The 72,089-nt window shown below is 46.6% G+C and overlaps 2 protein-coding genes across 3 annotated transcripts; one reads left to right on the top strand and one right to left on the bottom strand.

Moving 5' to 3' along the window:
* The first annotated feature begins 61,027 nt into the window (after positions 1-61,027).
* On the top strand, positions 61,028-63,225 carry LOC109740543 (probable methyltransferase At1g29790). Its single transcript, XM_020299597.4, has one exon. It carries the CDS (start codon positions 61,622-61,624, stop codon positions 63,005-63,007), a length of 1,386 nt encoding a protein of 461 aa, XP_020155186.1. The 5' UTR covers positions 61,028-61,621; the 3' UTR covers positions 63,008-63,225.
* A 466-nt stretch (positions 63,226-63,691) lies between these two features.
* Positions 63,692-66,682, bottom strand: LOC109740537 (26S proteasome non-ATPase regulatory subunit 11 homolog). 2 transcript variants are annotated; one of them, XM_020299589.4, is made up of 2 exons: positions 66,392-66,682; positions 63,692-65,201 (listed from the first exon to the last, which is right to left on the bottom strand). In XM_020299589.4, the coding sequence occupies exon 2, from the start codon at positions 65,185-65,187 to the stop codon at positions 63,919-63,921; it is 1,269 nt and encodes a 422-aa protein (XP_020155178.1). In that variant the 5' UTR covers positions 65,188-65,201; positions 66,392-66,682; the 3' UTR covers positions 63,692-63,918. The 2 variants fall into 2 exon arrangements, with proteins under 2 accessions (XP_020155178.1, XP_020155177.1); XM_020299588.3 differs by having other exon boundaries at positions 63,692-65,206; positions 66,392-66,649.
* Positions 66,683-72,089: the final 5,407 nt, after the last annotated feature.

Raw genomic sequence — 72,089 nt, 5'->3', positions numbered from 1 at the left:
AAATGCTAGATCCCCGATCGTCCCAACTGGGCTCCACTACTGATCATCAGGAAAAGACACATAGTAACGACCACGTTCCTCGTCGAACTCCCACTTGAGATCGACGCCATCATCTGCACTGGCATCGTCGGCACCTGCAACTGTTTGGAAGTATCTGTGAGTCATGGGGACTCAGCAATCTCACACCCGCGAGATCAAGACTATTTAAGCTTATAGGAAAGGATGGTGCAATGAGGTGGAGCTGCAGTGGCAAAAGCATATATGGTGGCTAACTTGCGCAAACGAGAGCGAGAAGAGAAGCAACGGAACGGACGTCATCTAGCAATGACCAAGAAGAGGTCCTGAACACCTACTTACGTCATACATAACACAGACCGTGTTCACTTCCCGGACTCCGCCGAGAAGGGACCATCACGGCTACACATGCACTTGGTGTATTTTAATTGAGTCAAGTGACAAGTTATCTACAACCGGACATTAACAAATCCCATCTGCCTCATAACCGCGGGCACGGCTTTCGAAAAATAATACCCTGCAGGGGTGTCCCAACTTAGCCCATCATAAGCTCTCACGGTCAACGAAGGATAAACCTTCTCCCGGAAAGACCCGATCAGTCTCGGAATCCCGGTTTACAAGACATCTCGACAATGGTAAAACAAGACCAGCAAAGCCGCCCGAATGTGCCGACAAATCCCGATAGGAGCTGCACATATCTCGTTCTCAGGGCACACCGGATTGTCCAAGCTTCCGATAGGCCAGCCCAGAGTTGCCCCTGGTGGCCACCGGCGACTGACAGTTTGGACCAATACTCAGAGGAGCACTGGCCCGGGGGTTTAAAATAAAGATGACCCTCGGGCTCTAGAAAACCCGGGGGAAAAAGGTATAGGTCGCAAATGGTAAAACCAAGGTTGGGCCTTGCTGGAGGAGTTTTATTCAAGGCGAACTGTCAAGGGGGTCCCATAAATCACCCGACCGCGTAAGGAACGCAAACTCAAGGAACATAATCCCGGTATAACAGTAACTAGGGCGGCAAGAGTGGAACAAAACACCAGGCATAAGGCCGAGCCTTCCACCCTTAACCAAAAATATATAGATGCATTAATTAAATAAGAGATATTGTGATATCCCAGCATATCCATGTTCCGACATGGAACAACTTCAACTTCACCTGCAACTAGCAACGCTATAAGAGGGGCTGAGCAAAAGCGGTAACATAGCCAAACAACGGTTTGCTAGGAAAGGATGGTTAGGGGCTGACATGGCTGAAATAGGAGACATGATATAGCAAGTGATAGGTAGCGAGCATGGCAATAGAGCGAACAACTAGTATAGCAAAGATAGAAGTGATTTCGAGGGGTGGTCATCTTGCCTGCAAGATTCTCAGAGTTGTCGAAAGCTTGATCCTCGTAAGCGTACTCGACAGGTTCCTCGTTCACGAACTCGTCTCCCGGATCTACCCAAGACAAGAACACAAACAAATGGAACCACAATCAACAACGAGAAATGCGCAATCAACATGATGCAAGACATGTATGATATGCAAGATATGATATGCGATGCATATGCGTGCTCCGGAAGGAAAATGATGAACATGGCAGTAACTTGGCAAACCAAGCATGCCACTGGAAAGATGAGATGATTTCGGTCGAAATCGATATAAAGATCACCGGAATCGGATGCACGGTTTGCAAATGGCGAGCAAAACAAGAATGACACTAATCTGCGATAAACAGCAAGATAGCACTTAGAATGCAACAAGTAACAATGCTACAGCACCCCAACATAGCAACCAAGCACATGGCAGTAATCTACAGGAGATGCTTGACTAAAGATGAACACTGAGCTACGGCTAGTTCACAACATATCAAGCTCAAACAAGCATGGCAAAAGTGCAAAAGATTACAGGTTCACAGACTTGGTGAAAAACTGGACATGGCAGAAATCAGCATCAGGTAGCAATGTTCAGAGCACGAAATCAACATGCTACAGGAAATTAACATAGCAAAACAAGGCATGGTAGTGTTCTACTAAATGCACATGACAAAAGTCCCTGACTGACCATAAGCCAAAAAGATCAGAAGATATGATGGCAGAAATATTAATATGTACGCCTCTTTGTGACCTTGATGCACTCACTACAGAGCAATGCATGACAAACCAAGCATACCTACAGCAAGATGGCATGTTTATGAAGCTAACCATGGCAAGAACAATTACATAGCATGTATGGATCAACTACAATAAGCCTGGCAAAAATGCATCTCATGTTAAGAATCTGCTAGAAATATTTTATAGCAAAAGTAGAGCAAGATTGAGTCATGCTATCGCACTCTAAAATTGCAAACAATTGCAGGAATGGATCCATTACAACTATAGCTACAAAACATCCTTACTGAACATCTCCAAAATATGCATGGATCTCTCTGTAGCATCAAGTTTACATGGCAACAAAATTACAGCAGACAAGGACTTAGAAATCACCAAGTCCCTGAAATCAGAATTATTACGGGACCTACTTTGCATGCTTGTGCTAGTCACCACAGAGATCACAAAAATACATGGACTATACCACTGGAAATATGGCATGGCATACTTCAAAACACATGTAGAGCTCATGCTCAAAAGATGCATAGAATAAATGATACAAGAATGACAAATCTCCAAGTTCTGATAAGAACCAGAGATTAACAGCAACTAGCCCTCTTCCAACGAAGATTTGGGCATGAAGATGACCTCTAATGAAAATGGTGCAGTTGAACCAAATGAAGAGCATCACGAGTCGAACAATTTAACATATTATACGCGCGAATCGGAGCTACATGCACAAAGTTACGGCATCGGGAACAGAGCAAGATGCTGAAGATTTATTATGACTTAGAAGAAAAACGGGCTCGGGGAAAAAGTCAACTCGCCCGAGCGAGATCCAGATCGGGGAGCTCCGGTGGGTGGCTCACCGGCGAGAGGAGAGGAGAGGCCGGCGGGGCCTCTGGCGGAGGGAGGAGGCGGTCGCCGGCGGGGCGGTGGGGGCCGGCGATGGCGCGGCGGCGGGGCCGGGATCCGGCGGGCGGCGCGGGGCCGGTGACGGCGGCGGCGGCCGGCGGGGCTCGTGGCGGCGGCGGCCGGTGGCGAAGGCGGCGGCGGCGGGCCGGCCGGCGACGGGAGAGGCGGCGGAGACGCGGTGCGGACGCGGGCTCGGGCGGAGGCGCAGCTCGGGCCGCGGGGGCCGGGAACGGGCCTGCGGGCCGGCAGCGGCGGTTGGACGTTGTCCGGCGCGGACGGACGCGTCCGGCGGCGCGGTGGGAAAAATCTCTAGGGTTCGTCTGCGAATCCGTTTTTCGGGATGCCCACATATAAATAGGTAGAGGGAGCTAGGAAGCTCCAAATGAGGTGCGGTTTTCGCCCACACGATCGTGATCGAACGACCTAGAGCATGGAAGAGAGTTTGGTGGGTTTTGGGCTGGTTTTGGAGGGGGTTTTTGCTGGGCACTCAAAAGGACATTGCGGAGGCCCGGTTAACCGTTGGAGTACCAAACGACCTCCGAATGGAACGAAACTTGACCGGTAGTCTCCGGGTGGTATATTAAGACCACTTGACAAGCCTTGGTCCATTCCGAGAAAGTTTGACACACGCACACGAAAGAAAACAAGAGGGGTGCATCGGAGGAGATAGGAGCGCCGGATTGGAAAACGGACAACGGGGAAAATGCTCGGATGCATGAGACGAACACGTATGCAAATGCAATGCACATGATGACATGATATGAAAATGCATGACATGACAAAATACAAAACGAAAGACAAAACCCGACAACGGAGGGAAAAACATATCACATAGACGGAAATGGCAAGAGTCGGAGTTACAAATATGGCAAGTTACATGCGGGGTGTTACAAACAGACAAGTTATATCCAGCTAGTTATGTTATATTATAGTTGTAAGAAAAATCTTCCAGAGAGAATAGTTCCGTTAAGGATTCCTTTCCCAGGGTGTGCATGCATTTAATGTACATGTCTGAAGTGTGATGAGAGAATCACAGTGTATGTAACTTCTGGGGGTTTGCAATGGGTGCAGAAACGTCTTTAATTCACCGACCGAATATTCCCTTAAGAACGCTAGCTTTCGGCTTCACCCAGTCTGAGGTACACATCCGGATGACCCGGCAGTAGCAATCGCAAAGGTGCTCCCATTATGCCCTAGCCGAATTAACAGGAACGTAGGGCATAAGCACAGGAGCTAGGCAACCCAGCTTGGCCAAAACTTAAGTCATATCGATGCATATAGTGGCAAAGAAAAGGTACATATGTGGAGAGCTTGATGCTCGAATAATAATAATAATAATAATAATAAGCTTCTATCGAAGAAGCCCCCAGGCATGATGGACGGACATATTTTAAAATGTATGCATCCGTGGTGTACGGTCTAGCCGTTCGAAAGCTTTAAGGCGAGAAAGGGAAAAAATAAACGAAAAAGAGAGAACAAATAATGGAGACTAAAAGTGAGGAGGACAAACACAAAGGGTTCGGCGCTAGGCGCAGAATCGTCGGAGTCTGGCTGCGTTCCAGGGGTTCGGCTCGAGGTGATTGTTGGATGCATCACGAAGACGGTATGCTCCTACGATGAGAACTTCATCAATTATGAAGGGACCCTCCCATTTTGGCTTGAGTTCGCCAACGTTGTAGGTCTTGGCCCGTACTTCTCTGCTTTGGTATCTTCGAGCCTGTTGTTGATAAAATGTGGAACGAGCTTTGGTGATGCCGCGTTCCTCCTCCAAGGCATCTAGGTTGTCCTGCCGATCTAACTCAGCTTCTCTCTCTTCGTACATGCGGACTCTGGGCGAGTCATGAATGATATCGCAAGGTAACATAGCCTCAGCGCCGTACACCATGAAAAAGGGTGTATCCGGTAGTGCGGTTAGGCATGGTCCGCAGCCCCCAGAGTACAGAGTCGAGCTCCTCAACCCAGTGCTTGTCTGACTCTTTCAAAGACCGCACCAGTCTGGGTTTAATGCCGCTCATAATAAGACCATTGGCTCGTTCAACTTGACCATTTGTTTGCGGGTGGTAGACAGAGGCGTAATCGAGCTTAATGCCCAGCTTAGCGCACCAGGTTTTCACCTCATCAGCTGTGAAATTGGAGCCATTGTCGGTGATGATGCTATGCGGGACACCATAATGGTGCACCACGTCGGATATGAATGCAATCACCGGTCCGGACTCGGCCGTTTTAACTGGTCTAGCCTCTATCCACTTGGTGAATTTATCCACCATGACCAGCAGATATTTTTTCTTATGGCTTCCCCCTTTAAGGGGTCCAACCATGTCCAAGCCCCAGACCGCAAAGGGCCATGTAATGGGGATTGTTTGTAGGGCGGTTGGGGGCATATGGCTTTGGTTGGCGAAGAGCTGGCATCCAACGCAACGCTGGACGAGGTCCTGTGCGTCTGCTCGGGCCGTAGGCCAATAGAATCCTGTACGGAAGGCCTTGCTGATAAGTGCCCGGGCTGCGGCGTGGTGCCCGCCGAGACCGGCGTGAATATCTGCCAAAAGTTGCCGCCCCTCCTCCTCGGAGGTACATCTTTGAAGGACTCCGGTAGTACTTTTCTTGTAGAGCTCTCCTTTGTGAACTTTATAGGCCTTCAAGCGCCGAACAATGCGGCGAGCCTCGTTCTGATCTTCTGGGAGCTCCTTCCTATTAAGGTAGGTCAAGAATGGTTCGGTCCACGAGGCAATTACTGCCATGATGAGGTGGGCCGATGGTGTCCTTTCGGTGGCTGAGCCTCCGATGATGTCAGCGTGTTCGGCATCTATGCTCGAGTTTGGAGCGGGGTTGTCGTTGATGTCTGCCCCTTGCCACACCACAGATGGCTTAAACAGCCTTTCCAGGAAGATGTTAGGTGGGATGGGGTCGCGCTTAGCGCCGATGCGAGCAAGGACGTCCGCTGCCTGATTACTTTCGCGGGCGACGTGATGAAATTCAAGCCCCTCGAACCGAGCTGACATCTTTAAGATGGTGTCGCGATAGGCTGCCATCTTTGGATCTTTGGCATCAAAGTCTCCATTAATTTGGGATATTGCAAGGTTTGAGTCCCCGCGCACCTCCAGGCGTTGTATGCCCATTGATACGGCCATCTGAAGGCCATGCAACAAGGCCTCGTATTCGGCTATAATATTTGGAGTACGTACTGGACGATATCTCCCGTGGGGGACGTTAATACGACACCCGCTCCTAGCCCCGCCAACATTTTGGAGCCGTCAAAATGCATAACCCGGTTGGAATATGTGTCGTACTCTTTAGGGAGTTCGGCCTCTATCCATTCGGCGATGAAGTCAGCCAATACTTGGGATTTAATGGCTCGACGTGGTTTGTACGTGATGTCAAATGGAAGGAGCTCAATGGCCCATTTGGCAATCCGGCCCGTGGCGTCCCGGTTATTTATTATATCATTGAGGGGCACTTCGGAAGCCACCGTGATCGAACACTCCTGAAAGTAGTGTCGTAGCTTTCGGGATGCCATAAAGACTGTGTATGCTATCTTTTGATAGTGGGGGTACCGGGACTTGCATGGTGTGAGGACGGTGGATACTTAGTATACAGGCTTCTGGAGCAGAAACTTGTGTCCGTCCTATTCTCGTTCGACGACGAGTACGGCGCTCACCACTCGGTGTGTTGCTGATATGTATATGAGCATTGGTTCGCCCACGTTTGGCACAGCCAGGATTGGGTTGCTTGCCAGAAGGGCCTTTATTTCTTCCAGTCCGACCGTCGCCGCGTCTGTCCATTCGAATTTATCGGTGCGCCGTAGAAGGCAATAAAGTGGCAGTGCCTTCTCCCCCAATCTGGAGATAAAGCGGCTTAAAGTTGCCACGCACCCAGCGAGCTTCTGGACCTGTTTAAGTTCGGTTGGCGTAGCCAATTGTGACAGAGCTCAGATTTTGGCTGGATTTGCTTCAATTCCTCTGTTAGAAATGATGAAGCCCAGCAGTTTTCCGGCGGGGACGCCGAAGACGCACTTTTCCGGGTTAAGCTTGATGTCATATGTGCGAAGTTTGTCAAATGTGAGACGCAAATCGTCTATTAGTGTTTCGACGTGTCTAGATTTGATGACGACGTCGTCCACGTAGGCTTCCACTGTTTTGCCGACCTTTGTCTTGAGGCATGTTTGGATCATGCGCTGGTAGGTGGCGCCGGCGTTCTTGAGCCCGAAAGGCATGGTATTGAAGCAAAACGGCCCATATGGCATAATGAATGCTGTTGCAACTTGATCGGACTCCTTCATTTTGATTTGATGGTATCCGGAATATGCATCGAGGAAGCACAGCGAGTCGTGTCCTGCGGTAGCATCAATGATTTGATCAATGCGAGGGAGGGGGAAGGGATCCTTCGGGCAAGCCTTGTTAAGGTCTTTGAAATCAACGCATAGGCGCCAGGATTTGTCCTTCTTTGGTACCATTACCAGGTTTGCCAGCCAGTCCGGATGTTTAATGTCTCTAATGAATCCGGCCTCAATGAGTTTGGCCAGCTCTTCCCCCATAGTTGGTCGTTTGGGTTCGGAAAAGCGCCGAAGTGTTTGTTTGACAGGTTTGTATCCCTTCAGTGTGTTGAGGCTGTGTTCGGCCAACCCGCGCGGGATTCCTGGTATATCTGAGGGGTGGGCAGGCGAATATATCCCAATTTTCGCGCAGGAAGTCTCGTAGTGCGGCGTCGACTGTGGGTCTGAGTTGTGCTCCGATAGACGTTGTCTTCTTCGGGTCAGTTGGATAAACCTGAAATTTGACTATTTCTTCTGCTGGCTTGAAGGAAGTGGATTTGGGTCGTTTGTCCAGGATCACATCGTCTCTATCCACAGTGGAGCGTAGTACGGTTAATTCTTCGGCCGCAAGGGCCTCGGACAATGCCTCGAGGGCCAGGGATGCGGTTTTGTTCTCAGCGCGGAGCGCTATATCCAGATCACTCACGAGAGTGATTATTCCATTGGGCCCGGGCATTTTTAGCTTCATATACCCATAATGACGTATAGCTTGAAAGCGCGTGAAGGCCTCTGGCCCTAACAGGGCGTGATATCCACTGTTGAAAGGGGCCACTTGGAAAGTTATTTCTTCAGACTGATAATTCTCCGGTGTGCCGAACACCACATCAAGTGTAATTTTTCCCGCACACCGCGCCTCCCGACTGGGAATGATACCTCAAAAGGTTGTGCTGCTTTGCTCGATGCGGCTCCTGTCTATTTCCATCTTGTGGAGCGTGTCCTCGTAAATGAGGTTTAGTCCACTGCCGCCGTCCATGAGGACTTTAGTAAGCCGAAAGCCGTCCACGATGGGACTAAGGACTAATGCGGCTGGCGCTCGGGCTGTTTTGTATTTAGGTTCATCACTGGCATTGAAGGTTATGGCCGTGTCGTTCCAAGGGTCAATTGCAACGATCTGGCAGACTTCGGCGAGGTCGTGCAGTGCCCTTTTAAGCTTATTGTTTGAAGTGAATGTCTCGATGACCGTCAGTACTCTGGGGTCGTCGTCTTCTCGAAGGTGTTGTTTTGCGGCGATTTTGGTAAGGATATCTTCACCGCTTTTGGCTACCTGCTGGAGTATCCAACATGCTCTAAGGCTGTGGGTTGATATTGTATCCAGTGTTGTGTGAAGTTTGCATGGCCCATCGAGCCATCCTTCCAGAACGGTTCCGTGACGCGTAATGGGTTTATATTTTTTGGCTGTTGTGTTGGGCGTGCCACGAGGGTGCGCCCTTTTTGCCTGACGAAGGGGTTGCGTTGGGACCGATGGTTCCCAGCGAGCTACCTGAATTCTCCAGGCACTTTCCATTGCGCTGTACTTTTGCACAATGGTTGCTAAGTCGTTGAAGCGTAGGATGCGGCGGCGTTTGATGGCGTTGAGAATTCCTTCGTCCGCACAGATGTTGCAGAAAGCTGATATTGCGTCCTCATCGCTGCAATCTTTTATATTGTCTTTGACGAGGAGGAATCTGGCCCAGAAGTGATGGACCGTTTCCTGAGACTGCTATTTTATGTTGGTGAGATCGCTTATGTCTGGGTGGGTGGGCGGCGTAAAATCCGGCCCTTGACCCAATCGACCGTTCGAAATCTGGAGGCCTTCCGGACTCAACAGCATGGGCGCCGGAATATCTTCCGATGGTCTAGGCCGGCCATCCGACTCTATGTTCGGAGGACAAGTCACATCCTTTCGCAGGTGATCAACCGGCTCTTCAAGATTGGCGGCCTGAACACAGTTCGGCTTCAGTATAGAAGCAAAGCCGCCGTCTTGTTCTTCGACCATTGCCACCTGGTGGGTGATCGGAGGAGATTTGATCTCTCTTTTGGTCAGGTTTAAGCCCGATCCGATCATAATCCGTAGCGATTCCCAGGGCGGCGATGCGATCTAGAAGCTCGTTTAAGGACGAGAGTTCCGCCGGGTCCATCTGCTTGGAGTGTTCGGGGTTGATACGAAGGGGATTTTCGATGGCTCGAGAGGTCATCGTCGGCTTAACGGCCGAGTGGGCGGTCATGGTGAAACTGCCCGGCCGAAGAGTTTGGCCTGGGGCCAGAGCTCCTCCGGCGGTGGTATCGTCTTTAAGGACGAGGCGGGTCATCGAACCCGTCGTCGACACCACAGTGGAACTCTCAATGAAAGCACCAATGTCGGTGTAAAAACCGGCGGATCTCGGGTAGGGGGTCCCGAACTGTGCGTCTAAGGTCGATGGTAACAGGAGACAGGGAACACGATGTTTACCCAGGTTCAAGCCCTCTCGATGGAGGTAATACCCTACTTCCTGCTTGATTGATCTTGATGAATATGAGTATTACAAGAGTTGATCTACCACAAGATCATAGAGGCTAAACCCTAGAAGCTAGCCTATGGTTATGATAATGGGTGTCCGCCTATCCGGACTCTCTCCGGTTTATATACACACCGGAGAGATCTAGGGTTACATGGAGTCGGTTACATAAAAAGGAATCTACATAATTGATCGCCAAGCTTGCCTTCCATGCCAAGAAGAGTCCCATCCGGACACGTAGAGGGTCTTCAGTCTTCGTATCTTCACGGTCCATCAGTCCGGCCCATGGTTAACAGGCCGGACGCCCGAGGACCCCTTAGTCCAGGACTCCCTCAGTCACTCCGTGTATCAGAGAGGTATCTCTAGGCCCTCTCGGTAATGCTCATCACTATACGCCTTGCAAGCAATGTGACTAATGAGTTAGTTGTGGATGATGCATTACGGAACGAGTAAAGAGACTTGCTGGTAACGAGATTGAACTAGGTATGATGATACCGACGATCGAATCTCGGGCAAGTAACATACCGATGACAAAGGGAATGACGTATGTTGTTATGCGGTTTGACCGATAAAGATCTTCGTAGAATATGTAGGAGCCAATATGAGCATCTAGGTTCCGCTATTTGTTATTGACCAGAGATGTGTATCAGTCATGTCTACATAGTTCTCGAACCCGTAGGGTCCGCACGCTTAACGTTCGATGACAATTGGTATTATGAGTTATGTGATCGGATGACCGAAGTTTGTTTAGAGTCCAGGATGAGATCATGGACAAGACGAGGAGTCTCGAAATGGTAGAGAGGTAAAGATTCATATATTGGAAGGCTATATTCGGACATCGGAAAGGTTCCGAGTGATTCGGGTGTTTTTCGGAGTACCGGGGATTTACGGGAATTCACTAGGAGAAGTAATGGGCCTTATTGGGCCATACGGGAAAAGAGGAGGCAGGCCAAGGGGAGGTGGAGCGCCCCCCCCCCCCATGGGTCCGAATTGGACTAGGGGAAGGCGGCGGCGCCCCCCTTGCCTTTTTCCTACTCCCTCTCTCTTTCCCTCTTTCCTTCTCTCCTACTCCGAAAAGGAAAGGGATTCCTACTAGGACTTGGAAGTCCTAGTAGGACTCCATACTCTTGGCGCGCCCCTAGAGGGCCGGCCTCTCTCCCTCCCTCCTTTATATACGTGGGAGGGGCACTCCAAAGACACACCAAGTCTTCTCTTAGCCATGTGCGGTGCCCCCTCCAAAGTTACACACCTCGGTCATATCGTCGTAGTGCTTAGGCGAAGCCATGTGCCGGTAACTTTGTTATCACCGTCGCCACGCCGTCGTGCTGGCGAAACTCTCCCTCGTCCTCAACTGGATCAAGAGCTCGAGGGACATCATTGAGCTGAACGTGTGCTGAACACGGAGGTGTCGTACGTTCGGTGCTTGGATCGGTTGGATCGCGAAGACGTTCGACTACATCAACCGCGTTACTAAAGCTCCCTCTTTCGTTCTACGAGGGTACGTGGACACACTCTCCCGTCTCGTTGCTATGCATCTCGTAGATAGATCTTGTGTGATCATAGGTAAATTTTTTGAAATTCTGTGTTCCCCAATAGAAACTAGTGAGCAGGAGTTCCAGAAGGCCACGTACACCATGCGCATTGACGAAGGTGCATCCTTGCATTCCTCCCACCACCAGCTTAAATAGTGGGCGCGTGAAGTCATTGTTGTGGAGCCAGTGGCAGATTCTCGGAAGCCACTCAAGTGGTCACGCACGCCCATCGTCTTTGATGAAGAGGACCACCCTGACCGCACCACCGCGGTGGGGTGTTTGCCATTTTTGGTCTCATCAACGATTCACAACCTCAAGGTCACAAAGATATTGGTCGATGGTGGGTCCGGGTTGAATCTGATATCTCCCAAAGTCATCAGCAAGCTCCAGATAGCAGACGAAGAGCTGAAGAATACTGGTACTTTTCAAGGGATCAACCTCTGCATCAGTCGTCCTAAGGGGAAGATCACACTACCGGACTGAGAAGATCGTGTTTGATGTGGTTGACCTCCTCTTGCCGTACAATGGAATCCTTGGTCGCCCAGCCCTGGCCAAGTTCATGGCAGCATTCCACTATGCCTACAACATGTTGAAGATGCCAGGACCAATTGGCGTCATTTACTTTCCATCAGATAAGAAAGACGCAATCATATGCATGGACAAGATGTACTGGGAATCAGTCGCGGCAGAGGCCGCGGAAGCTGCTGCTCCCGCCAAGGATAGCAAGAAAGGGAAGAAAGCTAGCAAGGATGCCAGCAAGGAGTCTGGGAAGCGCGCCTCTTCGGAGTGCGTTGCGCCTGTTGATGACTTGCCGGAGAGTTCTAATAGCAAGAAATCAAAGGTTGCTGCACCCACTATGAAGAAGGTCCCGGCAGGGCTGGTTGGCACTGATGGTACATTTACTATCAGCACCACCGTCGACGACAAATAGGAAAGCATGCTCGTTGCCTTCCCGCGAGCGAATGTCGATGTGTTTGCTTGGCAACCATCTGAAATCCCTGGTGATCCCAGGGAGGTAATCGAGCACCACCTTGTTGTCTGCCCACATGCTCGGTCTGTCAAACAGGAGGTCAGAAAGCAAGCTTTGGAGCGAAACAGTTTATTGCCGAAGAGATCAAGAAGCTTGAGGCAGCTGGTTTGGTAAGAGGGGTATTGCATCCTACTTGGTTGGCAAATCGAGTGGTAGTGCGCAAAGCGAATGGGAAATGGAGGCTTTGCATAGATTTCACAGATCTAAACAAAGTGTGCCCGAAGGACCCATTCCCCTTGCCGCGCCTCGACCAGATCATGGATTCCACCTCCGGGTGCGACCTGCTTTCCTTCTTGGATGCCTACTCTGGGTACCACCAGATTTTCATGTCCAAGGAAGATGAAGAGAAGATCGCGTTTATAACCCCATGTGGCACGTTCTGCTTTGTACGGATGCCCTTTGGGTTAGAAAGCGCTGGATCCACTTTTGCAAGGGCAGTACAGATTGGCTTTGAGTCTCAGCTGCACAGAATATTGAAGCCTACATGGACGACATAGTGGTCAAAACCAAGAACAAGTCAACTCTCATTCAGGACTTGGAAACCTTTGCCAATCTCCGCAAGATCAACTTGAAGCTGAATCTAGAGAAGTGTGTGTTTGGTGTTCCTTCCGGCAAGCTACTTGGATTCTTTGTGTCCCACCGGGGGATAGAGGCCAACCCCGACAAGATCAAGGTGATTGAGCAGATTCAAGCACCCAAGATAGTTAAAGATGTGAGGCATTTGACTGGATGTGTTGCCGCGCTAAGCAGGTTCATTTCCAAGTCCACCGAGCGCACCCTCCCGTTCTTCAAAGTCTTGAAGAAGGCATGGCCCATGGAGTGGACCCCAGAGGCAGACGCTGTGCTACAAGATTTGAAGACCTACCTTTCCTCTGTTCCCACCTTAGTCGCTCCTAAACCACAAGATTCGTTGCTGCTGTACCTGGCGGAAACCAATCAAGTGGTTAGTGCAGCGCTGGTGGCACAGCGGGAGGTGGATGAAGCATTAGCCACAACCACCATCCCCTCTAGCGAGGAAAGCGGATTCATCCCGGCAAGGTCAGTTGCATATCAAAACAAGGAAGAATGGGGAGATGGAAACAGTTCCAAGGTCGTGGCAAGGAAGAAGGTGGTGCAGCGGCCAACGTACTTCGTCAGCTCCCTGCTGCAGGGTGCTAGGTCGAGGTACTCTGGCGTGCAAAAGTTGATTTTTGGCCTCATCATGGCCTCAAGGAAACTTCCAAGCCCACGAGATCATGGTTGTCACCCGCTTCCCCTTGCAACGCATACTGAGGAACCCTGAGGCCACCAGCAGAATAGTGGAATGGGCCTTGGAGTTGTCCAGCTTTGGTTTGAAGTTTGAGAGCACGTCAACTATTCAAAGCAGGGCACTGGCAGAGTTTATTGCAGAATGGATGCCTACCCCTGATGAGGAAGCACTGGAGACAGTCATCCCCGGCAAGGAAGCACCCCAAGAATGGATCATGTATTTTGATGGTGCCTTCTCCCTACAAGGTGTAGGAGCTGGCGTGCTTCTCGTTTGTCCCAGTGGGGAGCACCTCAAGTACATGGTTCAAATGCATTTCCCCCGGGAGAAGGCTACCAACAATACTGCAGAGTATGAAGGACTCCTTGTCGAGCTCAGGATTGCAACGGAATTGGAAATCAAGAAGTTGATCATCTGTGGAGATTCACAACTGGTGGTAAGGCAAGTGAACAAGGATTATCAAAGCCCATTGATGGAGGCGTACGTAGAGGAAGTGAGGAAATTGGAGGAGCACTTTGATGGATTACAAATAGAGCACGTACCACGTGTGGAAACATCATTGCTGATCATCTATCAAAGTGCGTTGCGCAAAAACTCCCTGTGGAACCAGGGACTTTTGTTCTCCATCTGACTCAGCCCTCCTTATCCCCGGCAACAATGGCCAGCAAGAGGAGGAAACTGGACTCTGGCAAGCCTCTCCCTGGAGAGCTTCCCGAAGCCCCCGGCAGAGAGCTTGGCAGGAACAACTCCCCATCGATCGGCGATATGCACCCTCCCGCCAAACTACCGGTCTTTGAGGTTGAGGCATGAGCTCCCATCAACAAGGAGGTGCCACTAGTCCTTGTTGCCGAGCCTCAGGCTCCAACTTGGGCATGGCACATAGTTCATTTCCTCCAAACAGGAGAACTTCCCGAAGAGAAAGAAGAAGCTGAAAGAGTAACCCGGAGGGCCAGTATGTATCATTTCATGGATGACACACTGTATAGAAGAAGGCCCAACGGCATGAAATTGAAGTGCATTTGCCGGGCAGAAGGAAGGGAACTATTGACAGAGATACACAAGGGTATGTGTGGCTCCCACATTGGATCGTGGGCCCTGGTTGGAAAAGCTTTCCGGCAAGGTTTCTACTAGCCCACAACCCTCCAAGATGCAATCAAGCTAGTTACCAAGTGTGAAGCCTGCCAGTTCCACTCCAAGAATATCCATCAGCCTGCTCAAGCTCTTCAAACGATCCCTTTGTCATGGCCATTTTTGGTCTGGGGGCTCGACATCTTGGGCCCCTTCCCCCGTGCTACCGGGGGCTTTGAATACTTGTTCATCGCAATTGACAAGTTTACAAAGTGGCCGGAAGTGGAGCCCGTGAGGAAGGTGACCACACAGTCAGCTATCAAGTTCTTGAAAGGATTGGTGTGCCGTTTAGGAGTACCCGCCAGAGTCATCACTGACAATGGCACCCAATTCACAAGTCGCGCCTTCATGCAATACATTCATGCCCTCGGAAGCAAGGTCTCATTTGCCTCTGTTGCCCATTCCAGAAGCAACGAACATGCTGAAAGGGCAAACGCTGAAGTGCTGCGAGGACTCAAGATAAGAACATTTAATAGGCTGCAGAAGTGTGGCAGGCGATGGATCGACGAGCAGCCGGTGGTTCTTTGGTCCCTCCGTACGACACCAAATTGAGCTACCGGCCAGACTCCCTTCTCCCTAGTCTATGGGGTAGAAGCAGTAATTCCCATGGAACTCATATTCGGATCACCTCGAGTGCTTGCCTACGATGAAGTAGCGCAGGAACAACATCGGCATGACGACGTTGTGCTACTTGAGGAGAACCGTCTCCGGGTTCCTACGCGTGCTGCACGCTACCAGCAAGCCCTGCGTTGCTATCGTAGTCGTAGGGTTCATGCCCAGAGCTTTGAGGAAGGCTACCTTGTCCTTAGGCACGTTCAGTCCACCAAGGGTGCAAAAAAGTTGACGCCAAAGTGGGAAGGCCCTTACCGGGTGGTACGAGTCACTAGACCTAGCACAGTCCGTCTGGAGACCGGAGATGGCATTCAATTGCAAAACTCATGGGACATCAAGCATCTCTGTAAGTTCTACCCATAAAGCGCTGCTGTCGGGCCCTGCCCGACAGCCACCCTTTTGTACAAGCCTTGCCGAAGTTGCATGTAACCCTTTGTACAAAGCCAGGCGCAGACCCTGAGCACCAGATAAATAAACGAAGCGCTAGGGGGCCCCAAAACTTTCATGCATGCATAAGCATATCATGAGCATAACATGTTCATGTAGATAAGGTCACACGTAGCTCTGTCTTCATCTGCACTAAGCTGCAGGGTTCTTGCCGCAGACTTGGTCCCGAAGAGAAGAAATGGAGACAAGTGTCAGATTTAGCGTTCCGGCAAAACCCTTGAGGTTCGAACATTGGGGTGCACACGAAGATCTCTCCTCCCTCTAGCACTCACCCTCACTGCGATCTCAAAGCTTAGCGCGTCGAACTCGCAGAACTAAGGGACACAAGATTATACTGGTTCGGGCCACCGATGTGGTGTAATACCCTACTCCAGTGTGGTGTGGTGGATTGCCTCTCGGGCTGAGGATGAACAGTTACAAGGGAAGAACAGCCTCCTGAGGAGAGGTGCTCTTGTGCTTGGTGAGCTTGTGTGGATGAGGATGATCTGAATGGTTCGAGATCAGTTGCCTCCTACCGTGGTGGCTAGCCCTATTTATAGATGCCCCGGTCCTCTTCCCAAACGCTGGCGGGAAGGGATGCCACAATGGCCAAATTTGAAGGGACACAACAAGTACAAGTTATCCTGGCTAAAGGTGGTCTTCGCCTGCCAAAGGCTCTGGTGGTGACGCCATCTTGGGCTCCACGGTGACCTCCGTCCTGTTGTCCCGCTGGTCTTGGTCTCGTTGCACTGATATGGAAACCTTTACCTAATGCCTCGGGACTCCTCGCCTGCGCTTGCCTCTTTAGCACCAAAGAGGAAATGAGGACACTGTGCGCGCTGGCGCCCGCCTGGCCCGGGCGTCATGGCTTACGTCACAGGAACCTCACGAGGTGCCCCTTGCCTTGATCTCTCCACCCCTCACGAGCCAGCCTGGTGAGGCCGCCCCCGAGGAGGTCTTGCGTCACCCGCCTCGCGAGGCTTAGCCCCTCGCGAGGGTCTTGAGTGTCCACTGATGAAGATGGGCCGTACGGGGCCACTGGCGGAGCCACGCTGTGGGCCGCAGGCAGGCAAGTCTGGGGATCCCTCTTCCGAGGACGCCGACAGTAGCCCCCGGGCCCAAGGCGCGCTCGGACTTGGCTTCGAGGTGAAGCCAAAGGGCAAGTGCGGAGCGCCGCAGGCCCCAACAGCCTGCGGTCTCGTTTGACGCGTGGCGATTGATTGGACGTGGGCGTCTCCGCTTCCCCATGCTGCCTAGGCAACTGCCCGACTTGATGAGTCCATGTTGCACGCAGAGAAAAATCATCATTACCTGTGATCGTGGGGATCGCCGGTTGGCCTTCTCCCGCTATAAATGAGGAGGGGCCGGAGCCCCCGTCGCTCATCTCTTCCTGCTCCGCTCGTTTCTTCTCCCTTGCTTCACTGCCAGCAGCGACACCCATGGCGCCCGCGAAGAGGTTCTCGGCCGTAGAAAAGGGGAAGGCCCGCCAGGAGGGGCCCGACTCACTGCCGCCTAAGAGGGGGCGTGGTCGTCCCCGCAAGCACACCGCGGCCCCCGCCGTGGCCCTTCGCGGCCGCGGCGGCGCCTCTCCACGCGGTGGGAGTCGTCCAGGTCGTGGCAGCCCCGTCGATGAGGGAAGGCGCACCATGGTCGCGCGGCCTCCCTGTCCGTGCTTCCACTCGGCGGAGGTGCTGCCGGAGTTCGTCGTGTGGTCAGAGAACCCGGCTGTCACCTGGCTTTAGCTCCCGCGCTTCTTTACCGGTGAGCTGCCAGCCACGGGTCCAGGCGGTCTCTGGCTGCAGGCGGACGGCTGCTGCAGCAAGGCTTCATGGGTTGCGGTCGACATCTCCGTTGCGGGCAATGCAGCCCTGGCCCACGGCTGGCAGACGTTTGCCCACGCGCGCGGCCTGGGCCGGCGGTGCACCCTCCACTTCAAGTACGATGGCAACGGAACCCTTTATGTGAGGGTGTTCGGGGAAGATGGTCGCCGCGTCGGGTGCTGCCCTGAGGACAACGACAGTGGTGAGGTGCTCAGCCTCGGCGATGGCCGCGACGGGCGAAGGCGGGCTTGTCCTTGGTGCCGGCCATGGCTCGTCCAGCTACGGCGGCTCTTCTTCCGGTGACAGCTCCAGCAGCAGCGGCTACGACAAGCCGCCACGCCGCCGCGCCCGCTTCGAGGGTGGCAGCTAAGTCTCGAACGTATCTATAATTTTTTAGTGTTCCATGCTATTATATATTCTGTTTTGGATGTTTAATGGACTTATTTATACACTTTTATATTATTTTTGGGACTAACGTATTAACCAGAGGCCCAACCCAAATTGTTGTTTTTTTGCCTAATTCAGTGTTTCGAAGGAAAGGAATATCAAATGGAGTCCAAACGGAATGAAACCTTCGGGAACGTGATTTTCTGAACAAACGTGATCCAGAGGACTTAGAGTGGACGTCAAGCAACCAACGAGGAAGCCATGAGGCAGGGGGGCGCGCCTACCCCCCTGGGCGCGCCCTCCACCCTCGTGCGCCCCTCGTGGCTCCACCGACCTACTTCTTCCTCCTATATATACCTACGTACCCCCAAACCATCGGAGAGCACCACGAAAACCTAATTCCACAGCCGCAACCTTCTGTACCCGTGAGATCCCATCTTGGGGCCTTTTCCGATGCTCCGCCGGAGGGGGCATTGATCACGGAGGGCTTCTACATCAACACCATAGCCTCTCCGATGATGTGTGAGTAGTTTACCTCAGACCTTCGGGTCCATAGTTATTAGCTAGATGGCTTCTTCTCTCTCTTTGAATCTCAATACAAAGTTCTCCTCGATTCTCTTGGAGATCTATTCGATGTAATCTTGTTTTGCGGTGTGTTTGTCGAGATCCGATGAATTGTGGGTTTATGATCCAGATTATCTATGAACAATATTTGAATCTTCTCTGAATTCTTTTATGTATGATTGGTTATCTTTGCAAGTCTCTTCGAATTATCAGTTTGGTTTGGCCTACTAGATTGATCTTTCTTGCACTGGGAGAAGTGCTTAGCTTTGGGTTCAATCTTGCGGTGCTCGATCCCAGTGACAGTAGGGGAAACGACACGTATTGTATTGTTGCCATCGAGGATAAAAAGATGGGGTTTATATCATATTGCATGAGTTTATCCCTCTACATCATGTCATCTTGCTTAAAGCGTTACTCTATTCTTATGAACTTAATACTCTAGATGCATGCTGGATAGCGGTTGATGTGTGGAGTAATAGTAGTAGATGCAGGCAGGAGTCAGTCTACTTGTCACGGACGTGATGCCTATATACATGATCATACCTAGATATTCTCATAACTATGCTCAATTCTATCAATTGCTTGACAGTAATTTGTTCACCCACCGTAATACTTATGCTATCTTGAGAGAAGCCACTAGGGAAAAACCAACGCAGTGCTCAAGAGGTAGCAAGAAGGATTTCTGGCGCCGTTGCCGGCGAGTCTACGCACAAGTCAACATACAAAGTTCCCATCACAAACTCTTATCCCTCGCATTACATTATTTGCCATTTGCCTCTCATTTTCCTCTCCCCCACTTCACCCTTGCCATTTTATTCGCCCTCTTTTCCGCCCGCCTCTTTTTCGCTTGCTTCGTCGTTATGGCTAGTCCTCTATCTACTCCTTTGTCTCCCGAGTTCGAAGTTCTTCACTTCAAACAAAAACAAGGAGATAATCTAAAAGATGCTTGGTATAGGATGATAGAATCCTATCGTGGTTGCACTATAGAGGGAGATTTCAAGGTTTTACTTCACAATTTTTATGTTGGTCTAACCGTATCCCATAGACAACTCCTTGATTTTGCCGCCAAAGGGAATTTTACTGAAACTGATCCTAGTTTTGCTTGTGAAATTATAGAGGGGATAGTAGCAATACTTCCACCACAAAAGGGACCAACTCTTACTCAAGAGGGAACCCAAATCTTAGAAAAACTATGAGAATTGCAAAAGTCTTTTGAACCTCTTAAAAATGTTGGAGGAAACCTTAATCGCATGAATACCTTGATTACACTTTCCAACAAACGGTTGGATGCTCTAGATCTAACAATCTCCGAGTCTGAAGGGAAACGTAAGGAACCCCCCGGATTCGAGCATAACTCCACTAAAAAGATAAATACCAAGGATGGCAATACCTAGATCTATCTTCGCTTTTATGCCTAGCTAGGGGCGTTAAACGATAGCGCTTGTTGGGAGGCAACCCAATTTTATTTTGATTTTCTTGCTTTTTATTTGTGTTTAGTAATAAATAATCTTTGATCGAGCCTCTGGTTAGATGTGTTTTATGTTTTAATTAGTGTTTGTGCCAAGTTAAACCTATAGGATCTTCTTGGATGATAGTTATTTGATCTTGCTGAAAATTTCAGAAACTTTCTGTTCACGAAAACAATTGTTTAAAATCACCAGAACCTGATAAAATACAGATTCCAATTGCAGTAGATCAATAAACAAATTATCTAGGTCTTCCTATTTTGGTAGATTTTTATGAATTCCAGAAGTTTGCGTTTGATACAGATTACTACAGACTGTTCTGTTTTTGACAGATTCTGTTTTCCGCGTGTTGTTTGCTTATTTTGATGAATCTATGGCTACTAAAAGAGGTTATAAACCATAGAGAAGTTGGAATACAGTAGGTTTAACACCAATATAAATAAATAATGAGTTCATTATAGTACCTTGAAGTGGTGTTTTTTTTTCTTTCGCTAACGGAGCTCACGAGATTTTCTGTTAAGTTTTGTGTTGTGAAGTTTTCAAGTTTTGGGTAAAGATTTGATGGACTTTGGAACAAGGATTGGAAAGAGCCTAAGCTTGGGGATGCCCAAGGCACCCCAAGGTAAAATTCAAGGACAACCAAAAGCCTAAACTTGGGGTTGCCCCGGAAGGCATCCCCTCTTTCGTCTTCATCTATCGGTAACTTTACTTGGGGCTATATTTTTATTCACCACATGATATGTGTTTTGCTTGGAGCGTCTTGTATGATTTGAGTCTTTGCTTTTTATTTTACCAAAATCATCCTTGCTGTACACACCTTTTGAGAGAGACACACATGATTCGGAATTTGTTAGAATACTCTATGTGCTTCACTTATATCTTTTGAGCTATATAGTTTTTGCTCTAGTGCTTCACTTATACCGAGCACGGTGGTGGTTTTTATTTTATAGAAATTATTAATCTCTCATGCTTCACTTATATTATTTTGAGAGTCTTAAACATCATGGCAATTTGCTTCAATTGTGAAATTAATCCGAATGTGATAGGCATCCAAGATGAGCATAATAAAAACTTCCATATTGAGTTCATTGAATATCATGAGAAGTTTGATACTTGATAAGTGTTCTGAGATATAAAGGTGGTAATATTAGAGTGTGCTAGTTGAGTAATTGTGAAATTGAGAAATACTTGTGTTAAGGTTGGCAAGTCCCGTAGCATGCACGTCTGGTAAAAGTTGTGTGACAATTTTGACATATAAGGTGTTCTTTTATTGCTTTCCTTATGAGTGGCGGTCGGGGACGAGCGATGGTCTTTTCCTACCAATCTATCCCTCTAGGGGCATGCGTAGTAGTACTTTGCTTTGAGGGCTAATAAACTTTTGCAATAAGTATATGAGTTCTTTATGACAAATGTGAGTCCATGGATCATACGCACTCTCAACCTTCCACAATTTTCTAGCCTCTACGGTACCGTGCATTGCCCTTTCTCGCCTTGAGAGTCGGTGCAAACTTCGCGGGTGCATCCAAACCCCGTGATATGATACGCTCTATCACACATAAACCTCCTTATATCTTCCTCAAAACAGCCACCATACCTACCTATCATGGAATTTCCATAGCCATTCTGAGATATATTGCCATGCAACTTTCCACCGTTCCGTTTATTATGACACGCTCCATCATTGTCATATTGCTTTGCATGATCATGTAGTTGACATCGTATTTTTGGCAAAGCCACCATTCATAATTTTTTCATACATGTCACTCTTGATTCATTGCATATCCCGGTACACCGCCGGAGGCATTCACATAGAGTCATATTTTGTTCTAAGTATTGAATTGTAATTCTTGAGTTGTAAGTAAATAGAAGTGTGATGATCATCATTATTAGAGCATTGTCCCATGTCAGGAAAGGATGATGGAGACTATGATTCCCCCACAAGTTGGGATGAGATTCCGGACTAAATAAAAAAAGAGGCCAAAAAAAGGAGAAGGCCCAAAAAATGAGAGAAAAAGAGAGAAGAGACAATGTTACTATCCTTTTCCACACTTGTGCTTCAAAGTAGCACCGTGATCTTCATGATAGAGAGTCGCCTATGTTGTCACTTCCATATACTAGTGGGAATTTTTCATTATAGAACTTGGCTTGTATATTCCAATGATGGGCTTCCTCAAAATGCCCTAGGTCTTCGTGAGCAAGCAAGTTGGATGCACACCCACTTAGTTTCTTTTTTTGAGCTTTCATATATTTATAGCTCTAGTGCATCCGTTGCATGGCAATCCCTACTCCTCTCATTGACATCAATTGATGGGCATCTCCAGAGCCTGTTGATTAGCCGCATCAATGTGAGACTTTCTACCTTTTTGTCTTCTCACATAACCCCCGTCATTATACTTTATTCCACCCATAGTGTTATATCCATGGCTTGCGCTCATGTATTGCGTAAGGGTTGAAAAGGCTGAAGCACATTAAAAAGTATGAACCAATTGCTCGGCTTGTCATCGGGGTTATGCATGATGAGAACGTTTTGTGTGACGAAATTGAAACATGGCCTAACTATATGATTTTGTAGGGATAAGCTTTCTTTGGCAATGTTATTTTGATAAGACATAATTACCTGATTAGCATGTTTGAAGTATTATTGTTTTTATGTCAACATTAAACTTTTATCTTGAATCTTTCAGATCTAAATATTCATTCCACAATAAAAATAATTACATTGAAAATTATGCTAAGAAGCATTCCACATAAAAAATTCTATTTTTATCATTTACCTACTCGAGGACAAGCAGGAATTAAGCTTGGGGATGCTTGATACGTCTCCAACGTATCTATAATTTTTGAGTGTTCCATGCTATTATATATTCTGTTTTGGATGTTTAATGGGCTTATTTATACACTTTTATATTATTTTTGGGACTAACCTATTAACCGGAGGCCCAGCCCAAATTGCTGTTTTTTGCCTATTTCAGTGTTTCGAAGGAAAGGAATATCAAACGGAGTCCAAACGGAATGAAACCTTCGGGAACGTGATTTTCTGAACAAACGTGATCCAGAGGACTTGGAGTGGACGTCAAGCAACCAACGAGGAAGCCACGAGGCAGGGGGCGCGCCTACCCCCCCTAGGCGCTCCCTCCACCCTCGTGGGCCCCTCGTGGCTCCACCGACCTACTTCTTCCTCCTATATATACCTACGTACCCCCAAACCATCGGAGAGCACCACGAAAACCTAATTCCACCGCCGCAACCTTCTGTACCCGTGAGATCCCATCTTGGGGCCTTTTTGGCGCTCCGTCGGAGGGGGCATTGATCACGGAGGGCTTCTACATCAACACCATAGCCTCTCCGATGATGTGTGAGTAGTTTACCTCAGACCTTCGGGTCCATAGTTATTAGCTAGATGGCTTCTTCTCTCTCTTTGGATCTCAATACAAAGTTCTCCTCGATTCTCTTGGAGATCTATTCGATGTAATCTTGTTTTGCGGTGTGTTTGTCGAGATCTGATGAATTGTGGGTTTATGATCCAGATTATCTATTAACAATATTTGAATCTTCTCTGAATTCTTTTATGTATGATTGGTTATCTTTGCAAGTCTCTTCGAATTATCAGTTTGGTTTGGCCTACTAGATTGATCTTTCTTGCAATGGGAGAAGTGCTTAGCTTTGGGTTCAATCTTGCGGTGCTCGATCCCAGTGACAGTAGGGGAAACGACACGTATTGTATTGTTGCCATTGAGGATAAAAGATGGGGTTTATATCATATTGCATGAGTTTATCCCTGTACATCATGTCATCTTGCTTAAAGCGTTACTCTGTTCTTATGAACTTAATACTCTAGATGCATGCTGGATAGCGGTCGATGTGTGGAGTAATAGTAGTAGATGCAGGCAGGAGTCGGTCTACTTGTCACGGACGTGATGCCTATATACATGATCATACCTAGATATTCTCATAACTATGCTCAATTCTATCAATTGCTTGCTAGTAATTTGTTCACCCACCGTAATACTTATGCTATCTTGGGAGAAGCCACTAGTGAAACCTATGGCCCCCGGGTCTATTTTCCATCATATTAATCTCCCGTCAACTAGCGATTTCTATTACCGTTTGTTTTGCAATCTTTACTTTTAATTTTATCATAAAAATACCAAAAATATTATCTTATCATCTCTATCAGATCTCACTTTTGCAAGTGGCCGTGAAGGGATTGACAACCCCTTTACCGCGTTGGTTGCAAGGTTCTTATTTGTTTGTGTAGGTACAAGGTACTTGAGCGTGGTCTCCTACTGGATTGATACCTTGGTTCTCAAAAACTGAGGGAAATACTTACGCTACTTTACTGCATCACCCTTTCCTCTTCAAGGGAAAAAACAACGCAGTGCTCAAGAGGTAGTAGCAGCGGGTCGTCTCGTTGCCGTGCCCCAGTGAAGCGCGATGAGGGGTCTGGCTGAGCCCAGGAGAGCGCCATGGGCCCATCCTCGCGAACTGCTGCAGGAGCACGCGCCACTTTTCTTTCGTTCTTCCTTTTCTTCCTACATTAAGAGAGAGACAAGTATGGGGCCCCGCAGGGGCGTGCAATGAACCATGATTTCCAAGTTGCTATGCTATGTTTATCATTCCTGTGTCATGTTGCAGCATCGACGTTTTATGTAGGCGCATAGGAATAACTTAGCTTGACGCGCTCGAAGTAGTTTCCGCCTCGTGAGGCGCGCATTTCCCAGTACCTGACAAGGCCTCCTTGGCTTGGGAGGCGTCTAGGAACTGCAAAAATTCATTAGGAAACTCTTATTCTTTCGAGCCCTGGTCGCAGGCGCAGCCGGCCACGACCCAGCACTTCGCATTGCGGTACCCGAGGGGCACGGATTGAGAGAAGTGCGCCAGCTTGCGAGCTCGAGCACGGGTGCCTCGTGAAGAACAGGAAAAAACGCTCACGAGGGCACCTGTCCAACCCCCTCGGGAGGCATGCGAGGGAGAGTACGGGTCAAAACGAGGAACCGAGGGCACAAAAGGAGGCAAAAGGCGATAGAACCAAGCCGGCAAGGAACACCAGAAAGCAAATTTTCATTAAAGAGGGGAAAGCCAACTGCGGAAAGCAAATGAAAAGCCATGTCCGGCACCTAGTCTAGTCTTCTCACCAGCGCGGAGCTAAGTGCTGCCACTAGGACGTGGGAGGGAGCCCCCGAGGCCCGAGGGCGACACTCCTAAGACTCCGGGGCGTGTACAACCCCACTCATTATTACGTGAGAGTGTCACAAGCGGAGACCTTCACATGCACTGGGCCTTGCTTCACAGGCGTCAGGCCTTGCTTCATGTGTAGAACTTCCGGAGGTGCTGGATGTTCCAGGCGTTCTGGATGGGGACCCCGTCTTGCGTCTCCAGGCGCGCGGCGCCAGGCCTGGAGACATGGGCGACCCTAAACGGTCCCTCCCACATGGGTGAAAGCTTATGCAACCCTTCCCTAGAGAGCACCCGCCTTAGGACGAGGTCACCCACCTCGAGCGTCCTGGAGCAGATGTTGCGGCTATGATACCGCCGCAGCGCCTGCTGGTATCTTGCCGCTCGAAGCGTGGCTTCGCGGCGGAGTTCCTCCCCCAGCACAAGGTCCATCCCCCGCATGGCGTCCTGCTGCGTCTCATCAAACGCCAGGACCCGCGCGGAGCGATGCTTGACCTCATGAGGGAGAACTGCTTCTGCTCCGTAGACGAGGAAGAACGGGGTCTCGCCCGTTGGCTTGGTGGCGGTGGTGCGGATGGACCACAGCATAGACTGGAGCTCGTCGTGCCAGCCCCTGCTGCAGGCCTCGAGCTTCTTCTTGAAGGTCCTGGTCTTGAGGCCTTTTAGGACCTCCGCGTTGGCGCGTTCGGCTTGACCATTGCTCCTGGGGTGTGCCACCGAAGCGTAGCAGATCTATGTTCCAAGGTTAGCACAATATGTCTTAAAGAGATTGCTAGTGAACTGCGAGCCGTTATCGGTGATGGTGCGATTGGGGACCCCGAACCGGCTCACAAGACCCTTGACGAACTTGACCGCGGATCCGGCCGGGATGGTGCGGACAGCTTCTACCTCCGCCCACTTGGTGAACTTATCGATGGCGACGTAGAGGTAGCGGTAGCCCCCGGGCGCTCGGGGGAACGGGCCTAAGATATCCAGCCCCCAGACCGCGAATGACCACGAGAGCAGGATGGTCTGGAGGCCTTGAGCCGGCTGATGGATCTGCTTGGTGTGGAATTGGCAAGTCTCGCAGGACTTCACCATCTTGGTTGCGTCGTTGAGCACCGTAGGCCAGTAGAACCCGCTGCGGAATGCCTTGCCGACGAGGGTTCGTGATGATGAGTGGTGTCCGCAGTCTCCGCCGTGTATGTCAGCTAGCAACTCGTTCCCCTGTTCCCTGGAGATACAACGCAAGGAAACGTCATTTGGCCGCTTCCTGTATAACTCGTCATCCTGGATGCAGTACGCCGTAGCCTGTCGGGCCACGCGCTCCGCGTCCTCCTCCTTCTCCGGCAGCGTCCCTTGTGTCAGGTATTCCTTGAATGCCTTGGTCTAGCACCCCTCCTGAGGCTCGTGCGCCAGGAGTAGTCGTGCTCCCGAGGTTGGGCCGCAGGCCGGGGCTCCCGAGGCAGGTGGTTGGGGGAGTTCCTCCCGAGGCGGTGCCGGTCTTGAAAGCGGAGGTGCTGCCGAAGGCTTGAAGAGCCGCTCCTCAAAGACGCCAGGCTCTTGGGGTTGTCGCTTGGACGCCCTTTTGGCGATGTCGTCAGCCTCCTTGTCGGTGCCACGTGGAACGTGCTGCAATTCTAGACCCAGGAAATGCTTTTCCATTTTGCGTACCTCCGCGAGGTATGCCTCCATGTGCTCGTCCCTCGGCTCGTATACCTTCTTGGAGAAGTTGACGAGAAGCTACGAGTCGACCCTGATGGTGAGGCGCTTCACCCCCAGGGCCACCGTAGCCTTAAGACCTGCTATGAGGCCTTCGTACTCCGCTATGTTGTTGGAGACCTTCTCGCCCTGCTGGAAGCAGAGCTGCATGGCGTAGTAGAGCTTGTCTTGAGTAGGCGAGATGAGCACTGCTCCAGCTCCCCCGCCCTGGCGTGCGAACGCGCCATCGAAATACATGACCCAGCCATCTGGTGCTTCACTTCCTGGCGAGAGGGATCGGTCCTCGCCTGCTTCAAACCCCGGGGCGTCAGCCCATTCTGCTACGAAGTTGGCGAGCGCGGCTCCTTTGATGACCCGGGTTGTGCTGAACTCCAACTGGAATGCTTGCAGCTCGATGTTCCATTCGGCGACTCTTCCCGCAGCGTTGGGGCTCCTGAGTACCCTCTCCAGTGGGTAGGCCGAGATGACCTTGATTGGGTGACCTCGGAAGTAGTGCCATAGTTTACGCGAGGCCACCAAGAGCACGAGCAAGAGCTTCTGAGGCATGGGGTACCGTGCCCTTGCATCCCGCAGTACTGTGCTACCGAAATACAGTGGGTGCTCGACGTGGGTGGGCGCGTCGACGGAGCCAGCGCCTGTCGGAGGTTGAGGCGCCTCTGGAAGCGATGGAACCCCCGGAGCCCGGTCGCTCATTGGGGCCTCTGCAGGCCCAAGGACGCCGTCTTGCTGGTCCTGGTCATCCGTTGGCGTCGCTGCAGCTCTTGCGGTGCCCTTCTAGTCTTGTATCACCCCGACTGGGGGCGTGACTCGGCGGGATGTGTCCTTGGCCTGGCGTTCTTCCCGAACCGCCACCAGAGCTGCCCTGGCAGAGTAAGGAGTGGCGGTAAGGTAGAGCGCTAGGGGCTCGAGAGGGCGGGGTGCCACCATCACCGGAGGGCTGGTCAGGTATCTCTTGAGGTCTTGAAACGCTTGGTCAGCCTCCGGGGTCCACTCAAAAGGGCCCTTCTTCTTCATCAGCTTGAAGAATGATAGGGCGCGCTCTCCCAGCTTGGAGATGAAGCGCCCGAGCGAAGTTAAGCAGACGGCAAGCTTCTGCATCTCCTTGAGGGTTTGCGGTGGGCTCATGTCTTCGATCACCTTGACCTTCTCCGGGTTGGCCTCGATCCCCCTGTGGGACACGAGGAAGCCCAACAGCTTGCCGGAAGGGACGCCAAACATGCACTTCTCCGGGTTGAGCCGCTAGTCCACCTGGCGGAGGCTCGCGAAGGTCTCCGATCAGGTCCTGAATCATAGTTCTCGCCTCCCGAGACTTTACCACAATGTCGCCAACGTAGGCTTCAGCGTTCCTCCCGAGCTGCTGACCCAGGGCGATGTGCATCAGCCGTTGGAAGGTCGCGCCCGTGTTGCGCAGCCCGAACGGCATGCAAGTGTAGCAGTACACACCGCACGGGGTTAGGAAGGCCGTCTTCTCCACATCCTCTACCGCCATCTTGATCTGATGATAGCCTGAGAACGCATCCAGGAAGCATAGCAGGTCGCACTCGGTAGTGGAGTCAATGATCTGGTCGATGCATTGAAGTGGGAACGGATCTTGGGGATAGGCCTTGTTGAGGTTGGTGAAGTCGACACACATGCGCTCCTTCCCACCTTTCTTTGGCACGACGATGGGGTTCACCAGCCACTCGGGGTACCGAACCTCGCGAATGACACCTACTGCCTCCAGCTTGCGGGTTTCCTGGACGATGAAGGACTGCTTCTCCGTGGACTGTCGCCGCGCTTTCTGCTTCACAGGGCGCACATTGGAGCACACCTTCAAATGATGCTCGATCACCTCTCTTGGGACCCCTACCAGCTGCTTGGGTTCCCATAAGAATACTTCCTTGTTTGCGCACAAGAACTTCACCAATGCCTCTTCTTAATCCGGTTCGAGGTTGGCACCTATGGTGAAGGTGGCTCCAGAGGACCCGTCTTCCTCGACCGGCACCTGCTTGGTTTCTGTCCGATCTTGAGTGAACAACTGCTTCTTCTTAGCTGGTGCGTCCTCCTTGACTCCGGCGGTGACCTCGTCAGCCGGTCGTGCTGCCGCGGCGGTTTTGAGGGCAAGCCGGAGCGCTGCCAGAGCTTCTTTGGTATCTCCGACTACGGTGAGGACGTCCTTGCTCCCGGGCATCTTCATGAGGTTGTAGGCCGGATGGGTTGCCACCATAAACTGAGCGAGAGCCGGGTACCTGAGGATGTCGTTGTACGGGAGGCCAATACGGGCGATGTCAAAGTCGATCAGCTCAGTGCGATAGTTGTCGCAGGTGCCGAAGGTCACCGAAAGACGGATCTGCCCCAGGGGGCTGGCGGAGCCGCCGGCAACCCCGGAGAAGGGCTTGCTAGGGCGGAGCCGCTCGAGCGGCACGTGAAGGAGGCTAAAAGCCTCCATAGAGAGCATGTTGAGGCCGGCGCCGCCGTCGATGAGGGTCTTGGTGACAGCTACGCTGTAGATGGTGGGTGTGCAAAGCATTGGGAGCACGCCTGAGCCGACGGTGGTGACTGGGTGATCCCCCGAGTCGAAGGTCAGGTCGGCCTTGGGCGCCGCCCAACCCGGGGGAGCTCCCTGAGGCGTAGAAGCGGCGCCGATCTGGCGAAGGAACGGCTTGGTGTGGCGGCCCGAGGGCGGCGCTTGCGAGCCGCCGAGGATGGCCGCGACGGCGAGGGGCGCCGGTGCCGCGTAGCGCGCAGCAAAGAGGCTGCGCAACTCCTCCCAAGATGCCACCGTAGATCCTAGAAGGTTGAGCAGCCAGGGGCGCGGTGCACCAGTGAGGGCCATGGGAAGTCAATTCGCCATGACCTTGTCGTCGCCCCCAGCCTTCAGGACGGCCTCTTCATACGCCAGCAGGAAGGCCGACGGGTCCGCCGCGCCGTCGTAACGCGGCGGCATCTCTGGCTTGAACTTGGGTGGCCACTGCACCCGCCGCAAGGTGGGGGCTAAGGCTCGGAGCCCCCTGGCCCAGCCACGGGCATTCGTCATCGCAGCCGGAAGAGCAACGCCGGCCATGGTGGAAAGGCGCGGTGATGGCGGAGCGTGGATCAACAGAAGAAAGGCTTCTGCGCACCCCTACCTGGCGCGCCAAATGTCGGATTTAGGGTTCCGGCAAAACCCTTGAGGTTCGAACACTGGGGTGCGCACGAAGATCTCTCCTCCCTCTAGCAGTCACCCTCACCGCGATCTCAAAGCTTAGCGTGTCGAACTCTTAGAACAAAGGGACACCAGATTTATACTGGTTCGGGCCACCGATGTGGTGTAATACCCTACTCCAGTGTGGTGTGGTGGATTGCCTCTCGGGCTGAGGATGAATAGTTACAAGGGAAGAACAGCCTCCTGAGGAGAGGTGCTCTTGTGCTTGGTGAGCTTGTGTGGATGAGGATGATCTGAATGGTTCGAGATCAGTTGCCTCCTACCGTGGTGACTAGCCCTATTTATAGAGGCCTTGGTCCTCTTCCCAAATGCTGGTGGGAAGGGATGCCACAATAGCCAAATTTGAAGGGAGACAACTAGTACAAGTTATCCTGACTAAAGGTGGTCTTTGCCTGCCAAAGGCTCTGGTGGTGACGCCGTCTTGGGCTCCATGGTGACCTCCATCTTGTCGTCCTGCTGGTCTTGGTCTCGTTGCACTGATATGGAAACCTTTGCCTGATGCCTCGGGACTCCTCGCATGTGCTTGCCTCTTTAGCACCAAAGAGGAAATGACGACACTGTGCGTGCTGGCGCCCGCCTGGCCCCCGTCGTCATGGCTTACATCACAGGAACCTCGCGAGGTGCCCGTTGCCTTGATCTCTCTGCCCCTCACGAGCCAGCCTGGTAAGGCCGCCCCCGAGGAGCTCTTGTGTCGCCTGCCTCGCGAGGGTCTTGAGTGTTCGCTGATGAAGATGGGCCGTACGGGGCAGCTGGCGGAGCCACGCCGTGGGCCGTAGGCAGGCAAGTCTGGGGACCCCCATTCCCAGGACGCCGACAACAAGCCTACATAGCGGTCCCCAGCAAGCCAAACAGATAAGTTCCTTCTTATCCATACTTGTTCTGTGAAGTGAAAACTTGTGCATATGAAAACCTCGTCACCTTCGAAACATAGGTGCTCCCCTCCTTCGTCCCGAACGTTGCTTCGGGCAAGGTGGTCGCAGTGGCCTTTGATGGAGAGGGTTCAACGAGGGGCTGGTCCTTTTTTTATAGTTTTATGCCCGACAGGCTTTGCCCCGTGGCAACAAACTAAAGGCACCGGCAGGATAGCTTGCCGGGGGGAACTTGTTTACTTGAACGTATAGAGGCACCTCACCTCTGCATGGACATGATACATGTACAAGTACCTGACAAGGCTTTTATTTTTCATTAATATGCTGGTAAGAAAGTACAGATCTTACAGAACACAAACATGGGTAAAGAAGTTTACATTATTTAGACTAAAGTTTGGCAGATGCCTGCACATTTTAGACTGAAAAAAGATAAGTGACCCGTGACCCCTTTCTTTTCCCTCTCCTCCTAGGAGCTACAGTAGGAGGTGGAGAGGACAAAAGGAGTACCTAAGCAGAAGCCCGACAAGATCCCGTCAGGGCCTGCCGGGCGTAGCCTGACAAGTTCGGGAATGGCGAGGCTGCGAAGGAGAGGGGCGGAGGGAGCAGCTCGACGGTGCCCTGGTCACCACCCCCAGGACCAGCAAGAAGCCCTAGCACAAGCACCGGCAGGGAGAAGCGCCGGAGCTTAGCTGGAAGACTGCTGGAGGAGGCAAAGGCACAAAGAGAGTGACCCCTCCCCCGGCAACCGTCCCGGAGAAGCCGGTGATGATGGCAACAATACAATACGTGCCTCGCTGCCCCTTCTGTCACTGGGAGAGGACCCCACAAGATTGAACCCATCACAAAACACCTCTCCCGTTGCAAGATGGATCAATCTAGTTGGCCAAACCAAATTAATAAATCAGAGAGAAATACAAAGCTATCAAATCATGCATATAAGAATTCAGAGGAGACTCAAATAATATTCGTAGATAATATGATCATAAATCCACAATTCATCGGATCTCAACAAACACACTGCAAAAGAAGATTACATCGGATAGAACTCCAAGAACATCGAGGAGAACATGGTATTGAAGATCAAAGAGAGAGAAGAAGCCATCTAGCTGCTAGCTATGGACCCGTAGGTCTGTGGTAAACTACTCACACATCATCGGCAGGGCAGCAAGGTTGATGTAGAGGCCCTCCGTGATCGAATCCCCCTCCGACAGATTGCCGGAAAAGGCCCCAAGATGGGATCTCATGGGAACAGAGACTTGCGGCTGTGGAAAAGTATTTTTGTGGATGCTTCTGATGTTTGGGGAATATTTTAGAATTTATAGTGCAAAGATTAGGGTTGGGGGACTCCCGAGGGGCATACAAGCCAGGGCACGTCCTGAGGGCTTGTGGTCTCCTCGGGACTCTTCCGGCCCTCTCTCCAAGTCACGTAGATGTCTTTTGGTCCAAGAAAAATCATCGCAAAAGTCTTATTCCGTATGGACTTCATTTGATATTCCTTTCTGAAAAAGCCAAAAACAAGGAAAAAAACAGCAACTGGCACTGGGCACTAGGTCAATAGGTTAGTCCCAAAAAAGATATAAAATAGTATATTAATGCATATAAAACATCCAAAACAGATAATATAATAGCATGGAACAATCAAAAATTATAGATACGTTGGAGACGTATCAGTGAACAAGCTTGTGAAGGTTTTGGAAGTCTACCTTGAAGACTTACCACAAGTGATTGGGTGAGGTCTGCGGGCCTTAGCTCAAGAGGAATACGGTGAGGACTGTGTGTCCTATGAGTTGCAACTCAGCCACCTCAACCAGACGTACAATTGATGCAGCAACTGGAACTGGTCTACCAAATTGCATTGTCTTCACCGAGCCAACCTGGTTTCAAATTCCTCAACCCTCTCTTACATTATTATGCTGCTGAAGAATTTGTAATCCATGCTCTGACGAATTTGAACTGAATAATTTCATCACGCTATCTTTCATTTCCTCAGTTCATATTCTTCATGCTTGTATGACTGTATGATTGCATGTTCTTCACTCTTACGTATCCTGATTGCATGTACTCTGATTCTATGATTAACTTAGTTTCCCTTGCGTTTATATTTCTTCACTCTGATCTTCGTCAAATTGCTCAGAGTTTGACGAATTCCTAAAAATCTCCCATTCACCCCCTCTGGGAGATAACCTGTGCTTTCATAAACAACCTCCCGCTTTGTTAATCCTAAGAAACCTAATCATCTTTACAAACTTCACAAAGCTCTTTATGGTCTTAAACAAGCCCCTAGAGCTTGGTATAAATGCTTGACTAAAGGGCTGTTCGGAGGCCCTCCGCTCCGCGCCTCCGCTCCCGGAGCGGACGGAGCTGCGACTAGAAAATTCAGAGCAGCCGAAACGGTACTCCCTAGCTCCGCGTATTTTGAGGAGCTGGTGGATCCCCGAACGAGCCCTAAGTTTCTTATTGAAAAAGGCTTTGAAATTGGGAAAATTGATTCAACTCTCTTCACTAAAAGGGTTAATAGAGAATTATTTGTGTGCCAAATTTATGTAGATGATATCATATTTGGTTCTACTAACCCCCATTTTAGTGAAAAGTTTGGAAGGTTAATGTCGGAGAAGTTTGAGATGTCTATGATGAGTGAACTCAAAATTTTCCTTGGTTTGCAAATATAACAAACTAAGGAAGGTACCTTTGTCTCACAAACAAAGTGTACCAAGAATCTTTTCAAGAAGTTCAACATGCAAGAAAGCAAAGGTATGAAAACACCCATGCCTACTAGTGGACATCTTGACTTGACTAAGGATGACAAGCCGGTTGACCAAAAGGTTTACCGATCTATGATTGGTTCATTATTATATCTTTGTGCCTCCCATCCTGACATTATGCTAAGTGTGTGCATGTGTGCACAATATCAGGCTGCTCCTAAATAATGTTATCGTAAGGCCGTGAAAAGGATAGTGGGATATTTAATTCATACACCAAATTTTGGCATTTGGTACTCTAAGAGGTCATTATTTGATCTTGTTGGCTATTTTGACTCGGACTATGCCAGCGACAAGGTTGATAGAAAATCCACTTTGGGTACATGTCAATTTCTTGGTAGATCCCTTGTCTCTTGGTCCTCCAAGAAGCAAAACTCGGTATCATTATCCACCGCCAAAGCAGAATACATTGTCGCAGGATCATGCTGTGGTCAATTACTTTGGATGACCCAAACTCTCAAAGATTATGGGATACATGTGAGACATGTACCATTGCTATGTGACAATGAGAGTGTTATTAAGATTACACACAATCCCGCACAACATTCACGAACTAAGAATATTGAAGTTCATCATCATTTCATTCGTGATCATGTTGCTAAAGGAGACATGAATCTTAAGCATGTTTGCACCGACAAGCAATTGGCAGATATCTTCACCCAAACTCTTGATGTGAAGATATTTTGTCGATTGAGAAGTGAATTGAACATCATTGATGCCTCAAATTTGGAGTAGAAAATCCTTTGGATACATTCAAGGCATGAGCCTATGTGACTAATCCCAGATGTTGCTTTTATGATGATGATAGTTTATCTTGGATATATTTGCAACCTTGTATGGTATCTAATCCTTGTAGGTACTTGGACGAACCTCATTCCACGAAATTGCATCTCACTCATATCTTGAGCAATCTTGTCATGACCAAGTATCTATGCTTTGGTTGTTGAAATCAAGGAAGCATGAGCACATTCAACATATTCTTTGACGATATCTATATGATAAATTTCACTCTTGTCAATTTGGATACATAAGTGCCATCCCTTGCAAGACTAACCCATGTAGGAAGATGGGCTTCAAATTCCAAGGGATGCTTCCAACTCTTGATGGACAACATCAACATTGAGAATCTACCACAAGTTGAACTACATGATCAGGTTCAGCAACAAACCCAAGGTATGTCTTTCCATCTTAGAGAAGCTTTGCTCCAAGTCATGAGCTAAAGCAACTCAGCAAGATGTGAAAACATTAAAACACTTAAATGAAAAATGGCAATCCCATTTCGAGCTTAACGATGAGTATGACCTATGATCAAGTGAACTCATTTGACTCCTAAGTCAATATACTCTAATATAGGTGACTTTGTCGCCGATCATTTCTAGATGAAGTTCTCTAGTGTTCCCTTTTCTTAGTTGCATTTTCTTTGCTAGAGTGTTTCTCTTTTAAAACTTCATCTAGATCTCCTTTCTATATCTCTTTTGTATTTTCTCTTAAGTTTCAATTCATTGCAAATCTTATGCAAATTCCTTGAAAATCCTTGTGAATATCCTATTGCAAGTGATCTAAGTTGATTTTTTTCTTTCTGCTTTGAGCTCGGTCCCACCAATCCAAAGCTACTCAGTTAGACCAAAGTATGAGTGCAACTTGTACACAGTTCATCAGTTCCACCGAAATGGACTAATTCGGACTCACCGATAGGCTCTATCTGTGACTTCACCATCTCGAAGTCACCGATTGACACAAATCCGGGCTACCGATCTCACTGCTGAGAGAGAATTTTTTGCTAGATTTTTTGTTTATTATTATTTCCAGCTCCACTCAATGATTCTTTCCCTCTACATGCATCTACACCATCATGATACGTCTCCATCGTATCTACTTTTACAAACTCTTTTGCCCTTGTTTTGGACTCTAGTTTGCATGATTTGAATGGAACTAACCCGGACTGACGCTGTTTTCAGCAGAATTGCATTGGTGTTATTTTTTGTGCAGAAATAAAAGTTCTTGAAATGACCTGAAAATTTACAGAGAATAGTTTTGGAATAAATAAAAAATATTGGCGAAAGAATCAACCAGAGGGGACCCACCAGCTGACCACAAGGGTGGAGGGCGCGCCCTACCCCCCTGGGCGTGCCCCTGCCTTATGGGTCCCCTGGACCTCCTCCGACCCTAACTCCAACTCTATATATTCACGTTCGGGGAGAAAAAATCTGAGAGAAGGATTCATCGCGTTTTACGATATGAAGCCGCCGCTGCCTCCCGTTCTTCATCGGGAGGGCTGATCTGGAGTCTGTTTTGGGCTCCGGAGAGGGGAACCCGTCGCCATCATCATCAGCAACCTTCCCAACCTTCCTCCATCACCAATTTCATGATGCTCACCACCATGCGTGACTAATTCCATCGTAGGCTTGCTGAATGGTGATGGGTTGGATGAGATTTATCATGTAATCGAGTTAGTTTTGTTAGGGTTTGATCCCTAGTATCCACTATGTTCCGAGATTGATGTTTCTATGACTTCGCTATGCTTAATGCTTGTCACTAGGGCCCGAGTGCCATGAGTTCAGATCTGAACCCTTTATGTTTTCATGAATATATTTGTGTTCTTGATCCGATCTTGCAAGTTGTAGACACCTATTACGAATTATGATCCACATACCCCAAGGTGACAATAATTGGGATTCTTACCGGCGATTACCGTAGTTTGAGGAGTTCATGTATTCACTAAGTGCTAATGCTTTGTTCTAGTTCTCTATTAAAAGGAGGCATTAATATCCCTTAGTTTCCATTAGGACCCCGCTGCCATGGGAGGGTAGGACAAAAGATGTCATGCAAGTTCTTTTCCATAAGCATGTATGACTATATTTGGAATACATGCCTACATTATATTGATGAATTAGAGCTAGTTCTGTGTCACCCTAGGTTATAACTGTTGCATGATGAATGCCATCCGACATAATTATCCATCATTGATCCATTGCCTACGAGCTTTTCACATATTGATCTTTGCTATCTTACTTTGCCATTGCCACTGTTACAATCACTACAAAACTGCTACTATTACTTCTGCCACTATCACCGTTACTTCCATACTACTTTGCTACTAAATACTTTGTTGCAGATATTAAGTCTTTCAGGTGTGGTTGAATTGACAACTCAGCTGCTAATACTTGAGAATATTCTTTGGCTTCCCTTGTGTCGAATCAATAAATTTGGGTTGAATACTCTGCCCTCGAAAATTGTTGCGATCCCCTATACTTGCGGGTTATCACATCACTATGCTTAGTTGTGTCTCTCACGGACCACCCTCACTTGACACTCATATCCATGAAGTCTACCCTTCTTTGAAATTGATGTCAAAGGGGGAGAGAGAAGCAAATCAAAGCTTATCCTTACCAAGATGCACCATTATAAGAGGAGAGAATTCACATGTCTTTAAGAAGGGAAAGACATGTCAGTTAAGTCTACTTGAGCCTTTGTCATGCTCTAATTCAATTTTTCTCTGATTGTATCTCACCCTACCTACTCCCATCATCCAATGCTAGATTCAGGGGGAGAGGAAGTTTAAGTTTAGGGGAGAAAAATCCTTGGAAATTCATTGCAAATTCTTAACTCTTTGGGGGCATGTATACATTTAAGAAGTACTCACTCTGTTATACTATCCCATTACATGTCATTCCAATCTTAGTACTCTTGTGGATCTTGAAGTCTCTTTCTTGTTTGAAGTTCTCTTGTGTTATCTAACCCTGTTTTCTTAAGCTTGCTTATTCAAGAGTCAGTTCAAGGACCACAAGGTAAGTATATGCATATCACTCATGTGCATGAATGATCTCTTGCTTTTGCACATATTGTTTGCAAGAGGGAATCATAAACATTAAGATACATTTCTCATTATTTTTCGCTCTGATGCATATAGCTAAGATACATGTAACTCTTTGCTTGCTCTATCATGTTGTGCATTCACATGTCTTTCAATTCTATCATTCCATGATTGCACACTTGTAGGGGGGGCATGTGCAAGTTACATGGTTCTCCAAAGCTTTAATGTACTACTCATCATATCTTTACTTGAAGCTTTGATGTATGTTGTCATCAATTACCAAAAATGGGGAGATTGAAACCATAAGTGCTCCCTTGATGGTTTTGGTAATTAATGTCAACATATCTTTTGTTGGACTAATAGTTTCATCTAGTATATTTAAGACAAGTTCAACAGTGGCATGGCAAGGACAAGAGGATGTGGACCCCCTTCTAAATGCTAAGGAAATGGATTGGCAAAAAGCTCAAGACTCTTCATTTTTGTATAAGTGATCCAAGATCACATTGACTCCATAGGAAAGCCAATACTATTAAAAGTGGATGAGGTATTGCTTAATGGTCTACTTGCTAAAAGTGCTTAGTGATATTGCTCCAAAACCCTCAGCAACTTTCTCTGCCAAATATGTCCAAACCCCACATTCCAACTCAGCCCCACCGATATTGCCTATCCAGAGCCACCGAGTTCATCTGGACTTAGCCACTGCCAAACACTAACAATTCGGATCCACTGATATGGATCTCGGTCTCACTAAGATGGCCTTGCCAGCTCTCTGTTGCTTGTTGCAATTATTTTGGTTCCACCGAGAATGCAATCGGTCTTACTGAGATGGCTTGACCGATTCTCTCTTGCCTTGTTGCTTCACTTCGGTCCCACCGAGTTGATGCAATCGGCGCCACCGAGATGAGGTTTGCCCTAAGGCCTTGCACATCGGTCCCTCTGAGTTTTTCCCGTCGGTCCCAAAGGGATTCCTAATGTTCATATTTTTACACAGATCGGTGCCACCGAGTTTTTTGATCGGTGCCACCGAGATGGGTCAAAAGTGTGTAATGGTTGGATCTTCTGTGGAGGCTATATATGTTGGGGAACAAAGTATTTCAAAATTTTACCTACGATCATGCAACATCTATCTAGGAGATGCACATCAACGAGCGGGGATAGTGTGTCCATGTACCCTCGTAGACCGAAAGCGGAAGCGTTTAGTAACGCGGTTGATGTAGTCGAACGTCTTCGCGATCCAACCGATCCAAGTACCAAACGTACGGCACGTCCGCGTTCAGCACACGTTCAGCTCGATGATGTCCCTCGGGCTCTTGATCCAGTTGATGACGAGGGAGAGTTCCGTCAGCACGACGGCGTGGCGATGGTGATGATGAAGTTACCGGCGCAGGGCTTCGCCTAAGCACTACGATGATATGACCGAGGTGTGTAACTGTGGAGGGGGGCACTGCACACGGTTAAGAGAAACTTGTGTGTCTTTGGGGTGCCCCGCTGCCCCCGTATATAAAGGAGGGAGGAGGAGGCCGGTGGCTTGGGAGGAGGTGCGTGATAATCCACAAGTATAGGGGATCGCAACAGTTTTCGAGGGTAGAGTATTCAACCCAAATTTATTGATTCGACACAAGGGCAGCCAAAGAACATTCTCAAGTATTAGCAGTTGAGTTGTCAATTCAACAACACCTGAAAGACTTAATATCTGCAGCAAAGTATTTAGTAGCAAAGTAGCATGGAAGTAACGGTAACGGTGGCAAAAGTAACAGTAGCAGTTTTTGTAGCAATCGTAAGAGTGGCAGCGGAAAAGTAACTAAGCAAAGATCAATATGTGAAAAGCTCGTAGGCAATGGATCAATGATGGATAATTATGTTGGATGCGATTCCTCATGCAACAGTTATAACATAGGGTGACACAGAACTAGCTCTAGTTCATCAATGTAATGTAGGCATGTATTCCGAATATAGTCATACTGCTTATGGAAAAGAACTTGCATAACATCTTTTGTCCTACCCTCCCGTAGCACTGGGGTCCTATTGGAAACTAAGGGATATTAAGGCCTCCTTTTAATAGAGTATCGGACCAAAGCATTAACACTTAGTGAATACATGAACTCCTCAAACTACGGTCATCACCGGGAGTGGTCCCGATTATTGTCACTTCGGGGTTGCCGGATCATAACACATAGTAGGTGACTATTGACTTGCAAGATAGGATCAAGAACTCACATATATTCATGAAAACATAATAGGTTCAGATCTGAAATCATGGCACTCGGGCCCTAGTGACAGGCATTAAGCATAGCAAAGTCATAGCAACATCAATCTTAGAACATAATGGATGCTAGGGATCGAACCCTAACAAAACTAACTCGATTACATGGTAAATCTCATCCAACCCATCACCGTCCAGCAAGCCTACGATGGGATTACTCACGCACGGCGGTGAGCATCATGAAATTGGTGATGGAGGATGGTTGATGATAACGACGGCGACGGATTCCCCTCTCCAGAGCCCCGACCGGACTCCAGATCAGCCCTCCCGAGGAAGATTAGGGCTTGGCGGCGGCTCCGTGTCGTAAAATGCGATGAATCCTTCTCTTTGATTTCTTTCTCTCCCCGAACGTGAATATATGGAGTTGGGGTTGAGGTCGGTGGAGTCCCAGGGGGCCCACGAGGCTGGGGGCATGCCCCAGGGGGGTGCGCCCTGCACCCTCGTGGACAGGGTGTGGGCCCCCTGATGCTGGTTCTTTCGCCGATATTTTTTATTAATTCCAAAACGTGTCTCCGTGGATTTTCAGGTCCTTCCGAGAACTTCTATTTCTGCACAGAAATAACACCATGGCAATTCTGCTGAAAACAACGTCAGTCCGAGTTAGTTCCATTCAAATCATGCAAGTTAGAGTCCAAAACAAGGGCAAAAGTGTTTGGAAAAGTAGATACGTTGGAGACGTATCAACTCCCCCAAGCTTAAACCTTTGCTTGTCCTCAAGCAATTCAGTTGACAAACTGAAAGTGATAAAGAAAAACTTTTACAAACTCTGTTTGATCTTTTTGTTGCAAATATGTAAAGCCAACATTCAAGTTTTCAGCAAAGATTATGGACTAACCATATTCACAATAACATTTAGGTCTCATGTTTACTCATATCAATGGCATAATCAACTAGCGAGCAATAATAATAAATCTCGGATGACAACACTTTCTCAAAACAATCATAACATGATATAACAAGATCGTATGTCGCTAGCCCTTTCTGAGACCGCAAAACATAAATGCAGAGCACCCTTGAAGATCAAGGACTGACTAGACATTGTAATTCATGGTAAAGAGATCCAGTCACAGTCATACTCAATGTAAATTAATAGCAATGCATGCGAATGACAGCGGTGCTCTCCAACTAGTGCTTTTTAATAAGAGGATGATGACTCAACATAAAAGTAAATAGATAGGCCCTTCGCAGAGGGAAGTAGGGATTTGCAAAGGTGCCAGAGCTCGAGTTTTGAAATAGAGATTGACTAATATTTTGAGTGGCATACTTTCATTGTCAACATAACAACCAAGAGATCCCGATATCTTCCATGCTACACACATTATAGGCGGTTCCCAAACAAAATGGTAAAGTTTATACTCCCCCACCACCAACAAGCATCAATCCATGGCTTGCCCGAAACAACGGGTGCCTTCAACTAACAACAATCCTAGGGGAGTTTTGTTTGCAATTATTTTGATTTAAGCATGGGGCTGGGCACCCCGGTTACCGGCCATTTTCTCGTGAATGGTGAGCGGAGTCCACTCATCGTGAGAATAACCCACCTAGCATGGAAGATATAGACAACCCTAGTTGATAGATGAGCTATTCGAGCATACAAAACATAATTTCATTTGAAGGCTTAGAGTTTGGCACATACAAATTTACTTGGAACGGCAAGTAAATACCGCATATTGGAAGGTATGGTGGACTCATATGGAATAACTTTGGGGTTTATGGAAGTGGATGCACAAGCAGTATTCCTGCTAAGTACAAGTGAAGGCTAGAAAGAGACTGGGAAGCGACCAACTAGAGAGCGACAACAGTCATGAACATTCATTAAGATTAATCAACAATGAGTGCAAGCATGAGTAGGATATAAAGCACCATGAACATAAAATATCGTGGAGGCTATGTTGATTTTGTTTCAACTACATGCGTGAACATGTGCCAAGTCAAGCCACTCGAATCGTTCAAAGGAGGATACCACCCTATCATACCACATCACAACCATTTTAATAGCATGTTGGCACGCAAGGTAAACCATTATAAACTCCTTAGAAAATTAAGCATGGCATGAGCAACTATAATCTCTAATTGTCATTGGAAACATGTCTCATTCATAATAGGCCGAATCAGGAACGATGAACTAATCATATTTACAAAAACAAGATAGGTCGAGTTCATACCAGCTTCTCTCATCTCAATCAGTCCATCATATATCGTCATTATTTCCTTTCACTCGCATGACCGAACGGTGTGGATAATAATAATAGTCCACGTGCATTGGACTAAGCTGGAATCTGCAAGCATTTAATACAAGGGAGAAGACAAGGTAATATGGGCTCTTGGTTAAATCAACAATAATGCATATGAGAGCCACTCAACATTTTCATCATGGTCTTCTCCTCTCGACCCCCAAAGAAAAGAAATAAAACTATTTACACGGGAAAGCTCCCAACAAGCAAAAGAAGAACAAGAAATCTTTTTGGGTTTTCTTTTAATTACTACTACTACAGGCATGAAAAGTAAACTAGCTAGAAGCTACACTAATTTTTTTGGTTTTTCTTAAGGTTTTTCAGACACACAAGAAGAAGGCTTAGAAAAGAAAATAAACTAGCATGGATAGTACAATGAAAAAGTATGAGCACCGACAACTAGCATGTGTGTGTGAACATGAATGTAATGTCGGTGAGAAATACGTACTCCCCCAAGCTTAGGCTTTTGGCCTAAGTTGGTCTATGGCCACTGCTGGCCTGGCAGATATCCAAAGTCGTAGCTAGGTTCGTACTGAGATGCAGCAGCTACTGCCTGACGAGTTGCAGCTTGGAGGCGAGCTGCCTCTGTCCTCCTTTCCTACTCGTTCACCTCCTCCCTGGTTATAACATTTCTCCTTTTTGCCTGAAAGTCAAAGAAAGTAGGAGCAGGGAGGGCAACATGGACAGTGCGCCGTCTGTCAAAGATTAGTCGGTGCTGGAGGAATTGTTCATTCCTCTCAACAAACTGATGGCGTACCATAGCACTATAATCTAGATAAGCAGGAGGCAATTCCATATCATTTTCATGTATGGGTACATCAAGATAATTAGCTACACGAGTTGCATAAATTCCACCAAACAAATCTCCACTTGTACCGTTAAGATGCAACCTTCGTGCAACAATGGCCCCGAAGTTATATTGTTTATCACCTAATACCGCACTCTTGAGGACACTAAGATCTGGAACGCACATGTGACAAGCCTCATCTTTACCGTTAATGCATCTACCTATAAAGAGAGCAAAATAATGTATGGAAAGGAAAGGAATGCTCCCTATGGTAGCTTGTGTGATTTCTCTAGATTCCCCCACAGTGATACTAGCAAGAAAATCTTTATATTCAGATTTGCGAGGTTCACTAACATTGCCCCACTGCGGGAATTTACAAGCAGTATTAAAATCTTCTAGGTCCATGGTATATGATTTATCATAAAGATCAAATAAAACAGTGTGAGAATTGTGCGAGATTGTAAATTTAAACCTCCTCACAAAGGAATCAGTTAGGTAGCGGTATTGTAGGCACTTATCTGACACAAAGCCCTCAAGATCATTGCTACGCACATACATGTCAAATTCATCCTTGATGCCTGCTTGGACCATAAACTCCTCTGACGGCCATTCACAGGGCCACACTTGAGCTTCCCTCGGTGGTTCATCGTCCGGCTCACGTATCACGAGCCTTGGTCCTTGCTTCCTTGAGGAACCACCTTGGTACATTTTCCTAAACATTTTTCTTTTTCTAAAAAATTTCTGAAATTTTAGTGACCCAAAATAAAAGTGAACCAAACTCAACAAGATTGATAGCAACTACTCCGACAAGTGCCTAGAGGCTATATCATGCATTAAAACTACTTTGGACCATATAAATTTGACATGCAAGCTCAAGAACAGGGTCGCCTTAGCAGCAAAAATTTGCAATAAATAAAGCACTAGAACAAAAACTAATTGGACCATTGGAGGAGTCACATACCGAAGAACAATCTTCCCAAACAGTTTTGTGAATGGAGCTTTGAGCAAAGAGATCGAAAATGGTAGCAAGATGAGCTAGAACACGAGTTTGAGCTATTGGAGAAACTTTTTCTGGAGGAAGACGAAGTGAGTGGGTGCAGGAATAAGTGGAGGGGGTCCATGTGGGGCCCACGAGGCAGGGGGGCGCGCCCCAGGGGGGTGGGCGCGCCCTGTGCCCTCGTGGCCAAATGGTGAGCCCCCTTGGTGTGTTCTGAGTGCCAGAAATTCTTAAATATTCTACAAAAAATCATACTTCATTTTTAGGACGTTTGGAGAACTTTTATTTTCGGGGTATTTTTATTGCAAGGATAATTCAGAAAACAAACAGAAAATACTATTTTTGCTTTATTTAATCTAAATAACAGAAAGTAAAAGGAGGATACAAAGAGTTGTGCTTTCTAACTTCATCCATCTCATGCTCATCAAAAGGAATCCACTAACAAGGTTGATCAAGTCTTGTTAACAAACTCTTTCCGAAGCGCATGAAACCGTGAATAACACTAGGTTACCTCAACGGGGATATGCATCTCCCCAACAATAAGAATATCATATTTCTTTTTGACAGTAGGAAGAGGGAATTCCAAACCTCCAATAATAATCGTTGAAGTTTTTCCAACAGAATTGATACTGTGGACTTGAGGTTGTTTCCTCGGAAAATGTATCATATGTTCATTACCATTAACATGAAAAGTGACATTGCCTTTGTTGCAATCAATAACAGCCCCTGCAGTATTCAAAAAGAGTCTACCAAGGATAATCGACATACTATCGTCCTCGGGAATATCAAGAATAACAAAGTCTGTTAAAATAGTAACGTTTGCAACCACAACAGGCACATCCTCACAAATACCGACAGGTATAGCAGTTGATTTATCGGCCATTTGCAAAGATATTTCAGTAGGCGTCAACTTATTCAAATCAAGTCTACGATATAAAGAGAGAGGCATAATACTAACACCGGCTCTAAGATCACATAAAGCAGTTTTAACATAATTTCTTTTAATGGAGCATGGTATAGTTGGTACTCCTGGATCTCCTAGTTTCTTAGGTATTCCACCTTTAAAAATATAATTGGCAAGCATGGTGGCAATTTCAGCTTCCGGTATCTTTCTTTTATTTGTAACAATATCTTTCATATACTTAGCATAAGGATTCATTTTAAGCATATCAGTCAAACGCATACGCAAAAAGATAGGTCTAATCATTTTAGCAAAGCGCTCAAAATCCTCATCATCCTTTTTCTTGGATGGTTTAGGAGGAAAAGGCGTGGGTTTCTGAACCCATGGTTCTCTTTCTTTACCGTGCTTCCTAGCAACGAAGTCTCTCTTATCATAACGTTGATTCTTTGATTATGGGTTATGAAGATCAACATCAGGTTCAATCTCTACATCATTGCTATTGCTAGGTTGAGCATCAACATGAACATCATCATTAACATTATCACTAGGTTCATGTTCATTATCAGATTGTGTTTCAGCATCAAAAATAGAAATATCATTGGGATTCTCAGGTGTGTCAACAACAGGTTCACTAGAAGCATGCAAAGTCTTATTGTTTTTCTTCTTCTTCTTCTTCTTCTTCTTCTTCTTCTTAGAAGGACTAGGTGCATCAACATTAGTTCTCTGAGAATCTTGCTCAACTCTCTTAGGGTGGCCCTCGGGATACAAAGGTTCCTGAGTCATTCTACCCCCTCTAGTCATAACTCTAACAGCATTATCATTTTTCTTATTATTTAATTCATTGAGCAAATCATCTTGAGCTTTAAGCACTTGTTCTACCTGAGTGGTAACCATAGAAGCATGTTTACTAATAAGTTTAAGGTCACCTTTAACTCTAGACATATAATCACTCAAGTGTTCAACCATATAAGCATTACGTTTCAATTGTCTACCAACATAAGCATTGAAGTTTTCTTGCTTAACAATAAAATTATCAAACTCATCCAAGCATTGGCTAGCAGACTTATTACAAGGAATATCACCTTCATCAAATCTATAGAGAGAAGATTAATTCTGCTCTTTCATCTCTTCTTTCTTTTGCCATGTGTGTCCTCAAACTCCCGTTGAAGTTGATTGACATATTTGATCGGGCAAGGCGCCACTGTCTGTGGAGAAAACATACCGATCGAGATGCTAAAACACATTCCTTGGCAGCGTGGGACTTGGTCTGCCGCCCTAAGAAAAAAGGTGGTTTAGGGGTTCTGGATCTTAAAGCTCAAAACAAGGCGTTAGTGCTCAAATACCTTCACAAGTTTATCCACAAAGTTGACGTTCCTTGGGTCATGCTCATTTGGAATGCATATTATTATCAGGGTGTGCCTCATGCAAAAGCAGCTTGTGGATCGTTTTGGTGGAAGGATGTTTTTTCCTTGATGGATATATTCAGAGGCATCATGATATGCATACCTAGAGCTGGTGACACTGTGCTTTTTTGGAAAGACTTATGGCATGGAGATACAGTCCTCTCAATGTCTCATAATCATCTTTTCTCCTATGCCCAAGATGAAGATATTTCATTGACTCAAGTTCACCCCAATTTAGACCCAGCTACACTGTTCCATCTACCTTTGTCTATTGAAGCAAGATCAGAACTTGATGACATTCAGCCCGTAATAAACTCTATGGCTTTACAACAAATGGGTGTTGATGAATGGATTTTATGTTGGGGAGATGAATAATACAAACCCGGAAAATTCTACAAGTTCCTTTTCAGAAATGTTGCAGCCCCAACCTATATAACTTCAATATGGAAATCTAAATGCATCATGAGGCACAAAGTTTTTGCGTGACTCATGTTGATGGACAGGGTCAACACAAGAGATATGCTCCTTAGAAGACACTTTAATATTGGAGAAGATCATTCTTGTCTGTTGTGCAACCTGGGTGAGCTTGAAACAAACAAACACCTTTTCTATGAGTGCCAATTTGCTAAAAGGTGTTGGGATACAATTGGAATTCAATGGGGGACTGACAATGATATCCAAATAATGTTTGATTCATCTCACACAGCTTGGCACAAGCCTGCATTCAAAGAAATCACAATTCTTGCAGCTTGGAATATATGGAAACAAAGAAATGAAGTTGTATTTGATGGTGAGATGGCCTCACATTTGGACTGGTTGAGGATGTTTAAGAAGGACCTGGAGATTCTAACATTTAGGACAAAGGGGGATATCAATACCTTCATCCAAGGACTGATTCAAGTCTTGGTTCTTCACCAAAACCCCTCTGTATAAAATGTAGCCTTCTTTTTCCTTTCTTGTTTAGCCCTTTGGCTTTGTACAAATTGTAAAATGTAATTGCCCCTCCTTTTAATAAAGCAACAGTAGGAGCCTCTCCTGCTGTTTTAATGTTCAAAAAAATCTATAGAGAGAATTTACCTTTACTTCCTGTGTCGGGTTATCAAGACCATGTATTTCTTCAATAGGTGGTAAATTCTTAACATCTTCAGCTTTAATACCCTTTTCTTTCATAGATTTCTTTGCCTCTTGCATATCTTCAGGACTGAGAAATAGAATACCCCTTTTCTTCGGAGTTGGCTTAGGAGTTGGTTCAGGAAGTGTCCAATCATTATCATTACTCAATATATTATTCAATAGCAATTTAGCTTGCTCAACAGTTCTTTCCCTGAAAACACAACCAGCACAACTATCCAGATGGTCTGTGGAAGCATCGGTTAGTCCATTATAAAAGATATCAAGTATTTCATTTTTCTTGAGAGGATGATCGGGAAAAGCATTAAGTAATTGGGGAAGCCTCCCCCAAGCTTGTGGGAGACTCTCTTCTTCAATTTGCACAAAATTATATATTTCCCTTAAGGCAGCTTGTTTCTTATGAGCGGGGAAATATTTAGCAGAGAAGTAATAAATCAATCCTGGAGACTACGCACACAACTAGGAGCAAGAGAATTAAACCATATTTTAGCATCACCCTTTAATGAGAACGGAAATAACTTAAGGATATAGTAGTAATGAATTTTTCCTCATGAGTGAATAGGGTGGCTATATCATTCAATTTAGTGTGCCACAACAGTTTCAGATTCATAGCCATAAAAAGGATCAGATTCAACCAAGTAATTAACTCAAGATCGACAGAGAAATCATAATCCTTATCAGAAATACAGATAGGTGAAGTAGCAAAAGCAGGGTCATATTTCATTCTAGCTTTCAAGGACTTTTCTTTCAGCTTAGCTAACAGTTTCTTAAGATCATATCTATCTTTGCAAGCAAAAAGGTCTCTAGCAGTTTCTTCATCCATAACATAACCCTCAGGCACATCAGGCAATTCATATCTAGGGGGAGAATCTTCATCATCACTTTCATCAATATTATCAGTTTCAATAATTTCATTCTCTCTAACCCTAGCAAGTTGTTCATCAAGAAATTCACCTAATGGCACAGTATTATCAAGCATAGAAGTAGTTTCATCGTAAGTATCATGCATGGCAGAAGTGGCATCATCAATAACATGCGACATATTAGAATCAATAACAGGAGTAGGTGTCGCAAGTTTACTCAAAACAGAAGGTGAATCAAGTGCAAAGCTAGATGGCAGTTCCTTACCTCCCCTCGTAGTTGAGGGATAAATCTTGGTTCTTTCATCTTTCAAATTCCTCATAGTCATCAACAGATATAAATCCCAAGTGACTCAAAGAATAAAGCTATGCTCCCCGGCAACGGCGCCAGAAAATAGTCTTGATAATCCACAAGTATAGGGGATCGCAACAGTTTTCGAGGGTAGAGTATTCAACCCAAATTTATTGATTCGACACAAGGGGAGCCAAAGAATATTCTCAAGTATTAGCAGTTGAGTTGTCAATTCAACCACACCTGAAAGACTTAATATCTGCAGCAAAGTATTTAGTAACAAAGTAGTATGGAAGTAACGTTAACGGTGGCAAAAGTAACAGTATCAGTTTTTGTAGCAATCGTAACAGTGGCACGGAAAAGTAACTAAGCAAAGATCAATATGTGAAAAGCTCGTAGGCAATGGATCAATGATGGATAATTATGTCGGATGTGATTCCCCATGCAACAGTAATAACATAGGGTGACACAGAACTAGCTCCAGATCATCAATGTAATGTAGGCATGTATTCCGAATATAGTCATACTGCTTATGGAAAAGAACTTGCATGACATCTTTTGTCCTACCCTCCCGTGGCAGCGGGGTCCTATTGGAAACTAAGGGATATTAAGGCCTCCTTTTAATAGAGTACTGGACCAAAGCATTAACACTTAGTGAATACATGAACTCCTCAAACTACGGTCATCACCGGGAGTGGTCCCGATTATTGTCACTTCGGGGTTGCCGTATCATAACACATAGTAGGTGACTATTGACTTGCAAGATAGGATCAAGAACTCACATATATTCATGAAAACATAATAGGTTCAGATCTGAAATCATGGCACTCGGGCCCTAGTGACAAGCATTAAGCATAGCAAAGTCATAGCAACATCAATCTTAGAACATAATGGATGCTAGGGATTAGACTCTAACAAAACTAACTCGATTACATGGTAAATCTCATCCAACCCATCACCGTTCAGCAAGCCTACGATGGGATTACTCACGCACGGCGGTGAGCATCATGAAATTGGTGATGGAGGATGGTTGATGATGACGACGGCGACGGATTCCCCTCTCCGGAGCCCCGACCAGACTCCAGATCAGCCCTCCCGAGGAAGATTAGGGCTTGCCGGCGGCTCCGTATCGTAAAACGCGATGAATGCTTCTCCCTGATTTTTTTCTCCCCGAACGTGAATATATGGAGTTGGGGTTGTCGTCGGTGGAGTCCCAGGGGGCTCACGAGGCAGGGGGCGCGCCCCAGGGGGGCGCCCTGCACCCTCGTGGACAGGGTGTGGGCCCCCTGATGCTGATTCTTTCGCCGATATTTTTTATTAATTCCAAAACGTGTCTCCGTGGATTTTCAGGTCATTCCGAGAACTTTTATTTCTGCACAAAAATAACACCATGGCAATTCTGCTGAAAACAGCGTCAGTCCAGGTTAGTTCCATTCAAATCATGCAAGTTAGAGTCCAAAACAAGGGCAAAAGTGTTTGGAAAAGTAGATACGTTGGAGACGTATCAACGCGCCATAGGGGAGTCCAATTAGGATTCCCAATCCTAGTTGGAGTCCCCTCCCTTTTCCAAGAGGGAGAGAGAGGGAAGGAGGAAGAGGGGAGAAGGAAAGAGGGGGCGCCGCCCCCCTCCCTAGTCCAATTCGGACTGGCCATGGGGGGCGCGTCCTCCCTTGTGGCCCTCCTCTCCTTTCCACTAAGGCCCATGAAGGCCATGAACTTCCCGGGGGGTTCCGATAACCCCCGGTACTTCGAAACTCATCCGAAACAACCCGAACCATTCCGGTGTGCGAATGTAACCTTCCAGTATATGAATCTTTATGTATCAACCATTTCGAGACTCCTCGTCATGTCCGTGATCTCATCCGGGACTCCGAACAAACTTCGGTCATCAAAACACACGTCTCCGGTCAATAACCAATAGCAGAACGTGGATGCTCATATTGGCTCCTACATAATCTACGAAGATCTTTATCGGTCAAACCGCATAACAACATACGTTGTTCCCTTTGTCATCGGTATGTTACTTGCCCGAGATTCGATCGTCGGTATCATCATACCTAGTTCAATATCGTTACTGGCAAGTCTCTTTACTCATTCCGTAATGCATCATCCCGCAACTAACTCATTAGTCACATTGCTTGCAAGGCTTATAGTGATGAGCATTACCGAGAGGGCCCAGAGATACCTCTCTGAAACACGGAGTGACAAATCCTAATCTCGATCTATGCCAACTCCAAACACGGAGACACATGTAGAGCATCTTTATAATCACCCATTTATGTTGTGACGTTTGATAGCACACAAGGTGTTCCTCTGGTATTCGGGAGGTGCATAATCTCATAGTCAGAGGAACATGTATAAGTCATGGTGGAAGCAATAGCAATAGAACTAAACGATCATTAATGCTAAGCTAACGGATGGGTCTTGTCCATCACATCATTCTCTAATGATGTGATCCCGATCATCAAATGACAACACATGTCCATGGTTAGGAAACTTAACCATCTTTGATTAACGAGCTAGTCAAGTAGAGGCATACTAGGGACACTCTGTTTGTCTATGTATTCACATATGTACTAAGTTTCCGCTTAATACAATTCTAGCATGAATAAAAACATTTATCATGATATAAGGAAATATAAATAACAACTTTATTATTGCCTCTAGGGCATATTTCCTTCAGTCTCCCACTTGCACTAGAGTCAATAATCTAGATTACATAGTAATGATTCTAACACCCATGGAGTCTTGGTGCTTATCATGTTTTGCTCGTGGAAGAGGCTTAGTCAACGGGTCTGCAACATTCAGATCCGTGTGTATTTTGCAAACTTCTATGTCTCCCTCCTTGACTAGATCGCGGATGGAATTGAAGCGTCTCTTGATGTGCTTGGTTCTCTTGTGAAATCTGGATTCCTTCGCCAAGGCTATTACTCCAGTATTGTCACAAAAGATTTTCATTGACCCGATGCACTAGGTATTACACCTAGATCGGATATGAACTCCTTCATCAAGACTCCTTCATTTGCTACTTCCGAAGCAGCTATGTACTCTGCTTCACACATAGATCCCGCCACGACGCTCTGCTTGGAACTGCACCAACTGACAGCTCCACCATTCAATATAAATATGTATCCGGTTTGTGACTTAGAGTCATCCGGATCAGAGTCAAAGCTTGCATCGACGTAACCATTTACGACGAGCTCTTTGTCACCTCCATAAACGAGAAACATATCCTTAGTCCTTTTCAGGTATTTCAGGATGTTCTTGACCATTGTCCAGTGATCCACTCCTGGATTACTTTGGTACCTCCCTATTAAACTAATAGCAAGGCACACATCAGATCTGGTACACAACATTGCATACATGATAGAACATATGGCTGAGGCATAGGGAACGACTTTCATTGTATCTCTATCTTCTGCAGTGGTCGGGCATTGAGTCTGACTCAACTTCACACCTTGTAACACAGGCAAGAACCCTTTCTTTGACTGATCCATTTTGAACTCTTCAAAACTTTATCAAGGTATGTGCTTTGTGAAAGTCCAATTAAGCGTCTTGATCTATCTCTATAGATCTTGATGCCCAATATATAAGCAGCTTCACCGAGGTCTTTCATTGAAAAATTCTTATTCAAGTATCCTTTTATGATATTCAGAAATTCAGTATCATTTCCGATCAATAATATGTCATCCACATATAATATCAAAAATGCTACAGAGCTCCCACTCACTTTCTTGTAAATACAGGCTTCTCCAAAAGTCTGTATAAAACCATATGCTTTGATCACACTATCAAAGCGTATATTCCAACTCCGAGAGGCTTGCATCAGTCCATAAATGGATTGCTGGAGCTTGCACACATTGTTAGCACCTTTTGGATTGACAAAACCTTCTGGTTGCATCATATACAACTCTTCTTTAAGGTATCCATTAAGGAATGCAGTTTTGACATACATTTGCCAAATTTCATAATCATAAAATGCGGCAATTGCTAACATGATTCGGACAGACTTAAGCATCACTACGAGTGAGAAGGTCTCATCATAGTCAACTCCTTGAACTTGTCAAAAACCTTTCACAACAAGTCGAGCTTCGTAGACAGTAACATTACCGTTAGCGTCAGTCTTCTTGAAGATCCATTTATTCTCTATTGCTTGCCGATCATCGAGCAAGTCAACCAAAGTCCACACTTTGTTCTCATACATGGATCCCATCTCAGATTTCATGGCCTCAAGCCATTTCACGGAATCTGGGCTCATCATCACTTCCTCATAGTTCATAGGTTCGTCATCGTCAAGTAATTAACATGACCTCCAGAACAGGATTACCATACCACTCTGGTGCGGATTACTCTGGTTGACCTACGAGGTTCAGTACTAACTTGATCAGAAGTTTCATGATCATTATCATTAGCTTCCTCACTAATTGGTGTAGGAATCACTGGAACTGTTTTATGTGATGAACTACTTTCCAATAAGGGAGCAGGTACAATTACCTCATCAAGTTCTACTTTCCTCCCACTCACTTCTTTCGAGAGAAACTCCTTCTCTAGAAAGGATACATTCTTAGCAACGAATATCTTGCCTTCGGATCTGTGATAGAAGGTGTACCCAACAGTTTCTTTTGGGTATCCTATGAAGACACATTTCTCCGATTTGGGTTCGAGCTTATCAGGTTGAAGCTTTTTCACATAAGCATCGCAGCCCCAAACTTTAAGAAACGACAACTTGGGTTTCTTGCCAAACCACAGTTCATATGGTGTTGTCTCAACGGATTTAGATGGTGCCCTATTTAACGTGAATGCAGCCGTCTCTAAAGCATAACCCCAAAACGATAGCGGTAAATCAGTAAGAGACATCATAGATCACACCATATCTAATAAAGTGCGGTTACGACGTTCGGACACACCATTACGCTGTGGTGTTCCAGGTGGCATGAGTTGCGAAACTATTCCACATTGTTTCAAATGAAGACCAAACTCGTAACTCAAATATTCACCTCCACGATCAGATCGTAGAAATTTTATTTTTTGTTACAATGATTTTCCACTTGACTCTGAAATTCTTTGAACTTTTCAAATGTTTCAGACTTATGTTTCATTAAGTAGATATACCCATATCTGCTCAAATCATCTGTGAAGGTCAGAAAATAATGATACCCGCCACGAGCCTCAACACTCATCGGACCGCATACATCAGTATGCATTGTTTCCAACAAGTCCGTTGCTCGCTCCATTGTTCCGGAGAACGGAGTCTTAGTCATTTTGCCCATCAGGCATGGTTCGCCAACATCAAGTGATTCATAATCAAGTGATTCCAAAAGCCCATCAGCATGGAGTTTCTTCATGCGCTTTACACCAATATGACCTAAATGGCAGTGCCACAAGTAAGTTGCACTATCATTATTAAACTTATATCTTTTGGCTTCAATACTATGAATATGTGTATCACTACTATCGAGATTCAACAAAAATAGACCACTCATAAAGGGTGCATGACCATAAAAGATATTACTCATATAAATAGAACAACCATTATTCTCTGATTTAAATGAATAACCGTCTCGCATCAAACAAGATCCAAATATAATGTTCATGCTTAACGCTGGCACCAAATAACAATTATTCAGGTCTAAAACTAATCCTGAAGGTAGATGTAGAGGTAGCGTGCCGACGGCGATCACATCGACTTTGGAACCATTTCCCACGCGCATCGTCACCTCGTCCTTAACCAATCTTCGTTTAATCCGTAGCCCCTGTTTCGAGTTGCAAATATGAGCAACAGAACTAGTATCAAATACCCAGGTGCTACTACGAGCATTAGTAAGGTACACATCAATAACATGTATATCAAATATACGTTTCACTTTGCCATCCTTCTTATCCGCCAAATACTTGGGGCAGTTCCGCTTCCAGTGACCAGGCCCTTTGCAATAGAAGCACTCAGTCTCAGGCTTAGGTCCAGACTTGGGCTTCTTCACTTGAGCAGAAACTTGCTTGCCGTTCTTCCTGAAGTTCCCCTTCTTCCCTTTGCCCTTTTTCTTGAAACTAGTGGTCTTGTTAACCATCAACACTTGATGCTCCTTCTTGATTTCTACCTTCGCAACCTTTAGCATCGCAAAGAGCTCGGGAATTGTCCTACCCATCCCTTGCATATTATAGTTCATCACGAAGCTTTTGTAGCTTGGTGGCAGTGATTGAAGAACTCTGTCAATGACACTATCAACAGGAAGATTAACTCCCAGTTGAGTCAAGTGGTTGTGGTACCCAGACATTCTGAGTATATGTTCACTGACAGAACTATTCTCCTGCATTTTGCAGCTGTAGAACTTATTGGAGACTTCATATCTCTCAATCCGGGCATTTGCCTGAAATATTAACTTCAACTCCTAGAACATCTCATATGCTCCATGATGTTCAAAATGTCGTTAAAGTCCCGGTTCTAAGCCGTAAAGCATGGCACACCGAACTATCGAGTAGTCATCATCTTTGCTCTGCCAGACATTCATAACATCTGGAGTTGCTCCTGCAGCGGGTCTTGCACCTAGCGGTGCTTCCAGGATGTAATTCTTCTGTGCAGCAATGAGGATAATCCTCAATTTACGGACCCAGTCCGTGTAGTTGCTACCATCATCTTTCAACTTAGCTTTCTCTAGGAACGCATTAAAATTCAAAGGAACGGTAGCACAGGCCATTGATCTACAACAACATAGACATGCAAAATACTATCAGGTACTAAGTTCATGATAAATTAAAGTTCAATTAATCATATTACTTAAGAACTCCCACTTAGATAGACATCCCTCTAGTCATCTAAATGATCACGTGATCCAAATCAACTAAACCATGTCCGATCATCACGTGAGATGGAGTAGCTTTCAATGGTGAACATCACTATGTTGATCATATCTACTATATGATTCACGCTCGACCTTTCGGTCTCAGTGTTCCGAGGCCATATCTGCATATGCTAGGCTCGTCAAGTTTAACCCGAGTATTCTGCATGTGCAAAACTGGCTTGCACCCATTGTATGTGAACGTAGAGCTTATCACACCCGATCATCACGTGGTGTCTCGGCATGATGAACTGTACAACGGTGCATACTCAGGGAGAACACTTATACCTTAAAATTTAGTGAGAGATCATCTTATAATGCTACCGCCGTACTAAGCAAAATAAGATGCATAAAAGATAAACATCACATGCAATCAAAATAAGTGATATGATATGGCCATCATCATCTTGTGCCTTTGATCTCCATCTCCAAAGCACCGTTATGATCACCATCGTCACCGGCTTGACACCTTGATCTCCATCGAAGCATCGTTGTCGTCTCGCCAACTATTGCTTCCACGACTATCACTACCGCTTAGTGATAAAGTAAAGCAGTTACATGGCGATTGCATTTCATACAATAAAGCGACAACCATAAGGCTCCTGCCAGTGGCCGATAACTTTTACAAAACATGATACTCTCATACAACAATTTATATCTCATCACATCTTGACCATATCACATCACCGCAAGCCCTGCAAAAACAAGTTAGACGTCCTCCACTTTGTTGTTGCAAGTTTTACGTGGCTGCTACGGGCTTCTAGAAAGAACCGTTCTTACCTACGCATCAAAACCACAACAATTTTTCGTCAAGTGTGTTGTTTTAACCTTCAACAAGGACCGGGCGTAGTCAAACTCAATTCAACTAAAGTTGGAGAAAGAGACACCCGCTAGCCACCTGTGTGCGAAGCACGTCGGTAGAACCAGTCTCATGAACATGGTCATGTAATGTCGGTCCGGGCCACTTCATCCAACAATACCGCCCAATCAAAGTAAGACGTTGCTGGTAAGCAGTATGACTATTATCGCCCACAACTCATTGTGTTCTACTCGTGCATATAACATCTACGCATAGACCTGGCTCGGATGCCACTGTTGGGGAACGCAGTATTTCAAAATTTTACCTACGATCATGCAAGATCTATCTAGGAGATGCACATCAATGAGCGGGGAGACTGTGTCCACGTACCCTCATAGACCGAAAGCGGAAGCGTTTAGTAACGTGGTTGATGTAGTCGAACGTCTTCGCGATCCAACCGATCCAAGTACCGAACGTATGGCACCTCCGCGTTCAGCACACGTTCAGCTCGATGACGTCCCTCGGGCTCTTGATCCAGTTGAGTATGATAGAGAGTTCCGTCAGCACGACGGCGTGGCGACGGCGATGATGAAGTTACCGGCGCAGGGCTTCGCCTAAGCACTACGACGATATGACCGAGGTGGATAACTGTGGAGGGGGCATCGCACACGGTTAAGAGAAACTTGTGTGTCTTGGGGGTGCCCCCCTGCCCCCGTATATAAAGGAGGGAGGAGGAGTCCGGCGGCCAGGGAGGAGGCGCGCCATAGGGGAGTCCAACTAGGATTCCCAATCCTTGTTGGAGTCCCCTTCCTTTTCCAAGAGGGAGAGAGACGAAAGGAGGAAGAGGGGAGAAGGAAAGAGGGGACGCCGCCCCCCCCCCTCCCTAGTCCAATTAGGACTGGCCATGGGGGGCGGCCTCCCTTGTGTCCGTCCTCTCCTTTCCACTAAGGCCCATGAAAGCCCATGAACTTCCCGAGGGGGTTCCGGTAACCCCGGTACTCCGAAACTCATCCGAAACAACCCGAACCATTCCGGTGTCCGAATGTAACCTTCCAATATATGAATCTTTATGTCTCGACCATTTCGAGACTCCTCGTCATGTACGTGATCTCATCCGGGACTCCAAACAAACTTCGGTCATCAAATCACATAACTCATAATATAAATCGTCATCGAACGTTAAGCGTGCAGACCCTACGGGTTCGAGAACTATGTAGACATGACCGAGACACATCTCCGGTCAATAACCAATAGCGGAACCTGGATGCTCATATTGACTCCTACATATTCTACGAAGATCTTTATCGGTCAAACCGCATAACAACATACGTTGTTCCCTTTGTCATCGGTATGTTACTTGCCCGAGATTCGATCGCCGGTATCATCATACCTAGTTCAATCTCGTTACCGGCAAGTCTCTTTACTCGTTCCATAATGCATCATCCCGCAACTAACTCATTAGTCACATTGCTTGCAAGGCTTATAGTGATGAGCATTACCGAGAGGGCCCAGAGATACCTCTCCGAAACACGGAGTGACAAATCCTAATCTCGATCTATGTCAACTCAACAAGCACCATTGGAGACACCTGTAGAGCATCTTTATAATCACCCATTTACGTTGTGACGTTTGATAGCACACAAGGTGTTCCTCCGGTATTCAGGAGTTGCATAATCTCATAGTCAGAGGAACATGTATAAGTCATGACGGAAGCAATAGCAATAAAACTAAACGATCATTAATGCTAAGCTAACGGATGGGTCTTGTCCATCACATCATTCTCTAATGATGTGATCCTGTTCATCAAATGACAACACATGTCTATGGTTAGGAAACTTAACCATCTTTGATTAACGAGCTAGTCAAGTAGAGGCATACTAGGGACACTCTGTTTGTCTATGTATTCACACATGTACTAAGTTTCCGGTTAATACAATTCTAGCATGAATAATAAACATTTATCATGATATAAGGAAATATAAATAACAACTTTATTATTGCCTCTAGGGCATATTTCCTTCAATATATACCCCTCCACCCCCTTCTTCTCCAGAGAGAGAGCCATCAGAATGTGCCTACACTTCCACCATTCATTTTCTGAGAGAGAACCACCTACTCATGTGTTGAGATCAAGAGATTCCATTCCTACCATTTGAACCTTGATTTCTAGCCTTACCCAAGTTGCTTTCCACTCAAATCCTTCTTCCACCATAGCCAAATCTGTGAGAGAGAGTTGAGTGTTGGGGAGTCTATCATTTGAAGCACAAGAGCAAGGAGTTCATCATCAACACACTATCTATTAGCTTTTAGAGAGTGGTGTCTCTTAGATTGGTTAGGTGTCTCTTGGGAGCCTCCGACATGATGTGGAGTTGAACCAAGAAGTTTGTAAGGGCAAGGAGATCGCCTACTTTGTGAAGATCTACCCGAGTGAGGCAAGTCCTTCATGGGCGATGGCCATGGTGGGATAGACAAGGTTGCTTCTTCGTGGACCCTTCATGAGTGGAGCCCTCCGTGGACTCGCGCAGCCGTTACCCTTCGTGGGTTGAAGTCTCCATCAACATGGATGTACGATAGCACCACCTATCAGAACCACGCCAAAAATCTCCGCGTCTCCATTGCGTTTGCACACTCCATTTCCCTTCCCTTTTACATTCTTGCAATTGCATGCTTTACTCTTTCCGCTGCTCATATTCCTGTCGTGCTTGTTTAAATGTATTGGGTGCCCTTTAATATGTACTAAACTCAACCTTAACTTGAATAAACTAAAAACTTCCACCTTTGTTCGTTAAGGGTCTAATCATCCCCCCTCTAGACCCCTCTTCTTGATCCTTTCAACAGTCTACGACTACACTGTGTTGACGTTGGGCAAGGGGAAGAGGCCTCGATGTGGAGGTTGAAGAATGGTGTGTTAGCCATCCAAGCTGCTTACCAGCAATTTCTTGTCATATCTTATGAATCTCAACTCTGTCGGCAGAGGTCAGCGCACCGGACAAAGAAGAATGAAGCTCGTAGATGCTAACTCTTAACTCGTAGAAGGACACACAAAAGAATTAAACTCATTTGAAGAACATTTATTTTCCATTTATAAAATAGTCCTAATTAATTAATTAATGCTTATGCAATGTAAATGATGCACAATCATTATACAAGGCAATATATATCTGGGGTATTATTCCCGAGCTGTTAGTAGGATAGACTACAAAGAAAAAAGGGACACTTCTCCCAAATTTTAGTTTCCTTGACAATTTTAAGCTTTTGTATTAATCTATCGAGCACCGTACACATGCAAGTCTACAAGAGTATTGGCAGTGGAAAAATAAAGACATGCAAGTGTAAGCAACAAGTTAGATTTAGAGAGATACAAACATAGATTGACTCGGTGAAGATTTTCCCCTGGTTCGAATAGTTGGTGCTATCTTACATCCACATTGACGAAGGCTTTAATCCACTAAGGATCTAATATCACAAGGACCGCAGTTGCGAGATCCCACTGGGTACAGTCCACGGAGGACAGTCACCCACGAAGGGTCCACAAAGGAGCAACCAACCTATTCCATCATGGCTTATGCCCATGAAGGACTAGCCTCACTATGGGTAGATCTTCACGAACTAGGCGATCTCAGAACCCTTACAAACTTCTTGGTTTCTGCACAAGCTTGAAGACTCCCAAGCACACCTAGCGAGACTAGGAGGCGCACACCCGCCCAGAATAACATGATGGAGGTTGCTTGGTGATGAATCTCTTGCTCTTGTGTTTCAAATATCCTCAACACTCAAAACTCTCACAAGATCTGACTTTTGGATTGGAGATGTAGGAGCGGAAAAGCAAGAGGGGATTAGATCGCAAAGGATTGACTTGGATTCTTGGTTTAGAAAGCCCTTTGAAATAAGCACAAAGGAGGTGGAGTTCTCTCTCAGAACATATATGATCTGAGTGCGGTTTGCTTTGAGTGAACATGTGGGATAGGTAGGGCATAAATAGGCTGGACAAGAAATTTGACCATTACCAATTTTATTACACAACTCGAAAGCTCTAGAGTTATGAGCTTGGAGGCTCCGACATGTACAGAAAGCGTCAACTTTCAAATGACCCGGTCAGTCCGAATGGAAGCGGCTCGAAGGCTCCGAGGTACATACCTTGGCAGACTCACATTCTCCATAACCACTTAGGAAATTTTGGTTGGAGAGCTTTAGAAATTCTGAGAGGGCAACATAAGGTTTGACATGTGCTTCGACAGTTCCGAGCGGAATAGTTGGCACACTTGAAAAGCTAGGCTTTTGCAACAACTATATCTGGTGAACTACTTGACGGTTCCAACTTGAAGAGCTCAACAACTTCGAAGTATGAAAGTTGGGTAGATATAGTGGAGAAATCTGGGCTTTTGGGGGCTTTTGGAAGTTGATCTTTAAACACTCAAAGAAAAAAAGTCATCATAATATCCTTATCCCCTTTTGATAGTGTCAACATGCCTATGGACTCAATGTGATCACTTCAATGAAATGAAGAATCCTTGGGCTTGGCCAACACATGTCTTCATGTAAAATTATGGGGCCACCCTTCCATTTCCTTTATTGCAACCTGAAGAACTTTCCTGAGATGAAGTTGTAATAGGCATTAGTTCCTTGAGATATATTGACATTAATTATCAAAATCCACCTAGGGGATGAGATGCACTTTCACAGGCACCACGAGAGGGCGATGAGGAAGCGTCGAGGCGACCACAACCTTCTTCTTATTCGCACCGACGTCGTGCTGTTCACCGCATTGGTCGACGATTGACTCTCAAGTTTGCTAGTCGGCTGGGAAAAGGGCGGTCGGGAGGTTGTGGCGGCGCAATAGTTGCGACAGCCGCTGCCGACGAATCGCTGTCGATGATGTTGTTGCCTTGCCGCCGGCTTTTTAGTGGTTGTGACTTGTGACACCTAATTTGTGGCCGACGGTGGGTCTCCAATGCTGGCGAGGGTGGCCAGAGGTGCAGCAGGGGTGGGGCTTTCCATCCTGCCGGTCATCGGGGCCAGGACGGCCCGCAACATCGGGGTTGGGCGGAAAAGCTCCACAAAAGTGGGAGGCAGCGCAAAACGATTGTGGCTGGACGACGTAGGATCTTATGTTGAGATCCGTGCAAAATATTCTTTTTCTTTTTTTTTTCTTACATGTTATATCACTTGACTTAGACTTGGTTAAGTGTGACCTAGACCTAGACACACCGATATGGTAGATAGGGCTTAAACCCCTTAATAGTTTTTTCCCTCTTGCTTAACACGCATCTCTCGCCGACTTGTGGATCCGGCCACAGCATGCCTTTCGAAGCAAAGTTGCCACCCTTTTCTCCTCCCAAAGCAACCAGTCACACATCCAAAGTCAAAAGTAGTGTGCCTCAAAGCTTCACTTGTAATTTTGTAAACCCCGGATTAAATTGTCAGCCACCGTTTTGACATGCATGTCAGATGCAGATGCATAATGAACTGAAGTAGCACGTACACTGGGTAGCAGTTTCCGGGTGCGATAATGCGGAAACAGCGTAGCGTAGCAAGGGGAGCATCGCCGATCTCGAGGAACACTACTAGACTGCTAGAGCTAGTTGTTGCCGATCTTCAGACCGCGAGCGCGCAGCAAGTGTGGTCATGCACGGGACAAAGCACCGGATCACCACCACCTCGCAGCAGCAACAGCTCGGCGCGGCGATGGGCGGCGGCGTGGACAGCCACGGGCACCGACCGGCGCGGCCGGCGATTCGGCACGCCAAGCTCAAGATGCTCTTCGTCGTCATCGCCACCAACCTCGTCTCGGTGTACCTCTTCTCCGGCGCGTCGCTGTCGCTCAACATGCCCGCCTCCGCGCCGAGCATCCACCTCTGGGACTCCACGGCGCTCCTCCGGGATCTCAACGCCACCCGCGACGCGCTCTCGCTGGCACGCGCGGAGCTGGCCTTCCTCCGGGGGCAGTGCGGGACGTCTTCGCTCCTCCTCGAGTCCGTGCTCGCCAAGCTCGGCGCCGTCCACGGCGATACGCCGGCGGTCCAGGACTTCAATGGCTGGCCCGAGGAGCCCTCGGGCGAGCTCAAGATGGCCATCGAGCCCCACCGGCTCCCCCTCGGCTACTCTGTCAACTTCGGCACCGACGAGCTCTTCCCGGGCCTGGGCTTCGCGTGCCGCAACTTCCAGGAGGAGCTCACGCAGTACATGACGTACAACGCCAGCGCCGAGTGCCCCGACGATGAGGCCCTCGCACTGCAGCTCATGCTCAAGGGGTGCGAGCCGCTGCCACGCCGGCGCTGCCGGCCGCGATCCCCGGCGAGGTACGTCGAGCCGAAGCCGCTCCCGGCGAGCCTCTGGTCAATCCCGGCCGACACGACCGTGAACTGGTCCCCATACACGTGCAAGAACTACACCTGCCTCGTGGAGCGCGCGCACAGCAGGGGCGGTTCGTACGACTGCAAGGACTGCTTCGACCTGGCGGGCAAGGAGCGGCGGCGGTGGCTGACCGACAACGGCGGCCCTGGGTTCAGCATCGACGGCGTGCTGCAGTCCAGGCCGCCGGGCACCGTGCGCATCGGCCTGGACATCGGCGGCGGGACCGGCACCTTCGCGGCGCGGATGCGCGAGCGCAACGTGACCGTGGTGACCACGACGCTGGACCTGGACGCGCCCTTCAACCGGTTCGTGGCGTCGCGCGGGCTGTTGCCCCTGCACATCAGCCTCGTGCAGCGCCTCCCCTTCGCCGACGGCGTGCTGGACATCGTGCACTCCATGCACGTGCTCACCAACTCGGTGCCCGCCGCCGTGCTCGAGTTCGCGTTCTTCGATATCTACCGGGTGCTCCGGCCCGGCGGTGTCTTCTGGCTCGACCACTTTTTCTGCCTCGGCCCGCAGCTCAACGCCACGTACGTGCCCATCCTCGACCGCGTCGGCTTCCGCCGGCTCCGGTGGAAGGCCAGCCGGAAGCTTGACCTGGGCGCGGAGAGGAACGAGTGGTACGTCTCGGCGTTGCTAGAGAAGCCCATGACATGACCCCATAAAGCCTTGTGTCACGTTGGTATTTTGTTTAATGACTGCTTACTGTATCTTGGGTGCTTATAATTGAGAAGAGATGCCGAAACTGTGGCGAATTTTACATGGTTCCTGAGACATTCACAGAGAAATAATCTAGCGCAATTGTTGGATAATAACACTTCCTGCTACGTTGCACGGGTAGCAGCGTAATTCATGTCAGACGTTATTACCAGGAGAACTGCAACAGATGCAGCACATGTGAATGCATTCTTGTATATACTGTCTGCGACATATATACTTAAGTCTCACCAAATCAGTATAGAACAATGTATATAACATATTTAGATACCTACTGGCTTCGTTGTGAGTTATACGAGTACTAAGCATCATCAACTCTGTTTAATGATCAGCCAAAAAAGAAGCACCTTGACTTCGATCAGAAATCTGCATCAGCAAACGCATGGCTGACGAATTCACATGATCACTTGTTCATCAGTCACAAGCACAATAGAACATACGACCCAGAACCATAAAAGAACAGAGTAGCCACACAGGAACCACACAAGACAGTAACTGAAAGGGAATGCCATAACAGCATTAACAACTCTGACAAATACTATGATAAATGTTAGGCCCAGTTTCAACACTGATGGAAATCCCAAAGATATAACAGCACAAGTTCAACATACCAACCAAAGCAAGTGAGAGAACTAATGATTTATGTTTGGACAAGCTAGTGTCGGTACATCCACCACATAAAAACAACAAATTGGTCCAGTTCATGAACAAGATGGATTTTTCTATGATCCAATATAACGACCAACATGCAAAATCAAGTGCCAATATGCAGGATTACATGTCTTAAAGACAGCAAAGGAACTGAAAAGGCTGAACCCATACCAAACAGCCTATCACATGCTTAGCAACCTTCAAGCCATGATCTTAGCCGACCTCATGTAAAGACTGTCCACGACCTTTCCGACATTTGAAATGGTTTCTAGTGTAGCAGGGAAGATGGCCTCAGTCTTCTGATCCTCAAAGATAATGAGGCAACCAGCACCTTGATCCAGAGTACCAGCAAATTTCTTGTCTAGAATCATCTGCGACAGCTTCTTCTCAACATCATCAACCGCCAATTCAATCATCTGTGCAACATGCCCAATCTCCACTCTCGAGTAGGGCTCAATCAACCTGCACAGATTCTGCTCCAGGAGGGTATCATACAAAGAGGAAAGATGCCTGTGAACAATAGGGTCCTCCTCAAGCTGGGCTTTGAAATCACGGAGGGCAGTTTCAAAGTACTTGAGAGATCTTTTAGAGTAGGCATCAGCTACAGCTTTCATAGCATCAACATCCGGACCAACATACTTTAGGCTAGCCTTAGATGAGATTATTCCAGCAACATCATCAGCTTGGTTAACCATTATCTTGCACAAGAGCATGTACTTCAAGCTGAAGATAGCTCTTGGGTCATCCAGTGCATTGAAAGCTTCAAATGCTTCAAAGAAGTAGCTGTAAGCAGTTTTGTAATCCTTTTCTTCTGCGTGAAGGATTCCACTCTGCAGATCAATAGTGCCCTGCTGAGCTGGTGGAACATAGATGGCATTCGCCGCTGTCCTTGCAGCAGTCAACGAAGCTTTGGCCTTTGGCAGGTTTCTCAGAGAGAAGTGGAGCTTGCTCTCCAACAGGTCTATGTCCACAAGGAGCAACTTGTCATCAAGTCTCCTGACTTCCTTAATAAGACCAGTAAGGAGAGTCAGGGCTTCAGTGTACTCCTGATTCTCTAGCAGAAGTGCCGCTAACCTTGCTTCCACACGCTGCCTAAGGAACGTACGCTTCTCTGCACGGGTCCATTCCACCATCTCTTTGCACAGCGAGATCTGGAGATCAGATGTTCCAGGAATCTTGGAAACAGCATCAATGATTCCACGGACAATTTTTGCAGTCTTGGCCTTGGGAATCAGTGAGAAAAACGGCCTGAGCTGGGTCAAAAGGTTTCGCAGCTCCTCAGCTCTGCTCTCTTCAGTGAGGTAATTTGTAAGGTTAGTAATTGCAAGTTCTTTTGTTCTCAGTGCATCTGCAGAAGAAGATGGGTCTTGAATCACACGGTAAAGGATCGAAATTGACTCCGAAGCATCCTTAGCCTCCTGAGCCATTGCAATTGACTCAGTAGTAGCAGGAAGGTATGATGACTCCATTGAAGGGCCACACGCTGAACTGACAGTAAAATAAACAGAAGTTACTTAGTATTATAAAATATTAGAGTAAATCAGAATTTTCTAGAACAAAGGTATGGGGATGTCAAAGTAACACAAGGAACTAGATAATGCGGAGTGCACGCATGAATTTCCTACACGATGCCTCCAACTAAAGGACAGACCCGGTGCATAGAAGCTCCCACACAAGGTGGGGTCTGGAGAGGGATTATAGGAACCTAGTCTTGCCCCTGCAAAGTGCAATGCAGAGAGGCTGGTTCGAACCTAGGACCTCTTGGCACAAGTGGGGAGGACTTCACCACTGCGCCAGGCCTGCCCTCACGATGCCTCCAACTAATAGAGGAAAAAATGGAAACATATCGGCGTGCATGAATTTCCAATCAATACATATGCCTTCTTCTGAAAGCAAGGAAAATATAGTTTAGCAATTATCTAAGACAGGTCTATCACTATCTGGAATATCTAAGCGGGCACATGATCTTGACATTTACAAATTCAGCCACATTGCAACTGCATGTGGGGAAGACGCTCACCTTGCAGCTCCATAATAATAGTTCTAGTCAAAAGAAGCTACTACATGCAAAGCTCATCCACTTTTGTTAAGTTAGGTAGTGTAACCATGTTCTTCAGATCTGCAGGGTAATTCCCAGAGTGCAACAGTGGGCAGAATCAACCGTCTCTCAACAGTGTCCCAAGATCTAACTGGACAAAGAATCATCCGGGGTGTTAAGTTGGAATAAATCAAAATTGATATGGTGTACGATTCAGCACATCACGGTAAAACACAGTGCTACCAGTGCCTCTTATAACTCAGTAGAACTGACAATACACTTCACCAAGCTAGGTCGTAACAAGAATTCCTAAGTCTAATTACCACCATAACCAGAATCCCTAAACCCTAATATCAGAATAAACAGCCAAGACAGGGGAAAACCATGCTGCCCTTAGCGAGATCCAATATCTCCACTCTAACAAAGCACACAGGCTTGCAGCACACACCAGGTCGAGCCAGCACCTGATCTCTGCGTAGTAGTACTAACAAAGACCACTCAGGCCGCAACAGTGAAATCCAGAACAAACTACCCACCAAAGCACAGATTTATTTATTTTTGCGTCAGATTGCTAACGCGATGGGAAATCATACACTAAAAGTCTCGAATAATCCAGGGAAGTTAGGGTTCGTTACCAACAGAAGGAAGCGATCCGAGCACGGATGGATCTGTCCAGTAGCGCGGAGGTGGACGACGACGAATGGGAGAGGGGGGATTCCTTCGAGGTGGCGTGCCTCCGGGGTCGGAGACCAGGAGGCGTTTTCCGGTTTTCCGGGGGAGAGCTCGGCGGTGTTGGCGTGAGAAATCTGGGGGAGACGAACGGGGAAGCCAGTCGAGCTAACGAAGGGAGAGAAGGTGCGAGAGTAATAATCTTGGTATTTCCGGGAGTGTTTCCGCACAGTTAGAGCGGGCCGAATAATCGAATACGTTCTCAGGTACAGCCTACAGGATTGTTGGGCTTACTAGTACCAAGGCCATGTAAGCCCAAAGGATTGCATGCAGGCGACTATTTAGAAGCCTACAATAGCGGGAGCTTTTTACTCAAAAATAAATAAATAGCGGGAGCTATATCCGAAAATTCTTTTTTTGAAAAACTTTCAATCTATTCATCTTCAATCATGGCAGTACAACAAACACCAGAAATAAAAATTACATCCAGATTCGTAGACCACCTAGCGACGACTACAAGCACTGAAGCGAGCCGAAGGCGCGCCGCCGTCATCGCCCCTCCATCGCCGGAGTCGGGCACAACTTGTTGTAGTAGACAGTCGGGAAGTCTTCGTGCTACGCCCATAAGACCAGCACCCCAGAACAACAACCGCCGCCGATGAAAAATAACGTAGATCGGAAGGATCCAAACCGAAGACACACGAACGTAGACGAACAATGACGAGATCCGAGCAAATCCATCAAAGATAGATCGGCCAGAGACACACCTCCACACGCCCACCAACGATGCTAGATGCATCGCTGGAACGGGGGCTAGGCAGGAAGACCTTTATTCCATCTTCAGGGAGCCGCCGTCGTCTCGCCTTCCTGAGCAGGACACAAACCCTAACAAGATTGAAAAAATTGACTAAAAATGGAGCCCTCCCGCCGGCCCTTGCCAGGATCCACCGCGCCTCCATGGCCCTAGGGCCACCGGAGACGAGGCGGACTTGCACCGGCGCCAGCGAGAGGCACAAACCCTAACTTTCTTTCTTGGAGGAAGAGGAGGAGGAGGCGGCTTCCGGGCTCATCTATACCTAGTGAACAGTATCCTCGTAAAAAACCTAATGAATAGCAAAAAAACATTTTTTTTTTGTGATGCAAGATGCTCAAATGCATGATATTTCTGCAAAATTTCAGGGTGTTTGAACATTCAAGGAGATCTTGCAAAAAACAAAAAATCAGGTGTGAACAACGTTTTTTCAATAAGTTTATCACACATCCGGAAATTGTCTTTTTGCCATGAGCTTCTCGAATGACCAAACTTCATCAAATTTTGCATGGACATCACGTCCATAAGCATGTTGCACCACAAAAAAACTTGGATTTTTTGTAATTTTTACTATTTCATTTTTTTACTGTTGCACACCTGGACTTATCTGAGCCCGGGCTCGCTTCACGCGAGATGGTAGCTTCTCTCGCCTGAGGCGCGGTGCGAGCGAGAATTCCCTATTCGCCGCTAACTGCGGCAAGTAGTCGCCGTTTCGCACAGGGCGCAGCTCACCCTGGGCTGGCCCATTTGAATGGTTTCGCTTCGCGATATTAAAAACAGCAAAACTGGTCTGTAAGAAAAACAATGCTAAACTTAAAGAACCTAAAAGCGACGACAAACTTAAAACCAGTTTACGGTAATTCCAAAAAACTTTTGTTCCTTCTACTGGTTCTTTTTGGTTTTTCTTCAGTCTTATTCTGTTCTTTCTTTTTTCACGTTTTCTTTATTTTTTATTTTTTAATATTTTTCCTTTTTCTTTTTAAGCTTTTCAAAAAGTTCAAATATGGTTCAGAATTCTAAAAAATGTTCTTTTTATCAAACTTTGTTCGTATTTTTGAAAAGTTTTCACATTTTCAAAATTTTGTTCACAATTTCAAAAAATGTTCCTGATTTTTTGTTTGTTTTCTTTCTTTTTCCTTTTCTTTTTCTTCTCTTTTTTTCAAAAGAAATTCAAAATATTCAAATTTTGTTCGTATTTTTTTAAAATTTTCAGTTTTCGAAAAAATGTTCTCCAAATTCAAAATTTGTTCCCGTTACACAAAAAAGTTCAAAACTTTCGAAATGCAGAAAATATACCGGATTTCATAAAATGTTCGCGCTTCCAAATTTGTTCGGGATTTTTCAAAATTGTTCCCTATTTCAAAATTTGTTCTCAAGATTCAAAAAAATGTTTGTGCTTTAAAAAATTGTTCGTGCTTCCAAATTTGTTCGGGATTTTTCAAAAAATTTCCCTATTTCAAAATTTGTCCTCGAGATTCAAAAAATGTTCGTGCTTTAAAAAATTGTTTGCGATTCCAAATTTGTTCGGGTTCAAAATTTGTTTTCAAGATTCAAAAAATGTTCGTGCTTTAAAAATTGTTCGCGCTTCCAAATTTGTTCTTCATTTCTAAATTTGTTCTGAAGATTCAAAAGATGTTTGTGCTTTAAAAATTTGTTCGTGCTTCCAAATTTGTTCTCCGTTTCAAAATTTGTTCTCAAGATCCAGAAAATGTTTGTGCTTTAAAGAAATGTCACAAATTCCAAAAATGTTTGGGAAATTCAAAAGTTGTTTGTGTTTCCAAATTTTGTTTTGAAATTTGAAAAATTGTTCCTGTTCAGTTATTTGGGTAGTTTAAAAAATGTTTCCGTTCTAAAAAATATGTTCGCGTCTCCAAAATTCGTTTGTGTGTTGAAAAATGTTTGAGTTATCTCAAAATTTGTAAAAAATACTAATCATGTTCGCGTTTGATAAAACATTCACATTTTGTTTTTGCTATTTGGAAAATCGTAAACGATGTTTTTCAAACAGTCTTATACTTTCTTTAGTTCTTGTAGGTTTCCGCTGTAGTTTGGTCAACTGAGCTCTTCCATCCTAGTGGCTAGTAGCGCGCTAGTGCAAGTCGCCAGTGCTCTGTGTTCGATTCCCAGCCATCACGCCCTGCTAATTTTTGCAATTTATCACCAGGTATTTGCAGCACATTCCAATGGGCCGGCCCAATCGGCGCACCGCGGCGACGTGCCTGTGCGAAAGTCGCGTCGCCCCCTGTGGCCCCTGTGCGTCGGCACCCTGTTGGACGCAACGAGCGTCCAGTAGGAGCTCCCGTGCGAGCGGGCCGGACCATCACTGTAGCAGCGCGTCTATTTTTATTTGTTCTGTGTTTGTTTTCACTGTTCTGGCTGTTTTTTTTTTCTGTGTTGTGTTTTGTTTTGTTTTCACCGTCTCCAGGTCGTGTTTTGTGTTTTTCTCTTTTCTTACGGGGTTTCTTTGGTTTTTTACTTCTTCATCGATTTTCTTCCGTTTTTCCTTTCTTCTTCTTTGTACCTTGTTTATTTGGTTTTTCCTTTTTGTCCTTTTTTTACAAGTTGGTTTATTTTTTTCTTGGTTTCTTCGTTTTTTCGCTATTCCTTTTGTTTCTTTGTCGGGTTTTATTGTTTTTTTTTCTTTTATTTCTTACTTTTCTTCGGTTTTGTTTCTTTCCTTTGTTTTTTCTTGGTTTTCACTATTTTCCAAATATACACTCAACACTTTGTTTTAAATACAAGTTTTGAACACTTATTTGATTGCATGTTCAACATTTTAAAAATACATGGTGAACATTTTTAATAGGAATAAATATTTTTCACACACAATGTATATTTTTTATATACATCAGAAACATTTATATATATATATATATATGTGTGTGTGTGTGTGTGTGTGTGTGTGTGTTTAACATTTTTTAAATACATAATTTACTTTTTTAAATAAAGGTGAGGGAGCCGAAAACGAGTCTCTACCCGACGCGAGACCGCTGGTCCTGATGGAAGATCCAATCTGGAGTCGGTCTCCGGCCGAAGCAGGCCATGCCTAGCGCGCCAACTGATGGTGCAGAAACCCGTCAATGCCCTCGGTAGGGTGGAAAGTGTATCCAGAAAGTACCAGAGGAGAGTTCGCACAAAGATTGTACCCAGGTTTGGGCCCTCATGATTGAGGTAACACACTACTCCTGTTTTGTTTTAAATTGATGTGAGAGCACCTCGTGAGACGATGTTACAAGAGGGTGATGATAATGACTACTGAGGTCTATCTCCAATGGAATAGATCCCTCGAGCCATGTAACACCCCGATAATCATGGTACAGTAACTCCTGCTAATGATGTTAGGACCGAGAGTATATCGACCAGAGGGGGGGAGGTGAATGGGAGATTAAAATTTTCTTTCGAAATCTTTGAAACTTAATCCACACAACGCAGCAGAATAGGGTATTGAGAGAAATGCACTGAATCAGATTTCTTCGTCAGAGGCATATTCATCAAGAAAAGCATTTACAACAGAGCGAGCTTGAATGATAATGGGTTTAACTACAATGAGGGTTATGCAACATGCAAACATGTGGAACAGAATGATGCAAAACATAACTAAAACTGAAGTAAATGCAACAGGAGGGACACACAGGGAACAAGGATAAAAACTTTCAACTGAGAAATAAAGACGAAGATAAGTGAAGTAAATGACATGACATAGAACAATCAATGATCAGAGAATCTAATGGCATAGAGCACGAATAATAACTACTGAAAGAAATGCAGTAGAATAAATAGAACCAGTGGTGCTCTATGGCGACAAGAGATTTGGTAGACCAGTTCACCCTTCTGCCAAAGGGCTACGTCTGGTTGGAGGGGCTGTGACTTAACATGGAAGATAAACTCTCTTCACCCTATTCTCCTTCAACACAGAGTTGATCAGATTCAGGTTGATTTCACTAGTGGTAGATCCTTGTCGGCGATATCCAAACCTTCGGTCGACCTTCGCAAACCACAATCACTCTTGGTTGATGAAGATCAGGCTTGGTGAAGACAACAACTCTTCAACACTCGAAGCCAAACCTATCCGTCTAGAGAGTGCGCAGCTCTCATGAGTAATAGGTACAAGAACTCTCACTCAGAACTGTTGTGATGCCAAACCACTGTCTAAGTTTGTGCTCTTGGTTTTCTCTCCGTGGATCTTAAACTCAAATCACTCGGAGAGGGGTTGCTCAAAACAATCTTCTCAAAAATCTCAAGCGGAGCAGCCAAGGGATAACGTTGGAGCGGGGTGGCTATTTATAGCCGCAGCCTTCGCAGGAGGGAAATGACCAAATTGGACATCGGTCTCAGCCAATGGCCTAATGACGCGATTCCAAAGGTCGGATTTGAGCACAACGGTAACATTTCTTGAACAGCAAAAAATGCTAACTCTTCGGTCCGAGGCAAATCTCTCGCAGTGAAGAATATCACAGGCTCTTGCTGGCGAGTATTTACTTGGAGCACAAAGATATTTCTCTCGCATCTTTCATAGGTTGTAGCTAAGCATCACAGCTGATCTAAGCATCGAGAACCTATACCCCTCTTAATAGTACGGAGGTCCTATGACTCAAAAGACTCAAAGATGAAAAACTAAATGAATACTATGTCTTCACTTTGTCTTTGACTTCAATCGTTGCAGTCATTTTCTTCGAACGATGGTTTTCGAGGCAAAAGCTTCGCTATAGCAGAAAACTTTCGAGGGGTCAATTTCTTCACATTAATCTTCTCGACTCTATCACTTCAATAGATATAGCTTGATCTTCTCTGCAGCACAGATATGCTTCGGTGAAGTTCCTCGAACTCAGCACCAGAGACAACATTCTCTTCGG

The sequence above is a fragment of the Aegilops tauschii genome, chromosome 2, assembly GCF_002575655.3.
Source record: "Aegilops tauschii subsp. strangulata cultivar AL8/78 chromosome 2, Aet v6.0, whole genome shotgun sequence".
Lineage (NCBI taxonomy): Eukaryota > Viridiplantae > Streptophyta > Magnoliopsida > Poales > Poaceae > Aegilops > Aegilops tauschii.
Note: the sequence above shows the minus strand (reverse complement) of the source record. Positions and strands in the feature narration are given on the sequence as shown.

Coding starts and splice junctions, on each gene's coding strand:
- LOC109740537 (XM_020299589.4), bottom strand. CDS start 65,187: ATGGAGTCATCATACCTTCCTGCTACTACTGAGTCAATTGCAATGGCT.
- LOC109740543 (XM_020299597.4), top strand. CDS start 61,622: ATGCACGGGACAAAGCACCGGATCACCACCACCTCGCAGCAGCAACAG.